General features: G+C 40.1%; 4 protein-coding genes across 6 annotated transcripts; 1 reads left to right on the top strand and 3 right to left on the bottom strand.

Moving 5' to 3' along the window:
• The first annotated feature begins 1,077 nt into the window (after positions 1-1,077).
• Positions 1,078-14,816, top strand: apol (apolipoprotein L). 2 transcript variants are annotated; one of them, XM_020051220.2, is made up of 5 exons: positions 1,078-1,238; positions 1,352-1,439; positions 7,662-7,849; positions 12,541-12,663; positions 12,770-14,816. In XM_020051220.2, the coding sequence occupies exons 1-5, from the start codon at positions 1,096-1,098 to the stop codon at positions 13,722-13,724; spliced, it is 1,497 nt and encodes a 498-aa protein (XP_019906779.2). In that variant the 5' UTR covers positions 1,078-1,095; the 3' UTR covers positions 13,725-14,816. The 2 variants fall into 2 exon arrangements, with proteins under 2 accessions (XP_019906779.2, XP_010890054.2); XM_010891752.4 differs by having other exon boundaries at positions 1,149-1,238; positions 7,262-7,849.
• A 9,412-nt stretch (positions 14,817-24,228) lies between these two features.
• Positions 24,229-29,624, bottom strand: LOC105022957 (GTPase IMAP family member 4). Its single transcript, XM_010891751.3, has 3 exons — positions 28,632-29,624; positions 27,319-28,113; positions 24,229-26,039 (listed from the first exon to the last, which is right to left on the bottom strand). Exons 1-3 carry the CDS (start codon positions 28,684-28,686, stop codon positions 25,918-25,920), a joined length of 972 nt encoding a protein of 323 aa, XP_010890053.2. The 5' UTR covers positions 28,687-29,624; the 3' UTR covers positions 24,229-25,917.
• Positions 29,625-29,710: 86 nt separating this feature from the next.
• eif3d (eukaryotic translation initiation factor 3, subunit D) lies at positions 29,711-34,554 on the bottom strand. Its single transcript, XM_010891750.4, has 16 exons — positions 34,451-34,554; positions 33,646-33,771; positions 33,514-33,559; positions 33,187-33,323; positions 32,976-33,061; positions 32,809-32,881; positions 32,478-32,593; positions 32,241-32,373; positions 31,949-32,096; positions 31,650-31,780; positions 31,450-31,535; positions 31,110-31,239; positions 30,877-31,019; positions 30,278-30,470; positions 29,988-30,084; positions 29,711-29,823 (listed from the first exon to the last, which is right to left on the bottom strand). The coding sequence occupies exons 2-16, from the start codon at positions 33,766-33,768 to the stop codon at positions 29,807-29,809; spliced, it is 1,659 nt and encodes a 552-aa protein (XP_010890052.1). The 5' UTR covers positions 33,769-33,771; positions 34,451-34,554; the 3' UTR covers positions 29,711-29,806.
• Positions 34,555-50,569: 16,015 nt separating this feature from the next.
• Positions 50,570-71,428, bottom strand: sstr3 (somatostatin receptor 3). 2 transcript variants are annotated; one of them, XM_010891748.3, is made up of 2 exons: positions 71,097-71,428; positions 50,570-54,790 (listed from the first exon to the last, which is right to left on the bottom strand). In XM_010891748.3, exon 2 carries the CDS (start codon positions 54,681-54,683, stop codon positions 53,265-53,267), a length of 1,419 nt encoding a protein of 472 aa, XP_010890050.1. In that variant the 5' UTR covers positions 54,684-54,790; positions 71,097-71,428; the 3' UTR covers positions 50,570-53,264. The 2 variants fall into 2 exon arrangements, with proteins under 2 accessions (XP_010890050.1, XP_010890051.1); XM_010891749.3 differs by having other exon boundaries at positions 71,102-71,428.
• Positions 71,429-72,089: the final 661 nt, after the last annotated feature.

Raw genomic sequence — 72,089 nt, 5'->3', positions numbered from 1 at the left:
GATGAAGACCAGGCCCCGGGCCTTCCTTGGAGCAAGATGGATTAAATAGTCAATAGTCTGGTTAATTTTATTAGGTATGTATGTGTATAAATATATCTATAAATAAATGTTTTACTATGGTCAGTTATCTAGCTATAATGTGCTTAATATTGAATATTGTATGTAACAAAGGTACCCAACAAAGGTACAACTCGTTACCGACAGCTACCTAATGTACAGTAAGCTTTTTTTCTGTTTCCGCTGACACGGACCAGGGCCAGTCGGCCAATAGGCAACGGCCGAGTAGCCCGGCTCCCACTTGGTGCCAAGCCCCGGACTTTAGGACTTAGGGCGGGGTTTGCGGATTGAGCGTTACGTGGTGTGAAAATGTAAATGGCATGTTGTTCTATTCGAATGGCGATGTGTATCGTTTGCTTTAGGCTTCTTGTAATGGTTTTCATCCGATCTAACAAACAGATCCCTGATAAAATAAAGAAAATAAAGCAACAGTACAGGGAAGCAAAGACTCTGAACGGAAAGTGTTGGAACGACTTAAGGTGATACGATGCCATTGACTCAATAGAAAAACAGAGTACTAAGACGAAGTAGCCTGCAGAACCTACAGTGGATATAAAAAGTCTACACACCCCTGTTAAAATGCCAGGTTTTTGTGATGTAAAAGAAGGAGACATAGCTAAATCATGTCAGAACTTTTTCTACTTTTAATGTGACCTATAATGTGAACAATTCAATTGAAAAACAAACTGAAATCTTCAAGGGGGAAAAATGAAAAATAAAAACCTTAAAATAACATGTATCAATTTCTTCAAATCGGATGAGTATGATAACGACAATTAATTTGCTTGGATCACGTGACTTGGGCATCTATTGTCTGGGCACAAATACAACATACTTATTTTATACGGCCTATACACAGCATGAAAATGCCTGTTTCGGAGTGTGTCCAAACAAGTTAAGATATTTCTTATGGTGACAAGTAAAAGGCCAGTACAGAGAAGTCGCGATATAAAACGATTTTTACCAGTCAGCTCTTGAAATTTCTGGCAACTCCTCGAACTTTGCACATGCAAATTAGTTATTCACACTTCTCTATACATGAAGCTCCAACAGGGTGTGGGAAACCGCAGTGGGGCAAGAGTTTCGGGGCGTTTTGATAACACTTTGTTACAAAAGTACAAGTTTCCGAGAGTGGAGGTTACATTCCACTTATTGTTCACAACCTTCAGTAGCGTCATTTGGTGAGTACATTTCAATATAAATGTTATACTTTGAAAAGTCGAATAAACACAGCACATTGAAATCATGATAGATTTATTTTCAGAATTTAATCTTTTCATGACATGTGTGGTAGGTACATAGCAATTCAGCGCAACTTGTCAGCAGAACCGATATCAACTAAACCCAGAAATGTCCAAACTCGTGGAGAGCGCTATGTCACGGTGAGACTGATACAGACAATACCCCATCCTGGAAAAATTACATTGTCCAATGTTGATTAACTGATAATTGTTTAGCTGCGTGTAAATGTTGGGAGTGTTTCTATTTTGATTAATGACCAACAGCACTGTATTCCTAGTTGTGAAATTCATATATTAGGGCTTTTATAGACTTATTTCAATTGACTAATTTCCTTTAATGAACTTTATCTCAGTATTACCTGACACTACTGCATATTGATGTTATATTTTCTTCAGTGTATGTATTTCAAATGTATTTTGAATGTATTGATCAATTAGAAAATGCACTGTAAAACCTGATAAGTTTAGTTTACTCATAGTTCTGGGAAACCTATTGCCTTGAACCATGTGAATTCAATAACTTATTCAATAGAGTATTCTAACTCCTCCATATTTGAGTATAAGCAACTGGCTTCAATATAGTTAACTTTACTTAAATAAATTAGGTTAAACTAAGTACAGTAGATAAGTGGAGCTGATTCTACTACATTGATGCTAAATACTTGAATCAATAGTGTAAATGTCACTCATATGTAATTAATTCATATACTTAAACGCTTTTCTGGAAAGAATCACTCAAGTTGCATAAACATAAGAAAAACAGTTTAAGAAACTTTTTATTGCAACAGATTTGAAAAACAGCCACAGTGGGGAGAACAAGTTTTTGCTACACTGCCTATTTTGCAGGCTGCTTGCACAATAGGCAAGCAGCTTGGTGAGAAGGCAACAACTGTTGGCGCAATTATAAAAAAAATTAAGAAGTTCAAGATGACGGTCAATCTCCCTCGGTCTGGGGCTCCATGCAAGATCTCACCTTGTGGTAATCAATGATCATGAGGAAGGTGAGGGATCAGCCCAGAACTACATGGCAGGACCTGGTCAATGACCTGAAGAGAGCTGGGACCACAGTCTCAAAGAAAACCATTAGTAACACACTACGCCGTCATGGATTCAAATCCTGCAGCGCATGCAAGGTCCCCCTACTCAAGCCAGCGCAAGTCCAGGGCCAGGCCCATCTGAAGTTTGCCAATGAACATCTGGATGGTCCAGAGGAGGAATGGGAGAAGGTAATGTGGTCTGATAAGACAAAAATAGAGCTTTTTGGTCTAAACTCCAGTCGCCGTGTTTGGAGGAAGAAGGATGAGTACAACCCCAAGATCACCATCCCAACCGTGAAACATGGGGGTGGAAACATCATTCTTTGGGGATGCTTTTCTGCAAATGGGACAAGACGACTGCACTGTATTGAGGGAAGGATGGAGGGGGCCATGTATCCCGAGATCTTGGCCAACAACCTCCTTCCCTCAGTAAGAGCATTGAAGATGGGTCGTGGCTGGGTCTTCCAGCATAACAACGACTCGAAACACAGCCAGGGCAACTAAGGAGTGGCTCTGTAAGAAGCATCTCAAGGTCCTGGAGTGGCCTAGCCAGTCTCCAGACCTGAACCCAATAGAACATCTTTGGAGGGAGCTGAAAGTCTGTATTGCCCAGCGATAGCCCTGAAACCTAAAGGATCTGGAGAAGGTCTGTATAGAGGAGTGGGCCAAAAGCCCTGCTGCAATGTGTGCAAATCTGGTCAAGAATACAGGAATCGTATGATCTCTGTAAATGCAAACAAAGGTTTCTGTACCAAGTATTAAGTTGTGCTTTTCTGATGTATCAAATACTTATGTCATGCAATAAAAAGCAAATTAATTACTTAAAAATCATACAATGTGATTTTCTGGATTTTTAGATTCCGTCACTCACAGTTGAAGAGTACCTATGATAAAAATGACAGAGTTCTACATGCTTTGTAAGTGGGTAAACCTGCAAAATTGGTTGTGTATCAAATACTTGTTCTCTCCATTGTATTTCCTAAAAATTGCATCTTAGCATAGGAAAGCAGCAACATCTTAATCAAATGCTAAAAATTGTCTGACACAAAGTTTATTAGGAAAATGGCTTAACTTTGTTCCGGACAGTACAGATGCTTTACATCTCATCTGGTTCTTCAATTTTTTTTATTTAAAATGATTTATAATACTAACTGGTCAAAAGGGTATACAGTCAAAAGACTCATTTTTGTTCCTCTGTTGACACAACTGGTTCTGATTAACATTATTTAATCAAATTACTTAAACATTGTTTTAACAATCTTTTCTTGTGATAAAAACAGAGAAATGCCATTGAGTGTTAAAGCTGCTTCATATGAAATATAAACAGAACACAAAGTCTGTCATTATTTGGGTTGTAATTCAAGATGATATTACATATTAGGCTGTCTAATTTGACCCTCTGTTTATTGAATTTTGTAAACAATGAAGGCTGGACAGGAAGCCTAACATGCATTTTTCTCTAATCACAACATGTGAAAAGGAGATATTTTGTAAACAGAGGAGATTTAAATACATTCATTTGCTAATATACAGTACTGTTAATGCAAAGATGAAAAAAATACATACAGTAGCTCCTTAAATGTAACATGTCCAATATAAAAGTACAAAAAAAAAAATGTCAGTTATGTTGAGCATAAAATTACATTCAAAAATCATCTATGTTTACCAGCACCACCTGAATGAAATCAAAGAAGTTACTCAACTTCTTTAGGTAGCTAGGGTGGAGGGCATACATAAGTCCAAACAGCACTAAGAGAGCGTCTGGCCAGAATCGAACAGATATAAAAACCTGTTTCTTGAGGATGATTGATACATAATTTTGTATTTTTTTAAAAAGTTAAACCATTTAAAGAGTGCAAACAGACTTTTTCAATGTAGTCATACAGAGCTGCATAGAAAAAGAAACAAGAACGTAAAGGGGGAAGAGTACGAAAAAGTGCACATACAGAATGAGGAAACCCAGGGAGATATGTATCTTGAAGGTCTTAAAGAAGTCTGATGCCTCCTCTCTAAGGCATACTTGTAAGCCAGCCAGGACTGTCGATCTCATAGTGCAGATGTCTTTTTTTGTCCTTTTTGATGAAAAGGATTAGTACATTTAGTAAGCTGTGTTCTTCCAGAAGTTTATTTTGATACTGTATTTTAAAGCTCTAACAAACTTTTACTTACAGAGCAGCTACAGTGGATATAAAAAGTCTACACACCACTGTTAAAATGCCAGGTTCTTGTGATGTAAAAGAATGAGAAAAAGAGAAATCATGTCAGAAATTTTCCACCTTTAATGTGACCTATAACTTGAACAATTTAATTCAAAAACTGAAATCTCTGTTAAGTATCTTGGTGACAGCTGATTTAACACAAGATTGATAGCTGAAATAACTGATCAACTGTTCAATCAATTCCTGAATATGGTTTCCATAAAAGTTACCAGATTGTGTTGCGGTTGGTCTTATCCTTGGAGGTAGATGCATTTTCAGTGAATTTGTCAGATTTTTATTTGATGAGGTGCCACGTGGAACCCAAGGATAATAGCGAAGTAGCTAGATAGTCAGCTAGCAAATACAGACACATTTATTACAAACATGCAACATTTTTAATTTATATACCTTAAAATATCTCAAGCTAACTACTAGAGAAATAGGGGGAAACCTTTTTTATAACCTAGTCGTATTTGCGGTGCACAACCACGAAAAAGTGCAAAACCTACATCTGGCTAACTGTGAACCTACTTTGAGAAAAAAAAAATGTTTATGCATGCAAGCAAGTTTATTTATATAGCAGGAAAAAAACTATTTATGAGCAAATAGCTTTGTTCTGACAAGCTAGTTTATTTTCCCGCTCAATGTTTTGTGCATAGTCTGTGTTGCTTGTCCTTTGCCCAGACGAATTTCCAGTGTTATCCGCCATGTATTGCCAGTAGTAATGCGCAGTTCGCGAATTATTCATTCGTTTTGAACTAATCTTTTTTGTGACTCTGGATTCACAACTCTTTTTGCCGGACCGTTCAGGACGTACTAAAACTTCACCGGCTACAACCTTCTGCAGCTACATTATAGGAAGCCTAAAATATAACATTTCTGGTGGATATTAGGATTTGTTCAGGACAGACAAACACTTCGCTGGCTACACGATTCACTCATCTTTTCACTTGATGAAAAAGTCAGTTATCGTCACCTATATTGATAGATCGATAGACTGTATCAATGCACATTTTAGAGTGGCCTTTTATTGTTGCCAGCCTAAGGCACACCTGTAAAGTAATCATGCTGTCTGATCAGCATCTTGATATGCCACACCTGTGAGGTGGATGGATTATCTCGGCAAATGAGAAGTGCTCACTAACACAGATTTAGACAGAAATAGGCCTTTTGTGTACATAGAGAAAGTCTTTGATCTTTGAGTTCAGCTCATGATAAATGGGGGCAAAAACAAAAGTGTTGCGTTTATATTTTTGTTCAGTGTATTTGACAGCCCTGACATTTGTAAGATACACCGATCAGACATTATGACCCCCTGCCTAATATTGTGTAGGTCCCCCTTTTGCCACCAAAACAGCCCTAACCCGTTGAGGCATGGACTCCACTAGACCTCTGAAGGTGTGCTGTGTGGTATCTGGCACCAAGCCATTAGCAGATAATCCTTTAACTCCTGTAAATTGCGAGAGGCTCACATGCCTATTGTAGGTGCTTTCAGCAGTGGACCATGGTCAGCATGGGCACCCTGACTTGTCTGCGGCTGCGCAGCCCCATACGCAACAAACTGTGATGCACTGTGTGTTCTGACAACTTTTTTATCAGTTCTAGCATGAACTTTTTCAGCAATTTGAGCTACAGTAGCTTATCTGTTGGATCAGACCTCACGGGCCAGCCTTCGCTCCCCACGTGCATCAATGAGCCTTGGCCGCTCATGACCCTGTCACCGGTTCACCGCTTTTCCTTCCTTGGACCCTTGGACCACACTGATAGGTACTGACCACTGCAGACCGGCAAGATGCTCTGACCTAGTCGTCTAGTCATCACAATTTGGCCCTTGTCAAAGTTGCTCAGATCCTTACACTTGCCCATTTTTCCTTCTTTTAACACATCAACCTTGAGGACCAAATGTTCACTTGCTGCCTAATAAATCCCACCCACTGACAGCTGCCATGATAACGAGATTATCAGTGTTATTCACTTCACCTGTCAGTGGTCATAATGTTATGGTTGATCGGTGTATATTACATTAGGTCAAGTAAGTTTTGAGTGATGTTTTTTAAATAAAATCGCCTTAGGTTGGATTTTAATTTGCGACCATTGGATTGAAAGTCAGGGATGTTTCCACCAATCTACCATTCCTTAATGAAAATACTCACTGTTTAACCCTTACTACACTCACAAGGTAGGCTGGGCATAAGCCAAACCTTAACCCCAGTGCTGTGATACTTAACCCTAACCAGACCTTAACCTAACCTTTTTCATTTTATGACATTAACCCAAACCTTAACCCTAACCATAAACCCAGTGCTGTGATACATAACATTAACCCTAACTTCAGCCTCAATGATGTGTTACCTAACATTAACTGTAACCTTAAAATGCATTCATAACCTTGAAGAGCCCTTGGTAAGCCCATTACTCCTCCCTCCAAATGGGATAACCCTATTTCGAGCAGTGAGTAGCGTGCCCGTCTGTTCAAGTCTGGCAGTTACTGACATTTCTTATTTGAATTTGCAATATATTCTATGTTTTAGTTGCGTTCATAATATATAATACGTCTTAGCAGCGTTTGTAACATATACATAGCATATTAGCACATTGTAATGTTACCTAACATAACATGATACGAAATCAATTGTCACAGATTTGTGTATTACATATTTTGGCTAGTTTTTATATACTTAATATCCCCAACTCAATAGCACCTAACAGAAGACCTCTATTGTTACAGATCCAAGTTGATTGGGGAGCTCTTGGTTAAGTACGTCTTTGACACCCTCTGCCACATTGAAACAGTGAGGGAGTTCTGTGAGAGGCATTACAAATGGGTCCTTCTTAGGGAGGGAGAACTGGAAATGATGAAAGACATCCAAAAGAGAGCTGAGCGAATCAATCTAAAGTTTGCTGATGTCCGTAACTCAACGACCAAGTTCAAGGCATTTGGGGAGTACATATTAAGTGGCCTGAATGCATCCAGAAAGCTTGAAGCACTGGAGAAGGAGCTTGATGCTGTACTGAAAGACACTTTGGATGGGATGGAGAAGCTGGACTGCTTTCTACTTGGTGCAGAGTGCCTGGCAGTCACCTGCCTGTCTGTGTTTGACGAGAACACGTTCCTTTGTCTGCCTCAGGGGATGAGCCCTGCCAGTGTCCAGGCTATCATCACTGATGCCAGAAAGGCCTACCCTCTCCTCATCCATTTTAAGCGGGATGCCAAGGACTTCTTTATGCCCAGTCTCTTCAATGTAGAAGTACTGACCTTTCAGCTGGACAGATACATACAGTTCAGCAAGCAGCTCTGTAATACAATGGAGCAAAGGTAAGTTTAATTATCAGTGAATTATCATAATTTTAAATATTTAATGTCTATTTTCCATTATAAATTATAGATCAAACCACATCCTGACTGAAAAGTTAGGAAAGATAACTGCTTTAAAGGGGAAAACCAGCAAAAAGGTTATGCTGCTGTTATGACATTTCTGAATCTGTCTCCCAAGTAAAAGTACAGTTGTGCTCATAAGTTTGCATATCCTGACAGAAATTATGAAATTTTGGCAATGATTTTGAAAATTTGACTGGTCATGCAAAGAATTTGTCTTTTATTTAAGAATAGTGATCATATGAAGCCATTTATTATCACATAGTTGTTTTGTTCCTTTTTAAATCATACTGATAGCCCAAATCACCCAAATGGGCCCGATAAAAATTTTACATACCCTTGAATGTTTGGCCTTGTTACAGAAACATAAGGTGACATATACAGTGGGGAGAACAAGTATTTGATGCACTGCTGATTTTGCAGGTTATCCTATTTACAAAGCATGTAGAGGTCAAAGTAGTTTTATCATAGGTACACTTCAACTGTGAGAGACGGAATCTAAAACAAAAATCCAGAAAATCGCATTGTATGATTTTTAAATAATTAATTTGCATTTTATTGCATAACATAAGATTTTGATCACCTACCAACCAATAAGAATTCCAACTCTCACGGACATGTTAGTTTTTCTTTAAGAAGCCCTCCTGTTCTCCACACATTACCTGTATCAACTGCACCTGTTTGAACTCGTTACCAGTATAAAAGACACCTGTCCACACACTCAATCAAACAGACTCCAACCTCTCCACAATGGCCAAGACCAGAGAGCTGTGTAGGGACATCAGGGATAAAATTGTAGACATGCACAAGGCTGGGATGGGCTACAGCACAATAGGCAAGCAGCTTGGTGAGAAAGCAACAACTGTTGGCACAATTATTAGAAAATGGAAGAAGTTCAAGATGACGGTTAATCTCCCTCGGTCTGGGGCTCCATGCAAGATCTCACCTCGTGGGGCATCAATGATCATGAGGTGAGGGATCAGCCCCGAACTACACGGCAGGACCTGGTCAATGACCTGAAGAGAGCTGGGACCACAGTCTCTAAGAAAACCATTAGTAACACACTACGCCGTCATGGATTCAAATCCTGCAGCGCACGCAAGGTCCCCCTACTCAAGCCAGCGCAAGTCCAGGCCCGTCTGAAGTTTGCCAATGACCATCTGGATGATCCAGAGGAGGAATGGGAGAAGGTCATGTGGTCCAATGAGACAAAAATAGAGCTTTTTGGTCTAAACTCCACTTGCCATGTTTGGAGGAAGAAGAAGGATGAGTACAACCCCAAGAACACCATCCCAACCGTGAAGCATGGAGGAAGTCTAAAGGATCTGGAGAAGGTCTGTATGGAGGAGTAGGCCAAAATCCCTGCTGCAGTGTGTGCAAACCTGGTCAAGAACTACAGGAAACGTATGATCTCTGTAATTGCAAACAAAGGTTTCTGTACCAAATATTAAGTTCTGCTTTTCTGATGTATCAAATACTTGTCATGCAATAAAATGCAAATTAATTACTTAAAAATCATACAAAGTGATTTTCTGGATTTTTGTCTTAGATTCCGTCTCTCACAGTTGAAGAGTACCTATGATAAAAATTACAGACTTCTACATGCTTTTTAAGTAGGAAAACCTGCAAAATCGGCAGTGTATCAAATACTTGTTCACCCCACTGTAGGTGAAAATTGCAATTAAAGGTGGATTTCCCACACTTGTGGCTTTTTAAATTGCAATAGTCAATGTTTTTGATAGCTCTGACATGGATGCACTGAGCAGGCTAGATACTGAGCCATGGTGAGCAGAAAATAACTGTTGAAAGACCTGCGTAACAAGGTAATGGATCTTTATAAAGATGGAAAAGGATATAAAAAGATATCCAAAGCCTTGCAAATGTCAGTCAGTACTGTTCAATCATTTATTAAGAAGTGGAAATTCAGGGATCTCTTGATACAAAGCCAAGATCAGGTAGACCAAGAAACCTTTCATCCAAAACTGCCAGAAATTCTTTTGAGAAACAAAGAAAAACCCACAGGTAACCTCAGGCGAAATACAGGCTGCTCTGGAAAAAGACTATGTGGTTGTTTCATGGAGCACAATACAACGATACTTGAACAAAAATTAGATGCATGGTCGAGTTGCCAAAAAGAAGCTTTTACTGCGCCAATGACACAAAAAAGCCTGTTTACAATTTTCCCCCGACAACACTTTGACATGCCTCAGAGCATCTGGCATATTGTAATTTGGAGTGACAGGGTCACAACCATAAGCGCTATGTTTGGAGAGGGGTCAACGAGGCCTAGAGTGAATAGAATACCATCCCCACTGTGAAGCATGGTGGTGGCTCACTGATGTTTTGGGGGAGTGTGAGCTCTAAAGGCACAGGGAATCTTGTGAAAATTGATGGCAAGATGAATGCAGCATGTTATCAAAAAATACTGGCAGACAATTTGCATTCTTCTGCACGAAAGCTGCGCATGGGACACTCTTGGACTTTCCAGCATGACAATGACCCTAAGCACAAGGCCAAGTTGACCCTCCAGTGGTTAATGCAGAAAAGGGTGAAGGTTCTGGAGTGGCCATCAGTCTCCTGACCTTAATATCATCGAGACACTCTGGGGAGATCTCAAACATGCGGTTCATGCAAGCCAATCATAGACTTTGCATGACCTGGAGGCATTTTGCCAAGACGAATGGGCAGCTATACCACCTGCAAGAATTCAGGCTTCAAAGACTACTATTACAAAAGCATGCAAGCTGTCATTGATTCTAAAGGGGTCAATAAACAGTATTAAGAACTAAGGGTATGCAGACTTTTGAACAAGGGTCAGTTATTTTTTTTTTCTTTGTTGCTTCATTCTGTAATGACCTAGAGTTGAATGTCAATCCCATAAGAAATAAAAGACATGTTTTGCCTGCCCACTCTTTTTTTTTTCTTTACAAATGGCACATACACTCACCTAAAGGATTATTAGGAACACCTGTTAAATTTCTCATTAATGCAATTATTAATAAACCAATCACATGGCAGTTGCTTCAATGCATTTAGGGGTGTGGTCCTGGTCAAGACAATCTCCTGAACTCCAAACTGAATGTCAGAATGAGCGTGGCATGGTTGTTGGTGCCAGACGGGCCGGTCAGAGTATTTCACAATCTGCTCAGTTACTGGGATTTTCACACACAACCATTTCTAGGGTTTACAAAGAATGGTGTGAAAAGGGAAAAACATCCAGTATGCGGCAGTCCTGTGGGCGAAAATGCCTTGTTGATGCTGGAGGTCAGAGGAGAATGGGCTGACTGATTCAAGCTGATAGAAGAGAAACTTTGACTGAAATAACCACTTGTTACAACCGAGGTATGCAGCAAAGAATTTGTGAAGCCACAACACGCACAACCTTGAGGCGGATGGGCTACAACAGCAGAAGACCCCACCGGGTACCACTCATCTCCACTACAAATAGGAAAAAGAGGCTACAATTTGCACGAGCTCACCAAAATTGGACAGTTGAAGACTGGAAGAATGTTGCCTGGTCTGATGAGTCTCGATTTCTGTTGAGACATTCAGATGGTAGAGTCAGAATTTGGCGTAAACAGAATGAGAACATGGATCCATCATGCCTTGTTACCACTGTGCAGGCTGGTGGTGGTGTAATGGTGTGGGGGATGTTTTCTTGGCACACTTTAGGCCCCTTAGTGCCAATTGGCCATCGTTTAAATGCCACGAGCTACCTGAGCATTGTTTCTGACCATGTCCATCTCTTTATGACCACCATGTACCCATCCTCTGATGGCTACTTCCAGCAGGACAATGCCCCATGTCACAAAGCACGAATCATTTCAAATTGGTTTCTTGAACATGACAATGAGTTCACTGTACTGAAATGGCCCCCACAGTCACCAGATCTCAACCCAATAGAGCATCTTTGGGATGTGGTGGAACGGGAGCTTCGTGCCCTGGATGTGCATCCCACAAATCTCCATCAACTGCAAGATGCTATCCTATCAATATGGGCCAACATTTCTAAAGAATACTTTCAGCGCCTTGTTGAATCAATACCACGTAGAATTAAGGCAGTTCTGAAGGCGAAAGGGGGTCAAACACAGTATTAGTATTGTGTTCCTAATAATCCTTTAGGTGAGTGTATATTACCAGTTCTCCAAAGGTATGCCAACTTTTGAGCATAACTCTATATCTAGCCTAATTGTTTATATTAAAACGTTATTGAGGTTGTTAAGTACATTTTAAAATAAATCGTAGAATTTTATGCATAACATATTACAGTACATATTTTGTACTTCTCTCTTTGGCACGATTGAGTGGGGTTGACTATTCAACAACAAAAGCTGTGGAATTATCGATAGTGATAATATTTTTCATGCACATCCCTACCTTGTAGCCTGTCATACAATATAGCTCCACCACAATTCTTAGAATGAGAGAAGTGAGCAATCTGACAAATAATTGTGACCCTTCCAATCATGTGGGCAAGCATGCTAGACAGGGCCAGAAGGTATCAACAGTCGCCTAGGGGCTCATGTGATTTCATTCAAATGGCACATGATAGAGATCTAATCTATTATCTAAGCATATCATAGCTAACTCATAGAGCACACTAATGTTGAAATGTATTTTTATTGTTATAGTAGCTCCATCTGTCGGGCATTTTGTAAGAATAACAAAAACTCTGTGGTCAACCTTGGTGAAGATTTGAGTGAAGAGTCCTTGGAAAATATGCTCCAACATCTGAATCAACTGAACGATATCAGGTAATGTTACTCTGCCATGTTTGGTTCAAGAACTAGTCTATTGGAATGCAAGCCTAGGAAATAGTCTTTGGAAATACAGTAAACAGATCTCATTCCCCTCTGTTAGGATGGACCAGGACTTCAGAATGGCGTTCCTGTTCCACGATATGTCTCAGCGCTTTATTGACCAGTTCAAACAGTGCCAACCCAGGATGGAGAAGTTCTTAACTGAGCTGGGGGAGAGTGCTATGAAATTAGACAGGATGAAAAAGGGGGCTAAGATCTCCAGTGTAGCCGGCAGCTCACTTGGGTTGACCGGAGGAGTCCTATCCATCGTTGGCATAGCTCTTAGCCCTGTGACTGCTGGGGTGTCTCTAGGCCTCACCATTGCAGGGGTAAGCTTGGGGGTCACCAGTGGCGTCAACAGTATAACCACTTGTGTTACAGAGTTCTTTGTCAATAGAACCAATCAGAAGAAAGCCAGTGAAGTCTTTCAGCGTTTCATGGAGGATGTGGAGAGGCTTCAAGAGTGTATGGAGGATGTGGCCAGGAATAGGGAACCAATCCTGGGGAGAAATAAGCTGAATGACGTACTGGTAGCAGGAAAAGTGATTGCCACTGCTGGCGCAGTCGGGAAAGCCATCGACTCCATGGTGGACTGTGTCTCAGCTGTAAAGGTCTTGGGGACAGAAAACCTTTGTGCAACCGTTGGTATGGTGACACTTCAGGAAGGCCAAGCTGCACGAAGCCTGTCCAAGCTAGCAGGGGACATCCCGGACATTGGACAGGTGGCCAAAGGCACCCCACTTGCCCTTGGCAAAGCAGCTCGGGTTGGTTTCATCACCCTCAATGCCCTTTTCATTGGCCTGGATGCCTTCTTCATCTGCAAAGATAGCATAAACCTGGCCAAAGGCAGTAAAAGTGAAATCTCCCAATTTTTATGTGCCCGATCAGTATTGTGGCGCAAAGAGCTGGAATCCTGGCAGAGGATCAATGATTTGCTATGTAGAGGAATTTTGAAGATTAAGAAGTGCCAGGAAATACTGGAGCAGCCATTTTACCCTTTGGAGGAGAGAAGCTGAGGGAACAAAAAACACATGTTGATAAAGCAGTTGCACAACAATGATTTACTAGCTTTTATGTGCATGAGGCATATTTCTAACAAATTTACTTACTTTCATACATTTTTGTATCTGATTGTGTATTCACGACCTTGTTAATGTATCAGAGACAATGACAGAAAACAAACACTAGGGCAGGAGGAAATTAAATAGGGACATAACGAGGGGCAAATGAGGAACAGGGGACCAAACTAAATGAAACAGGTGAAAACCAAGGGGAATCAAAGGGTAAAATGGCTGGTGAAATCAATAAACCAAGGGGAACCAAACTGAACATAGAAACCAAGAAACAGAAAGACACACAAAAAAAAAATTGGTACCCTTTTGTTAAAGTAAGAAAAACCCACAATGTTCACTGAAATAACTTGAAACAAAAGTAATAATAAATAAAAACTCACTGAAAATGAATTAAAGAAAATAAGCCAAAAAGTTATGAAACTGGCCTGGACAAAAATGATGGTACCCCTAGAAAAAATTGATAATTTAATTAGCATCACAGGTGTCTTCAAACTTGTAATCAGTAGTTAGTCTGCATAATTAAAGGGTGAAAAGTAGTCACTGTGCTGTTTGGTATCATGGTGTATACCACACTGAACATGGACCACAGAAAGCTAAGGAGAGAGTTGTCTCAGGAGATTTGAAAGAACATTTTAGATAAGCATGTTAAAGGTAAATGCTATAAGACCATCTCCAAGCAGCTAGATGTTCCTGTGACTGCAGTTACACATATTATTCAGTAGATAAAGGTCCACGGGACTGTAGCCAACCTCCCTGGACATGGCTGCAAGAGGAAAATTGATGACAAATTGAAGAGACGGATAATACAAATGGTAACCAAAGAGCCCAGAACAACTTCCAAAGACATTAGAGGTGAACTCCAAGGTCAAGGTACATCAGTGTCAGATCGCACCATCTGTCACTGTTTGAGCCACTGTGGACTTAATGGAAGACGACCAAGGAGGACACCAATGTTGAAATCATAAAAAAGCAAGACTGGAATTTGCCAAAATGTATATCGACAAGCCACAAAGCTTCTGGGAGAATGTGCTTTGGACAGATGAGATAAAACGGGAGCTTTTTGGCAATGCACATCAGCTCTATGTTCACAGATGCAAAAATTAAGCATTTCCACGAGTACCAGTCTCCTTGTTCCCGGCACTCCACGAAGGCACCTGTAATCACCACTGATCCTGAGCACCTGCACCAGTCTACACACCTGGGGGGCTGATTGCCACTCTCCCTATAAATAGGAGAGTTCTGCTGGATTATTGTACAGCCACGTAATTATTACAGTGTCCTCTACCTAATTAAGCAAGCTATCCTATTCCCCGAGTATCCTGTTTTTGTTATCTTCTGCTCACCGTGTTTTGTCCCCCGTTTGTTTCCAGCCCCTTGTTCCGAGACCCGTTCTGTACCTCCCTCCCAACCACCTTTCTGCCTTCCCGTTATCGACCTTCGCCTGGACTGTCTCCCCGCTCTGTTGACCGAACCCTGCCTGACCTTCTGACCATTCTTGCCTCCCGGACTTCGTACCACTGCTACCCACTATCCACCCTCCAACAATACATTCATACCCACCTACGTAATTCCTACATATCTCCACTATCATCTCAGACTACTACGATAAACATCATCATTGTCCTTTTACCCCGGTGTCTGTATCTGCTTCTGGATCCTACCTCTGTCCTGAGTCCCGGGAATCATGACATTCTGGCGTGAAGTGTGCTCCCCAGTGTAAGAAAGCTTGGTCTCAGTCGCAGGTCATGGGTCCTTCAACAGGACAATGACCCAAAACACACAGCTAAAAACACCCAAGAATGGCTAAGAGCAAAACATAGGATTACTCTGAAGTGGCCTTTTATGAGCCCTGATCTAAATCCTATTGGACATCTGTGGAAGGAGCTGGAACATGCAGTCAGGAGAAGACACCCTTCAAACCTGGGACAGCTGGAGCAGTTTGCTTATGAGGAGTGGTCCAAAATACCTGTTAACAGGTGCAGAAAGCTCATTGAGAGTTACAGAAATCGCTTGATTGCAGTGATTGCCTCAAAAGGTTTTGCAACAAAATATTAAGTTCAGGGTACCATCATTTTTGCCCAGCAATGGCTGATTCAAAAGCAATGGGTGATTTTCATTAGTTAATTTTCAGTACATTTTTATTTCTTATTACTTTTGTCAGTTTCAAGTTATTTCAGTGACCATTGTGTTTTTTTTTTACTTTAACAGAAGGGTACCAACAATTTTGACCACGTGTGTAGAACACGGAAATATAATGACTGGCACAGCACAGTTACATCAAAGAAAAGTGAAGTTTTGCACATCCATCCTGAAATGTGTCCTTTATTACCTGTTACATTTCTCACTTAACCAGAAGTCAGTTCAACAGAAGAAACACTGTTCATCGGTCATCTCTGGCATGCAACAAGGAAAAGCTAGAGCACACTGAAACTAAGAATTCCTGACCTATCTTACCCTCCTCGTGAACAGGAAGGTATTTAGCCTATTATGTACTGCCTGAACACCTGGAACCAGCCAGTTGAGACACAACCTGGAATCAAACAAGGATGTAGTGATGCCACTATCACAAAGTATATTCTGTAAAGATTTCAAATGCAATGATGATCTTTACAACAGTGGACATCCTGGACTCTTCTTTCACCAGCAATGAACTGATTCATACAAAAATTCCCAAGAGGTATCAGGTTGGACATATCAGTAGTTGTGTCCAACATTTTCTATTTCAGAATGTGCATTCTTAAATTGATGTATTTTGTACCAACATTACTACTAAAGAATATAAAAGATACAGTTTGTACTTTCCATTATTTTGGTAATGCATACATGTTAAGATATGAGAGGTTATTAGGAGTACAAAGATGATAACAAGAATCTGTTATGTAATACTGCTTTAAGGGTTACATATGGACTTCCAAAAATACTTTAATATCATGGTTATACTATTTCTAGCAATGTATTTTGTGTAGTTATAATACTCAATGTAAAATCAAGTAATGTTTCTATGAAAGTGCAGACATACAATTCCAGTGAAATGTTTGCTCAGCAACTGGCAAAGTCATCTTGCATCAAAATACACAATAATTGGCCTTTTATGGCAAGCAAGTTGCATGCACTTCACTGAACTTCCTTCTGTTTGTCAAAGTGATATTTTAAGATCTGTTTGTGAGGTGTAGACAGCCTTTTGGGTCTTCCACTGCATTTTCTGTCTTCAGCTTGAATGTTTTCTCCAAATTTCATCTTCAACAAATAATTTCAACAATTATATTAACAATATTATATGATATGACAATGTATTAACAATATTAACAATTATATAATTTTTTATAATGTATGTTTTTTTCAGCAAAGAAACAATTCATCAGAAAACATCTTGCTAACAGGCAATTTACTCTGATGCTTGCTTGTGTGAAAAATTCTTTGTTTGCACTGGTAAATGTTATTGAATTTCTTTCCATTTCTGCTTGGTGTTTCCTTCAGGTTTGTCCTTTTACATCTTTTACAGCTAAATGTTCTCATGATGGTAAAAAAAATTATAACATCTAGAATTTAAGAATGACCTCTGTGATGCCATGAATTGAAAATATGGTTTTATTTATGCATTCCCTATTATGCAATATAGTATACAGTCATTTTAAATAATTTTCCCATATAAATTCTCACTGCACTTCATATACTCGTTCCAAAATAAAAAATGGAAGTCTAATATGAATTATGTTGTGTGCTTCAGAAGTACTTTTGAAATCAAAACAGCTCTTCAAGCAATTAGATTTAAGCTATCATGATACAGTTTCTATGGTCAGACTATATTGTCCACATTGATAAGCAGGGTTGGGTAGGTTACTTTTTAAATGTAAAAGTTAAAGTTAGAAGTTACCTGTCCACATTTGTAATGAGTAACGTAACTTTTTGATTACTCAAATTTATTAACGTAATTACTGATTACTTTTAGATTACTTTCATAGAGACATTAGAAATCAAATAGGAATGGTCTATAATCAATTGAACACCTTTGGCAGGGTCAATCAATGTTAAAGTTTACATATCTGGCCAACAATAAGCATTTTACGTTATGGGTTATGTATCTTTAACTAGTAACCCATTTATACATGTATAGGACCAAGTATACATCAGTGCAAGAAGTTCCACAACAATCCATCCTCTTGATACCAAATCAAACCTTGGTATCAATCCATAAACAGTTCACTCATTAGGATGTAGACCGCAACAAAACAGTACTCTTTAACAACATGACCCAGTCAATGTTATTACCCTAATGATTAGAGAACAGAACAAATCTGAAATGCCTGAATCCCCATTTAACTACTTCTAGACCACTACCTTTGTATTAACTCCAAGATCACACATTTTCATTATACAGAATCATAACATAGTTTAGCAAAACCTTTTATGTTAAAATCATTGGTCAAGGGAAATGATCCAAGTGACACATAAGATTGACAGTATGGGGTATGTATCATCGATACGTATCACCGAATACATCCTACAATTTATCACTGTTACAAAGTCCTCTCATGCCAATTACTCAATTCACTGAAAAGTCCTCTCCATGGTTCCAATTAGATGTACTTCCAAAGTCATCACAAATGTTCTGCTCCTCCAAACGTCAGACAGTCAGTTATGAACCATTTCTTAGCAGGCCGATGTAACAGAACGCAAAAGTCAGATGTATATTCCAAGGTTTTGTCTTTCTTTCTCAAATGCAGACACAGCTCTTGTTGTCTTCATTCTAGCTGCTATATAGCTGCTTTAAAACATTTCACACCATCTTGAAGGTCAGCTAACATAACTGTTATTTAGCCTAATTTCTCTTCAAGATGAAACCCAGTGTGTAAGTCTCTTCTTATTTTCCTACCACATAAAAGACACTTTGTTATCCTGTCATAAATCATGACTCCCCCCTTTATGCCCTGTCTCCCCAGAGCTCACCCTGGAGTGGGGGGTGGTTTACTAACCTAAGGATAACAGACCATGTTCTTGAAGAATGGTCCCCTTATCAATTAGGGACACATTGTTGTTATCTTGAGAAACAACCCAGGCCAGACAATAGTAAACAAACCTTTTTGTCTCATCATTCACCTCAAACAAGCATCTGTTAAACATTAAGATTCCAATGATTGCTTCCTAGGATAGAAATTAAATTAGAATTAGAATACCCAATTTATATAATGTCACCAGTAAGTCTGTTTCTCTTCTAAAGAGTTCAAAACAAGTAAAAAAAACCATTTCAAACAGCCCCCCACCACACACATGATGTTTGTGTCAGTGAGTTGAGCACTCCATGGGGTCTGTACCTCTCTTTACAATTTAGAGATTTATTTAATTTGTAAAACTTCTTAACTTCTCAGTATCAATTAAAACATGGCAAAACTTAGTAAACATGTAAGGAATAACAAAATGTGCTCCCTGCACGTTTTACCCACTTATTCCTTAATGCATGAGATTAATATGATTACTTCTAATCAAATATCAAACAAATTGAACAGTAACAATCCCATAGTCGCTTATTCATCCCATTAAATTAGTTATTTCTTAGCTAAACCAAGTTAAAATGGTAAGATGTATTCTACTTTTCAAAAACCCAATTAGACAAACACTGTGAACAGACTCTAGGGATGCTGATTTTTAACAGATGCCAATTTTCTGTTATAACTATGGAAACAGAAAAATTAAATTCTTCATGTAACTCTTAGTACTTATTTAATTTGCTTTGAACTCTAAGTTCAACTCTTTTTCATTATTAATAATAGTTTCATACATTCCCCCCCGCTTTCACGACAGAGTCAACAGAAAACGACTCCTAGCGTGAAAGCAGAACCATTACAGGACGGACATGAAAAAGAATATCAATAGTTGGGAGGAATCTAACATTCATTCAGTAAAAATTCGCAAACAGAAAATCTAACAAAAACAAATGTGAAAATGATAAAAACATCCACAAAGATCATTTAAAAAAACTGTGCCACAAGGGCACTCGCGTGATGGAATGAAAACCCATAAACCAAAACGTCACACCCAGCGAAAACTCCCAAATTAGCATATCAAAATGTGCTTTTCCACTGTCAATGGCCAAACTAATTTGAGACCACACAAACGTCATGACTCAATTAACCTCCTAAAGTCTAGGGAATTTTCTCAACATAGATGCATGTCTATGTTATTCAAAATAGTGGCGGTCAACCAAAATCGCTACTTTCATGCATATGTCATGCAACGACATCAAGATTGTTCTAGCAATTAACAATGTTGGATAACTTTAGGTCTCCACCCTTACTACAGTTGGTTTCAAAATCCGAAATTTCAACATTAGAGCTATTGAGAGGAAAATTAATTTATCTTTCACTTAATTTTTTATTATCCCAAAACTGAATATGCTTGTGTTGGTAAAATTACCATAGATGAGACCAGTCTGAACACTCTAATTTAACCCTTAGTAATAGGCTACTTTGATTTAACGGTAAAGGTTGGTAGAGGCCATCCCAGTGGATATGCCCCCCTTCCTGAAGCTCTGAGCTCCACACATTTATGGTGAGCCATTAAAAAAGCCAAATGTTTGTTTATGGTCCTCAGACTATACTATCAGTTCAGCCGACATTGTACGTCAACTGAAGCTTTAGATTTAGTGTCCAACCCATCCTATATTTTTGCAGTAAAAAAAAAAAATGCTTATCATTATCAACACAACAATGCAACATTAGGGTGAAGAGTAAGAAAACTGTTAAGAATGTCAATGTTGACAGAAAACAGATGTATGATGTCACTAAAATCAAGGAACATTAAGTAATCCAAAGGAAACTCAATGTAGGCCTTAAACTCTGTTACATAAATCTACCCCATTTGTTTAGTTTACCAGGCTAGAATTTAAACACCAGTAACGAGCATTAGGTATAGGCCTGAGAACACAAGTATTATCCCAGGTATCATTGTAAATGCAAACAAAGTGAAACTACATTAATTAACCAAACCCAAATCAACATTTAAAATCTAATTTTACGGGTTTATTTATTCAGGGAATAAACAGGCTTTGGCTATTTTGCCCTCTGTTGCAGGCTATGACTATATTGGCTGCGAATCCAGTCTTCATGGAAAACAGCGTGTTATCTTAATATTAAAGACTTTCGCCATGGTCTGCATTCTACTCCAAGGAGAGAAAACACTATATTAACCCCTCATTATGAAACCAAAAGACCACTCGCTGACAAGCTTCTGTCTGAAAACACCAGCCTGGTAGGCACTATCAAGCGGAACAAGCCAGGGCCCCAGCCCTCTGTGCAAGGGTGAGCGGAGTTGTTCAGTACCAAAGTGCTGAAACACGAAAATGACACGCTGACTGTGTACCAATGCAAGCCCACAAAAAATGTCACTATCTTGAGCACACAGCACCAGCATGTCGCCATCTCCACGGACACCAAGAGGAAGCCAGAGACAGTGACCTACTACAATAAAACAAAAGAAAACTGTAAAACTCAAAACTTTTGTGGAAACTGATTACATCAAAATATTTAAGTAAACTTAATAAAAAATTACAATTTATTGGAACCTAATAGTTAAGATTTCTATTTTAAAAAAATCGAGTTAACTGTACATAAAAATAGAGAAGAAAATTATTTCCCAATATGCATTGCCCTCAAGAGTTACCACCCATGACTGTATTTGTTAATGCCTGAGACATGGTTATTGAACACATATTCATTCTGTCAATTCCTTGCCAACATTCATAAAATATTATACTGTGAATACTTAACATATTTATAAATTCTTGGAAGTCCCCCACCATGAGCTCATGGACTGTTCATTTCAGATTATGTCAAATTATGCTGTGATATGTTCCTATTGCAACCAGAACATCTGAAACAAAGATGTATATTTTATGTAATTGTTACAATCATTTCACTAGCGGGTGCAGAATATATGTTTGACTAAATGATTGGATTACTTTAGACAAATGTATGTGTTTGATGTTTGTGTAGCTAAGATTAATTAATCAGTCAAAGTACATGCAAAAAAAGGATAACAAATCGTTTCCAAAATATCAACTTAAAGCAGAGCATGCTGGGAAAATTTTCATTTTAAACTTGTAAAAATTGAGTAAAACTTAGTAGAAACATATGAGTAAGAAATACTTTTAAGTGTAAATAAGTGTAACCCAAGTTAAAATATGACACAAGTATGAATAAATAGTTTAAAAGCATGAATAAGTTGGAAGGTACAAGTGATTCATTTAATGTAATAAAAAATGTTTACAACAATAATTTAATGTTTAGGATTAAAAGTATGCCGTCAGAAAATGTATGCCTCTTTAAGGGACTAGTGACGCTAGACGCAACACCTGAGTGACGCTGTAGTAGAGACCTGAGGGAGAGAGCGGGAGGAAAATCGGAGAGAACGAGTGGTGGCTAATAAGCATAATGGGATAAGAGTAGAAAAGTTGATTTTGCAGTTGAAAAACATAACTTACCTGGTCGGGAACTGTCAGGGATTTTATGAGAACTAAGCCACACCGGTTTTAGTCAGTTTTTTGGTGTTGAAGCTCGGTCGGAGTGAGGATTGGTCTGCAGCGTGCAGGCGTGCACGTGCATAGACGGGATTCAAGATGGCGAGCCAGGCCCAGACCTTCAATTCATCTTCTCCATCGCACCAGTGAGGAAATCTCCTGCGTATGGTGACTCGCTGCCAGAGTGGTAGGAGTGTCAGGAATTGTTTTTGAACTGAACTGGGAACTGATTGAATTATTATTTTTGGACTGAAGCGAACTGAAACTTCATTGAACCGAATAATTAAACTCACATTTGGACTTGAACTTGAATTTAAGGTTTTATACTTTTATTTTCATATTGAGTTCATATTTTTGAATGTGATCCGAAATGATTGTGGTCTACTTTGATTTGATTGTGTAATTGAAGGTATTCTTTTACCCTTAAAAGAAAGGAAAAAAGGAGTTAACTCAGGAAAAAAAAGGAATTCTAAATTAGGTGCAACCTTGGAAAAAGAGACTGGTCTAACTTAGATTAGTTCGACTAAAATAACTTTGAACAAAAAGAGAGTGAAATACCCTTTCATTTATTATATTTACCTCAATATTAAGAACCTGCAGGGTATTTTTGTTTGGTGTACTGTATTTTATAAGTGTGTTTTGTGTTCAGTAAATTGCCGTCCTTTTGAATTTAAAACCACGGTCTCTGGTGTAATTATTTTCTGCTCCCCACTCCTTAGAACCTAGAACTGGTCTAGTGGGGCAGTAAGTGGTGCGATACCGGTGCTACTTTAGGGTTCACAGTGTAGGGGTTGACGTGCTCAACCAAATGGCTCGGCAATATTCTGTGAAAGATTATTATTATTACTAAGCTATTAGGTATTAAAACATTGCAACAGTCAATCTGTTTTTAAATTGTATCCTGTAATTCAAATGAACTGAATGCTACAATGAACCTCTCTCTCTCTCTCAAGGTGGCACGCGGAGATGGCCGGTTGCAGTGTTTTACAACATACTGGATCAATGCATGTGTGTTGTACCAGAGCTGCATGAATGACAACATTCCCAGAGGGGCTTCAGTTGGGTTGGCGTAAAAAGAGGCACCGTGTGTCTCCGTGCCCCTCGCTGGTACAGAAGAGCATAGGAGAATGACTTGCATGGTGAAGGCCCTATGTAAACAAAATAAAACCTTCGCCATGTGTCTGAAATGCGGCAAGGCGATCTGTGGAAAATGCACAGTCAAGGTGCTGAATGTGTGTTCGAAGTGTGTTTTAGTAACCTATTCATGTGTTCAAAATTCCCACCAATGTTCACTGTGTGTAAAACATGAATGAAAAATCGTGCAGTCTCCCGTTCATTTAACCAGTGTTGCCAACTCCCCAGTAAGGAAAGTCGCTATTGGCTGTCCTAATAGTCGCTAAATGACATAATCGCCTAATTTTCATATTTTCCCATCAGCATCATGAATGGATTTTTTTTTCTTTTTTAACATACAAAACTCTTGTTGGGGAAAAGAATATGCATGCATATTTACAAATGTTGTAAATTGTCTTATCTATCTATTTATCAATCATGAGCTAGCCAGCTAGAGGTTTATCACAGAGAGGCACACACAGTGGACGAGGTGAGTAAGTGACTGAGGCTGTGTGAGTCGAATCATGCAGACAGTGATTTATTTTTGTGCTGTGATTTATTTTAAACAAAGACCATTTACATTTTACATTATGGGCGGGAAAAGCCAGGGGGGGGGCTTCCCGCATGCACATGCTTGATTCATTTTCAGTCTGGAGGAGGAGTTAACATTTCCTGCTCTGACTGCAGCTCGGAGGAACTGGGCCGCCCGTGTGTGCTTTCAGTGGGGGAGGGGCCCAGGCACTCGCTGCTCGTTGAGAAGTGTAAGAACAAGTCTCCAATAACACCACAAAAAGTCGCTAGATTTGTCGCTAGTCGCTTTTTTGAAGAAAAGTCGCTAAGGGGGTCTGAAAAGTTGCTAAATCTAGCGACAAAGTCGCTAAGTTGGCAACACTGCATTTAACACGTCCCGGAATCATATTGTTTGTTCTTGATTTTTCACACAGCCTAATCGTTAGCTTCATCTCTGTATGTTCCCTTCTGCTTCCCCTGCCTTTATCATAGTCTATTGCTTGTAAAATGGTGAGAGTTTGTTTTTGTACATTTTCGCTGTTCATGTCAGCGCTGATCTGTATATGACCAAGTAGGCCTAGTGCGTTCGGTCGGTGTTTTGAATTAAATCGAACATCGAATAAGAAACCACTGTTTCCACTCCTTTTTCAGGAATATATAGCTGTGATTTTATGTTATAAATAAATGTAATGGTTACCTCAAGGTTGTTGATGTTCACTCCACTCATCATACATTATAAATTAAACTAAATTAGGCGATTAGTGATTAGATAGTTTAAACAAAACTCATTTTATGACTTGAGACATTATTTTGTGAAGACAATGTCTTAATACAATTACAGTACATTACTTGTTGCAGAATTGCAGCAGCCAGGCGCAATCGCGCATGGGTACATTTTACCCGCGTTTGGCGGTTTTAGGCATAAAACAATCCCCGGCAGTTCTAGTGTTAAAACATTAAATAAAAAAAATCAAACATGCTATGTGTCATAATTATTTCGCGTACCTATTGTTTTTCAATTTCAGTAACCCAAAAGTAATCATAATTTTAAAAGTATCTGTAATCCGATTACATTATTTTAGCTGGTAATGTAACTGATTACACTTACAATTTTTTGTAATGCCATTTGGTATAAATCTAGTGGATTACTTGTAATCCGTTACTCCCCAACTCTGTTGATATGGTTGTTGTAATATTCATATACGGAGTGTTGTCACCTTTTGGTTGAACATTTGACAACTCAATTGAACAACTTGAGTGAAAACACTACCTACTTCTAATTCCAACTGGAAGCGTCATTCAGTGAAATTTTCCCCTGGAAACAAAGAACATAAGACTAACAGCACCTGAATGCAGCATCATACCTATAAACGTTTTTTCTAGGCAAACAGGCTAGCAAACCTACACCCTGATAAGTAATAGCTTTTCACAGCACACCTAGTCCTTCCTGTCCAAAGTCCACCTGGTGTTGCTGAACTAGGTGTTGGTGGAATATTCATGCTCTCGCTGGCCACAGGACACATGCTCCCATCTGTATTTTCTGGCTCACTTGTCAACGTTTGTGTATCTTGATTATCATGACATAAAAATTGTGTTTATTAAACCTCTTGGATTCATTGTATAGGTGATTCAAAATTAAAATGGGCTATATAAAATTGTCTTGACGGATAAGAAATGGTATCTGTACACAGATACTGTATAATTTGAAAATCAACCATCCTCAAATCAAATTCTGTTTTCAAGAGTGGTGTTAATATATTTACCTCATTAACACAAAAGCCATTCATGTATTCACAACCATACCCACAGTATGGTATGCATGCAGATAAGTTCTATAAAACAATTCAGTAACAAGTCAGTAAAGATGCCTAATGACTCGTAAAACTCAAATGTCTTTGGACAAGAACAATAGTATGGTGTTTCCTAGTTTGACTAGGATGTGCATGCTGCAAATACCTTTAAAAAGTTATTGTTGATAAGTCATCAGTGTTCATTTCTCTGTCATTTACTACCATTTTTATCCCCCCATATAACTGTTTTAAAACTCCGACTGACAATGGTCCCGAGGTCAGCCCAGGTGAAGTTTGAACCTGAAGTATGATCTGTTGATCTGTTCTCCACACCTGTAGTCAAAACACACACAACATGTGAATGTACACAAATGCCTGTACTTTAATCAGATTGAGAACATACTGGCCAAATGACTGTATGTATGATTGATGGCCTACTTTAGATTTTTATTTATTTATAGTTAAACAGTGAAAGCATACACTCAGTATTCAGTTTATTAAGTACACCTGTCTACACTAAACTAAAATATGAACACAACATGCTACTATTTCTGCCATCTGAATATTTTGGCAAAAATATTCAGATGACATTGCTATCACCTCTGCCCTGTGATACTGTTATGTTGTCCAGTCCATATATATTTACGCAACCTAGTTCAACTTCATGATTTCAGCCTGGTTTTTATTATTTAATGCCCTGCACAATATTCACATGAGGAAACCATCAGATTGGGTTAAAAGTTCTTATAAAATCTGTGTGGGAATGCATTTTATTACGAAAATCTATTTTGTTTATATGTCTATTTTGTTCACTAAAGTGCCAGGTCAGAACCCTGTCTGACCCACAAACAGCCTGAATTCTTCAGGGCGTGAATTCTACAAGAATATTTATACTTTCATGTCTTTGTTTGGTTTAATATCTGTTCGAGGAGCTGGGAAACCATTACTCACATTACACCACAACTTCCCTGTAGGATTGACACTAGGCAGAATGGATGCATGGACTCATGATGTTTATGCCAAGTCCTGACTAACCCTAACCCTTTCTATTGGTGGTCAGATGCCAAAAATGCTAGGCTACCCGCCAGCCTAAAATTCCAAAACCAAATGGCTACTCTGCCATCAACGAAATCTACCAGGAACCAGGATTCATCAGACCCGGCAAGGATATTCCACTCTTCAGCTGTCCCGTTTTGGCGATGGCATGCCGCTAGCGCTGCTTTTTCGTTTTTGTAGCTGATTACAGTGAATCCTATTGTGTTCTGCTGCAGTAACCCGTTCGTGACAAAGACTGTTGCGCGTTCTGAGATGCCGTTCTGCCGTTATTATCAGAACTGCCTGTCTGTGGCCTGTTAACCTGCATGATTCTTGTCAGACTCCTACTTCTTTACAACAAGCTGTTTTCACCCACAGGACTGGTGCTGACTGGATGATTTTGGTCTGTCACAAGATTCTCTTTAAGCCCTAGACACTGTTGTCCAATGCCATTTATAAGATATTGGGAACACCACAACAGGGACTCGCAATGCCTAATGTCGCTTCGGTCCCTTGTGTTGACAGTTTGGTGGACCTAATAACCTAACTACTAAGTGTATGATTGTGTTTCACTCACTGTCTGGTATCTCGTTTGTGTATCTCGTCCTCCGGCTCTGCTGTCTTGTGGACTCCTCTCCTTTTCGCACTTTCATCTCCCTTAAAGCCACCATGACCCTCCTCCGCTCCTGCTCTCTCTCCCTGGCCTCCTCCTGATGTCTCCTCACCTCCTCCTTTTCCTTCTCCCTGGCATCCTTCAGGATTGCATCGCTTGACAGCAGCTCCCCACGGTTCTTGGCCCACATGTCGTCCAGCTTCTCCATCAGCTCTGCCACAGGATCTTGTCCCTTCCTGGTCCTCCCGTACAGGGCATGACAGCGGCCCCCGCATCTTTTAACTAGGCCCTCGAGCTCCTCACTCTCCTCCACCTCCTCCTCCAGGGTGGTGTCCTTCAACCTTTCACCCTTCACTGTGAACAGCACCAGAGTATGCCCCCACGCATGCTCACCTAGCATCTCCACGTGATCCACAGCTGCCTGGTGCTCCCGTTGGGTGAAAGAAAAGGAAAGGGGCACCACCAGGAGTATGACATGGGGGCCAGGCTGGCACAGTGACACGCCCCTAATGATCTCCTTCCTGGCCTCAAGAGAGGAACCTCTGGAGGGAAACCACTCCCAACCAGGGGTGTCCACCACAGTCACCTGCCTCCCAGCCACCTTGCCTCGCCGCCTCACGGCTGTCCTCGTTTTCACCCCCACCGTGTCAAACGCCCCCCTGCCCAGGATGGCGTTGCCCACAGCACTCTTTCCAGCCTCTCTCTCTCCGATCAGTATAATTCGCAACCCTGAGACCACAGAGAGACGGATGTCTTGGCCTATAAAAAGCAATCATATCACCCAAATTATGTTTTATTGTATACAGTGTGCTGAAAAGCAATTTTCTCCAGATTGGCCAGAACTAAATCCAGTTGAGACGTGTGTCTAGACCTGAATGAATATGTTTGAAACTAGCAGGTTCAGGTATTGGATATAGCAACCTTTTGGTCACTGTTCAGAAGCCCTTACCCCACCAGGCTAACTTGCTACCCCATATCTGAGTTATTGCAGGTTTGGATGAAAAAGTGAGCTAATCGACATTGCAGGTAAAGGTTTCACAACCAGTTACTTAGTGTAAGGGGGCAATTAATTTTTCACACAGTGGCATTACGTGCAGTTTAACTTAATTAAATGTTATTTGTTTACTCGAGTTACCTTTATTTGAAAAAAAAAGAAGCTAAATCAGGAAAATACTTTGGTATCTTTTTAAACATAATTTTCTGACATTTTGTATTAGTCTGGAAAATAAAACATATATCAAGTTCATCAAGTCCACCAGGAAATGGTAAAAACTAACCTGGCTGAGAATCTGAGGTGCCTTCAATTTCCACCCCAACCTTGCTGAAATCCATACCAAATTGACTGTTTACCGGCTTAATACAAAGTCTTTGCTTTCTTTAAGAAAATCCTTCCCAGTCGTCTACCTATCCATCTGATCACCTGAACAGCTAGGTCTGTTGCCATTGCCTGATAATACAATTTTATAGCCCTTACACTATCCCAGGGATTCAAAGTTCACAGTGGGACTGTATGATTAGACTGCAGATTCAACCAGCTAGATAACACCATATGGCCATGAATCCACAGGCTGGCTGTGATGCAGTCTACACTGCACCAAATGACACAGCCTCTACTAGTAAACTGTATATGAGAAACCTATGCACTTTTGGATGGTGACCAGATAAGGTGTTTCCCAGTCCTCAGGAATCCAAAGGGTGCACATCGCTGTTTTTGCTCTAGCCCCTCACACACCTCTTTCAAACGTTGCCCTTCCACTTACACACCTGATTGACATTATCAATCTACAGTACCATCAAGTCTTAAACTTGAATCAGGTGTGTGAGTGCTAGGGCAAAAACTCAAATGAGTGTACCCTAGCGATAAGGACTCATTTAAGTGGCTGATAAGTGGGAGGAGTAAGGTTGGATTCCGGGTGGGTGCCTTCAGATAAACCAGACACAGAACTCCAAATGTTTTTAACAGTGACAGATACGACTGCATGTTTTTGTACGTTGTCCCCCCATTTTAGGGTAACAAAAATATTTGGGCAGGTTAACATGATGTAAAATAAAACAATCATGTTGGGTCAAATGTCCGTAGCATGACCAAGCCATCATACCACCTCTGCAATGTTTCACCAATGAGATGTTGTAACAGAGATCCCTCCAACTCAGTTCTGAACCTTGAGGCAAATTCCACACCATTTTTCCAACCCTCTAATTGGGGATTCATTGTCCCAGGTCTTCTGGAAGCTGCAGTCTGACACTACCTAGAAGACATTAAACACTAAATTGCCAACACCACTTAGCAATACTCATTTTATGACTCAGGCATACTTCCTTATATTTCAGCTGGATAAGATACAATAAAACAGTATAACCGATACACCCAGTCTCAGAGGTCTTTATTTTGAATGTAACAAGGGAGTAATGTGTAATGCAGATCACTTCGGTCACCCGCGCAATCTCCACCTTAAGGTTCTGCTTCATCTAGAAAAAGAATGGGGGGGAAAAGGACATTAATAACCAATGAATCATTGGCCACATAAGTCCTTTACTAGCAGCTCAGTTAATAAACCTAACTGGCGGTGGCCGGGACAACACACCCCATTGATAAACACAGCTACAACATGGCAGCATCTAATCAATCTCACCTTCCTCCTCCTCCTCGTCTTCTTCGTCATCATCCTCTTCCTCATCTTCATCTGAGCTAAAGGTCCCGTCAGGCAAGCTGTACACGCGGATAACTTGCTATTGACAAAAATACAAAAACACAGGATTAGGATTGACACTAAATAACACTCCAGCTCACCAGGCTTTGGCTCTGTATGTTCTGTGACTATCAAACAATCTACTAACAAGTTGCGTCAACACAAATCCTTCAGCAGTTTTCATCTCGCCACAGAAACAGGGATCAGCCCAGGGGTTCAAGTCACATGCTCACCTTGTTGGGGTCCTTGAGGATGAGGTACTTTCCCTCATCCAGCTTACGGCAGATGTCAATGACACAGCGCAGGATGCCCCAGGCGTTCTCCATGCTCAGGTTGATCTGGCTGGCAAACTCAGTGGGCTGGAACTGCTGGGTGCCCAGGATCACGTGACGCGCAGAGTCCTTCGCATGGTAACGAGACACATACCTGGGACATTTTTGGAGGTGGAGTGATTAAACTCAGAACTAAGTGAATATCTAGGCATTATTTCATTAACATAAATACAACTAATGAATAGCTGCTAATCCTATCTTTAATGCAGACCTTGGAGGGCAGGTGAATGGAATGAACAACCCAATACATATAAAAACCAGTACTCCGGGTTCCCCGGGCCGGGCCCAAGCCCAATGAGCACAAGTCCCATGAAGGCCCATTCCAACACACAAGTCTGAACTAGAACAAATGTCATGTTTTACACAAACATCCGAGTACAAACCCAAACAGAACCTGGCCCATCTACTCGCATGGCACGAGAGCAAACAGAAACTCAACTGTGCAAGTGCAAAGAAAGGTACATTTGGACACAGCTGACGAGTAGGTCTACATTACCGACCCCAGCTTGAGGTACTCTGAGCCGGCCAGCATGGCACAGCAGGTCCAGCGGGCCAGTTTGTAGCTGTTGTTTTTCAGCTCGGTGGCCAGAACAGCTCCCCTCTGAGAGTCCAGCTTCTGACGCCAGTCCACGCCGTTACAGTGCTAAACAGGAAACGCAACACTTAACCAACACCGGGGAGGATGACAGGACTACATATTTGACGGCGCCTTTTCTCTCATTTTCGGTCTTACTCGGGAGTCCCACTCGTTGAGGGTCTTGACGTTGATGAAGGACACTTCTCCGTTGGCCCCGGTCATCACTCCGTCGTGCTCACAGCGCACAATCAGGTCAATGTCGTCCCCCAGCTTCCAGCGGCGGTACCTGAGAGAAGAAACGCACCGACGTGTTCACAGGTCTGGCCAGCCACGGCATGCCCGCAGGCGGCCTGTAGAGGAGCTGGACAGACCTCGTGGATCCTCTGAACCCCATACTACTTCTGACCTAAAGGAAGTGTGCAGATGGCCTGACTGATATGGCCTGGCCGTGATAAGACTGCAGTACTGAGAAATGTCAGTGGGGGGCAGCACACACCTGTAAGCAACCGAGGCCACCTCACTCTTGTCCATGTCCTCCTCCACAAACGGGTTAGGGTTAGGGAACTTGTGTCTCTCCCCGCCCTAATGAGGGGGAAACAAGATGTCACCCCTCTAGAACCATCAACAGTAAAGGAACGAACATCCTGTAAATGCAGCCTTTATCCGGCCGTGGGTGTACGGTAGCGGAAGGGTTACCATGCGCAGACACTGCTGGCTGAAATTATGGTTGATGTAGGTGGCCTCCATGGCCAGGTTACGGGGCGAGTTGAAGGAGTTGCCCTCGTCCTGCGGCGGCTCGTTGGCGGTCTCACTCACCGTCAACAGATCTGACAGGACGACACAAATCTTTAACCGTGGCATGAGGACACTGAAAGGGCACTGAAATATCAGGTGAGTCAGACACAGAGACTTCGGATTCATTGGTAAACACAACGCTACGCAGACTGTTCTGAGGCGAACCAACTGAGCAAGAACAGGAGTTGAGGAAGCCTTACCAAAGTCTGAGTTGTCCCTCTTGTCAAAGAAGAGCTTGTTGCCCACTCTCTGCACGATGATGTCCCAGGAGTTGACTGAGCGTGTGCAGCACATCAGGGTGGCAAGGATGGCATCGGTGGCAAACACGTTGCCCTGGGTCTTAGCCAGCTGGAGCGGAGAGGGTGTACAGAAGGATTTCAGTTCGTTGTTAACAAGAACGTACAGACAAAGCGACAAAAAACAGGAACCAAAAGGTTGCACGGAGCGCCTGCACCTGGCCCGGTGCTGTGAAGTGCGTGACAGACAGCGTACCTTGCGTATGACCGGGTCGTCGGTGGTGGTCACAGTGTGGAAGATCCTCTTGATGCTCTTGAGCGGCTTCTCGTTGCGAGTGGTGATGCGGTCGAACGCCTTGTCGTAATACTCCAACGCACCGCAGCACTCACTGAGGGAGACAAAACACGACTGGCGTTACATTCTCCCGCAGTGGGAAGGAAAGGGAATCACTGACCGGTCACGTCCTTGACCACTGGGGGAAAGGTCACTGACATGTCAATCGGGTCCTCTACGTCCATATATCTCATCTTCATCAGCCTGGGAAAGTCCATCTCCTCCTTCACCTCCCAGTCGCTCCGGACCTCCACGGACGAGTCCCTGGGCTTCAGCTGGGCCTTGAAATGAAAGGTATAAGAGGGGGAAGGGGCAATGGGAGAATGGGGACACAGATACACATGGTGGCGTTAGCAGGCATGTGGAAACAACATCCCCGTGGGCGTCTTGTGAATAGGCCGGGCATCATCCGGGGAGCAACGCCAAACATTTCCAAAGTCAGCGGGCCAACTGATTAAACCGCCCACATGCACCGCTGATCTATCCATACCTGGGATTTCTGGTCCCACTTCTGACGGACGCCAAACTGCTTCTGAAACTTCTTCTGTAGACGCATGCGATCCCTGGACGGAGGGCGAAGGAGATTAGACAAAGACATGAAGGAGGAAACGACGACCGTTTAGTAAGCCACATCCGCAGGTGAAGCATGCGGCTCACCTCTCCTTCTGCTTGGCACTCTTTGGCAAGGTCTGCATATTGAACTGGGTCAGGTTCCTGCGGTCCTTGTCCCTGCGTAGGTTCCTCTGTAGAAACCCCATACACACATGAATCTCAACAGAATTAACACTGTCATAAAAGAGGACGGGGGAAACATCCTTTCTTGGGGTTCCATGTGTGCATGCGAGGTCAAGCAGGTCAGGGCACGTACCTGAGCAAACCTCATGCGGTTCCTCTGGTAAGCGGTCTTCTGCGTCTTGGCAGTGTCAACCAGCTGGAAGCTTGTCTCGTCCTCCTCGTGGAAGTAGGCATACTGACTACCGCCCCCAAACTGAGATGAGTACTTGTCTGTTAAAACAACCAAACAAAATCAGTCCCGGAAACAATGGTGCTACAAACATACTGGCTTAGTTGCCAGGTTACAACTCGCCTCTCCAGTCAAACATTAACCCACAAACATAGCACACAGATGTTGATATTAGCGACATTACTCCTTACGTCCTATTATTAATGAATACTACAATACAACTTCACCCACTTGTGTATCTCTTGTCCTGGTAGGTCGCTCCGGTCCAGTCAGCCACCTGGACAGAGAGAAATAACGTAGACCGGTCAACCTAATGCCTATCTCTAGAAGAGGGACAGTGTAATGAGGAAGAGGTGGTCTGACCTTTCCAAGGCGGTCTCCTTTGCTGAAGGGCTGGTAAGGCATGTCCTTAAACTTCTCAGGGACAGCACAGGGACCCCATCCATCAGGATTGTCCTGGATCTCAGGGGCGTGGAACTTCGCCATAGTCTGACAAAAGGGCATATTGATTAAAGACTTAGAAGACAGTGCACATTTCAAATGTATCTGGGTAGCAATACATTGGAATGGGATTCGGCGTACGTTTGATCGATACTGTATGACAGGGTTAGTAACCTCGGTCAGAGGGTCTCAGACAATGAACAGCACTGTTTTCACTCACCAATGCTTTACCATTATATGGATAGCAATTTCAGTTTGCGCAGTGGCCTAGTCATCACTGACCCAGATTACCATCAGATGGATAAATTGCCATAAGACCATTTGCTGATTACACGAAATCACCATGCAATGTCTTAAAAATATAGAAAAATAACGTCGTTTGATGGCTTGCTATCGAAGTTAGCTTCTTAAAGAGTTAGCTAATTAATATTATATTAGCAGGCAGCACAATTAGCCAAGAACATTTTCAGAGAAACATGAATATCTAACAATGGTACATAAATTGTACAGATCACTAGTTTATAGTATAATAAGCGTACGTTCTCGTTCCATATGGACGTCCCTATGGCAAGCTAACCGGCATGCTCGCTAACCCAGGTGGCAAGTTTCTAAGCTAGCAGCGGTTTCAGTAAGCTGAGATGTACTCGAAAGGACGTTATGTTTACTCTAACCATAATAGTACGCATTTAATTTTCATACATCTTTACATGCGTTACTTGAATCTCACCTTGAAGATTGTGACACCGAAACGGCAGCTTTTATTTGGCCTAACAGTCAAGTCACAACTCCCTCCTAAGCCCCGGAGAAAAAGGAAGTTGAAATTGTCGTAAAACCGACAGACGAAATGAACTTCCGGTTGTATTTTACGACAGTCACTTTAAAGGGCAAGTTAACCAATTTGTACCATACAGACTTTTCACTCTCCGATATCGATAGTTAAAATCGTTTTTTCCCCGAAGTAGATGCGGTTGTGTCTGTTTTACAATACGTAAAGAATTTGTATATATACCTATATATATATATATACATAATATGTATCTCTTGCACTTAAAATCCAGAAGTTCGAATGTGCAAATTACTCTATGCCCATACACTATTTATTTTGAATGTAAAAAAAAACATTTTTGTTCACTAATTTGTCCAGAACAGAGAGAAAACATTGCAACGTTATAGCGTGGTGTACTTCAGTTATACCCATTTGACCAATTGTACATGTTTTTCTCTCTGTAAATTGGAATAATTTGTCCCTCTTGGTGTTTTTAAATCATTGATGAAAGATTTTGAAGTCAATGTTTTCAATTTGCTATTTTTATCATTCTAATTTACTATGTGATTTCTATTTTTTATTAGATTACTTATTGACATTTTATGATGTCTGTTTGTAATTTTGAAATAATGACTTACTGCTGCCAAACTTGGCCAGGACACTCTGTAAAAAAAGATTTATAATCTCAATAAGAATGGGTATTTTTTTTTTATCTACTCCAAATAAGGCCTGTGTTTCGTGTAGGCTTTCTCCGCCTCAACATTTTGATAGCAGTGTAAATATCTAATATCCATCTTTTACTGGACAAGGTGACTTTTATCAATACATTTACATATGTTCTGTTGAACCTTCTGTTGAACAAAATTTGTTGTAGAGTGATCAATTAATGCAAATAAACACGCCTTGTCCTGATGAAATTTACATGATTTTATCCAAATGCAGAGATGGGGTAAGCCTATAGGAAACATACCTTATTTGAAGTAAATAAACCCCGTAAAAAGTGATGTGACGTTATACCAGTGATATACAGTCTCTTATATCGTGGCTATCAGACCACAGTATTGTTGAAAACTTTTTTCTGATTGGCTACAATGAGTTCTAGAATGCACATTATATTCAGGACAGTAAAATATCTTTGGGACAGATACACCTAATCATGGCATAAACACCAACAAAACTACTATATTTAGAAATCAATAAATGCTAACATTTATCAAGGTTTTAGAAATTACGTGTTTCTTTATATTTACATGTTTTATTGGTTAGTTTATGCTTTTTCCTGTTTTGGTGTCTACACATACAGTGAATATAAAAAGTCTACACACCCCTGTTAAAATGCCAGGTTCTTGTGATGTAAAAGAATGAGACAAAGATAAATCATGTCAGAACGTTTTACACCTTTAATGTGACATCTAACGTGAACAATTCAATTGAAATACAAACTGAAATCTTTGAGGGGGAAAAATAAAAAACTCACAATAACCTGGTTGCATAAGTGTGCACACCCTTAAACTAATATTTTGTTGAAGCACCTATTGATTTTATTACAGCACACAGTATTTAGAACTGTTCATAATTCCCTCCACCCTGACTATTATCCACCATCATGCTTCCCTGTGGGTATGGTGTTCTTTGGGTGATGTGCAGTGTTGTTTTTGCGCCAAACATACCTTTTGGAATTATGGCCAAAAGGTTCAACCTTGGTTTCATCAGACCATAACACATTTTCCCTTGTGCTTTTGGGGGACTTGATGTTTGTTTTTACAAACCTCAGCTGGGCTTGGATATTTTTTCCTTTTAAGAAAAGGCTTCCGTCTTTCCCCCCTACCCCATAGCCCATTCATATAAAAAATACGGGATATCGTTGTCACATGTAGCACACAACCAGTACTTGCCAGAAATTCCTGCAGTTCCTTTAATGTTGATGTAGGCCTCTTGGAAGCCTCCCTGTACAGTTTTCTTCGCGTCTTTGGATACATTTTGGAGGGACATCCAGTTATTGGTAATGTCTCTGTTTTCACCATATTTTCTCCACTTGATGATGACTGTCTTCACTGTGTTCCATGGTATATCTAATGCTTTGGATTTTTTTTGTACCCTTCTCCTGACTGATATCTTTTAACAATGAGATCCCTCTGATGCTTTGGAAGCTCTCTGCGGACCATGGCCTTTGCTCTGAAATGCAACTTCTACTAGAACAGCTGGACTTCATTTGTGATGAATCAGAGCCACTTTAAATGATGACAGGTATGTAATGACTTCTATTTAACATGAGTTTGAATGTGATTGGTAAATTCTGAACACAGCCACATCCCCAGTTATAAGAGGGTGTGCACACTTATACAACCAGGTTATTTTAAGGTTTTTATTTTTCATTTTCCCCCTCGAAGATTTCAGTTTGTTTTTAAATTAAATTGTTGACATTATAGGTCACATTAAAAGTGGAAAAAGTTCTGACATTTTCTCATTCTTTTACATCACAAGAACCTGGCATTTTAACAGGGGTGTGTAGACTTTTTATATCCACTGTACCACCCTGTCATTCATTCAGTAAATATATTTACATAAAACTTTAGTAGAATTAACAAATGGGTCGCACCTGCACCAAGTAAAACATGAAAAAGCATACATTAATTAATACAACATCTTAACCAACACATAAACATATAAACAAACATATATATTCTACTATTAAATATTTGCTAAGGTTATTTATTCATTTTAAGCCTATATAAATCAATATTTTTCATCAGTCCTTTTCCTACATTGCACGTTGCGAGACAATTTGATCAATCTACAGGTTTAAAAGAAACAGACATAAGAATCCATTTACTAGTAGAAATGATATGTGTTTGTTTATGCTAATGTGCTTCTTATGTTTTGGTTCCTATTGACATCACCCAGTTGTTCTTTCCATTAGTTCTATATTTATATAAATCTTTAGAACGAACTGGAACGAATAAGCAGGTCTCGTCTATAGCAGTTCAGTTTTACACAGATTGTGTTAATAAGCCCTGTAGACATGGATATCAGGTTGATGGATTACTGATGTAAAGGCTTTTATCTAACTGTCAAAATATGTACAGCAATGCCAACCAAGGACAGTAAATCTCATAATGTATTTAAGATGGAGGTGTTTACAGCATCATCTTTACTGCCCCCCAGCACAGATAAAGAAGTTGGTGATTAACATGGGGTTGTCAATAAATTGATAAGACACAATAAGTAGCATGGGAATTAACATTTTCACAGCTTCTCTCTAATGTTCGATGGTAGGTAACCTATAACATAAGCAAGCATCATAGCCAACAGAGCTCAAATGATCCTGTTCATGGTGTTGAGTAATTTGTGGGCAGTTCCAAAGATATTTGAAAATTATCTTTGATAACAGATTGTGACAACAGATTGTGATTACAGCTAAGTTAGTTTGTCTTTGAAGAAAATATGTTGTGACTTTGAATAGAAAATATCTTGGGACTTCAAGCTGTCTAATCACAGGACCAATCTATTGGAATTCCAATATTGCGGTAAATGCCAAGTAAGATTAAATATATAATTATGCTTCAAGAAAACCATTACATGATAATTTGAGCAGTGCAGCTGTAACTCTGTTGTCTAAGATAATTGCTTATGTTAAAGGCTACCTACCCTCACGCATCAGAGAGAAGCTGTGAACATTTTAATTCCCATGCTACTTATTTCCAGGCCATCCACTGGAGGGGTGCATGGTCCGTGGTTAGGCGGAAGTGCCTCCCAAGGAGGTAGTACCTCAAGTACTCCAAGGCAAATTTTATGGTTTATGCCTCCCGTTCAATGGTGGCATAGTTCCTTTCTCTTTGAGTGAGCTTTCTACTGATGTACAGGATTGGGTGTGTCTCCTCCTTGTCCCATTGGGTCAAGACCGCTCCGATCTCGGTGCCAAACCCGTCTGGGTACACTGAGTAAGGTTCTTGGAAATCCTGTGTCCGCAGGACTGGTTTGTTGCGCAGGCTTTGTTTTAACTGTAGGGATGCCTTTTCCGCTGTGTCGGACCATGCTGCCCAGATGGGCTCTACTTTCCTTGTGAGGTCCGTGAGAGGGGCGGCAACACTGCCATAGTTGGGGGTAAACCGTCTGTAATATCCCGTAAGGCCCAGGAAAGCCTGTACTCCTTTCTTGTCTACCGAAACAGTCCCTCAGACATGCAAAAGTCTTGTGTTTATTTTTCGGTGCCAGGGGCACCTACCAATATCCCTTGGTTAAATCCAAGGTAGAAATGCAGGAGCCTTTGCCCAACCGCTCAATCAACTCATCTATCTGGAGCATGGGGTAGACGTTGAACCAGGAGATTGCATTTACACCTCAGATGTCATTGCAGAATCTTGTCAACAGTCTGGTTTTGGCACCAGCACGATCGGGCTGGACCATTCTTTCCTGGTTTGGTGTGGTTTGATGTGGTGTTGCAGCAATGAGGTCTGCCTTGGCTTCTTGGAGAACACGCTTCAGTTCTGCCTCACCAAGGCCTCACACTGCTTTTTTGGCAGGTTCAATGTCTTACCCTGGGGGACCTCTCCATTCAGGTCCTCGTCAGTGGATCCGCTCACTCCAAAGAGTGCTTGTGCTGCCCTATGCTGGTAGGAATTCACCAGATTTATGTGGTAGACCTGCTCCGGTTTCCTTCCGCCAAATTGTTTGCCCGATAGTTGACAGATGACACCTGGGCTTCCACTTTATAGGGACCCTGTCACTATGCTAATAGTTTGTGCAGAGGGTCAGGTACTAGAAGGAGCAATTTATCCCCTGGTTGGAACAGTTGTGGTTGGGCCGTCCTGTCATATGCCCAGGCCTGCACCCCTTGCTCTGTGGTCATATGTTCTTGCACAATGGGCCATCCTGTCCCTTATCAGAACCACGTGGTCAATGAGGGACATGTACGGTCAGGGTTGGCTCTCCCATGCTTCCTTGGCCAGGTCCAGGATTCCCCTACAGGGTCTCCCGTATAACATCTTGAAGTGAGAGAACCCGGTACTTGCCTGTGGGACCTCTGGCAGCGCGAATCAAGAGGGGAAGAAGCATGTCCCAATTCTTCCCATCTCGGACCACCATCCTCCCTAACATGCTTTTAATGGTCTTGTTTAGCCGTTCACAGAACCCGTCTGTCTGGGGGTGATAAACACTTGTTCTTATTTTCTCTACGTTGTAGATCTCGCAGAAATTCCTCATGAGATGGGACAGGAGGGGGGTGTCCAGGTCAGTGAGGATGGTGGACGGCAAGCCAACCCATGAGAACAATAAGAACAGCTCTTTGCCTATCTCTTTTGTTGCTATTGATAGAATATGGGCATGAGAAACTTAACATAATGCATAAGTGCTGACTAACGCTGAACAACGGACAATAGATAAGATGTGGTGGCAATTAAAGATAGGCCCCACACACCCTGTCCACAGCTCCTGCTCGGACCTGTCCATATGATGTGATAGATTCTATCGATGTACACTGTAAACCCTAACGTATTTCTTACTCAAATGTTATTAACTTACATTAAATGAATCACTTTTACCATCCAACTTATTTATGCTTTTAAACTATTTATTCATACTTATGTCATATTTTAACATGGGTTACACTAACATATTTCTTACTCAAATGTTTCTACTAAGTGTAACTCAAAGTTAGATAAATGTTCCCAATAACTTAAAACGTTTATGTTTTACTGACTTTTACTAATTTTTACAAGTTTAAAATGAAAATGTTCCCAGCATGCTTCAAGTTGATATTTTGGAAACGTTTTATTATCCTTTTTTGCATGTACTTTGACTGATTAATTCATCTTAGCTATACAAACATCAAACACATACATTTGTCTAAAGTAATCCAATCATTTAGTCAAACATGTATTTTGCACCCGCTACTGAAATTATTGTAACAATTTCATAAAATATCCATCTTTGCTTCAGATGTTCTGGTTCCAATCGAAATTATGCGTTCCTTTGCCAGCCCATGCCTTGTGGGTAGCTTTGCAAAATGCTGCGGAAGTTCCCAGGATTTCCAGAATTCTTAACCGAAGTGTTTATTTTTTTTGTTGAGAATTTCCTTAATATTTTGAATGTCTTTCTAGGCACTGTGCTAGGGTTTCAGTATATTTCACTGCATATTTTGATGGCATCTGAAATGAGCAATCCATGAGCTCGTGGTGGGGGGCTTACAAGACTTCAAAATAAGGAAACACAGTTTAATATTTCATAACTGTTGGCAAGGAATTGACTAATGGAACAAATGTGTTCAATAACCATATCTCAGGCATTAACAAATACAGTCATGGGTGATAACTACAGAGTTCATTTAAAGGGCAATGCATATTGGGATATCATTTTCTATATTTTTCTGTACAGGTAACTTGAAATAAATATTTAACTATTAAGTTCCAATAAATTGTAATTTTTAAGTTATTACTTACTTAACAAAATTAAGTTAGTTGACTTAAATATTTTGATGTAATCAGTTTCCACAACATTTTTTATTATTCTGAACATATTAGGTTTTACAGTGTACCCATGGACGAGACGGGAGGTTGAAACACATCATACAAGTGTACCCTGTAGGATTAACCTTTCTTATTGGAGTATAATAGATTGTGTAATGGTTGGAGAACATTATTGGAGAACATGCACTGTAAAACCCAATAAGTTCAGAATACTCAAAACCTTTGTGGAAACTGATTACATCAACATTCTTAAGTCAACTAACTCAAAAGTAATTACTTAAAAATGACAAATTATTTACTGTACATAAAAATATAGAAGAAAATTATTTCCCAATATGCATTGCCCTTTAAATGAACTCTAGAGTCACCACCGATGACTGTTTTTGTTAATGCCTGAGACATGGTTATTGAACACATTTTTTATCTAATTTATGAGTTCACTTTATTGACTGTTATAAAATAGTCAACTTTGAATACCTAACATATTCCATAAATCCTTATTTTGAAGTCTTGCAACCCACCTAGCTCAAGGACTAAACATCTCAAATGTCCTCAATATACACTGTACTGTATTTTGACAAGTTGCCAGAAAGCCCTGGGTAAAGACACTTTCAGGAAATCCCCAGATTTCCAAAAATGAAAACAATTGCTTCCGCTGATATTTCTAGAAAACCTGGGGACTTAACCAGAATTAAGCAACGGAACCCACTTGTCATTGGCTTGCAAAGGAATGCAAAATTCCTATTGATTTCCAGCACAATGATTTGACAGGAATATTTGTTATATAACTGTTACAATCATTTCAGTAGTGGGTGCAAAATATATGTTTGACTAAATGACTGGATTATTTTAGACAAATGTATGTGTCTGATGTTTGTGTAGCTAAGATGAATCAATCATTCAATGTCCATGCAAAAAAAGGATAATAAAAAGTTTCCAAATTATCAACTTGAAGCAGAGCATGCTGGGAAAATTTTCATTTTAAACATAAAAATTTAGTGAAATCAGTAAAACACAAACGTTTTTGTTATTGGGAACATTTATCTAACTTTGAGTATCACTTAGAAGAAACATTTGAGTAAGAAATACGTTAGGGTTTACAGTGTGTAAGAACTATGGAAGATCACCATCTTGGACTCTAAATAAACATTCTCCCCTGAATACCCGTTGCATTCATTTTGTTTGTGGATAAAAAATGAACAGACTCTAACACCATGGTTCTCCAGGGTATGGCCTCCGGGTACTTGGTAGCATAATCGATCGCCACGAGGATGTACTTGTGTCCGCTCGCGGATCTTGGCAGGTGTTCCACCAGGTCCATGGCTATCCTTGCTAATGGGGTCTGTGATAGGGAGAGGGACAAGGGGGTTACAAAAGGCTGCCTGGGGAGCTGTATGTTGGCAGGTGCTTGGGTGTCCCAAATTGGCCCATGAGTTCCTCGGATAGGGCGACGTCCATCACATTGGTCAGGGAGGAGGGTGATATCCCTGCCTGATGCTTCTGTGTGGAACCCTTCCCAGGTGTTCTCCCCTGTGGTCTCCTGGAACACCTGTCCCAGTTGGCCAGCCAGGACCTCATCTGCCAAACATCCCGTCCTCTTCCAGACTCTCAAAACCCTTCCAGGTAAGGGGTCCTTCTCTCCCGTGTCGAGGCTGCTAGGTGGACGTCTCGGTGGGCATAGGTTCATCCACCACCGGACAGTATCTTGCTATATGTCCCACGGCCTTACACCTAAAACACGGCACTGGTCTGGCCGGAGAGCTATGTCTTTTAGTGGAAGTGTCTGCGGATCCCCTGCCTAGGGATGTACTCCTGTCTCCCTTCCTCTCCCACCCCAGTTTAGCCAGGGGGTCAGTTCCTTTTCCCTGTCCTTTGATAGTTTTTCAGTAGCTTTCAGTAACCCTCACCAGAGCGTCAACAGTGATCGTGTTATGGTGGCCAATTACCTTTAACATGGTTACTGGCAGCTCCCTAAGACATTTATATATGACTATCATTTCCAATAGGTCGGCAGTACTTTTCGCTGGGTCCAACCACCCTCTCACTAACCTTATCAGATGGTATAACTGTCCCCAGGGTGGCTCGCCCTCCTCGTAAGTCCAGTCATGGAACCGGTGAGCTCTCTCCCTCGGATTGATGTGGAAACAGGCCAGTATCTCCCTTTTAAGCCCTGTGTATTCTGCAGCGGCTTCTTTGTCCATGTCGTAGTAAATGGCCCGGGTTTGTAACCTGCAGTGCAATGAGCCCAGCCCACTCCTCAACAGGCCATCCTTCCCTCCTGGCCGTTCTCTCGAAAACAGCCAGATTTGCCTCGATGTAATCCTCCTTGGCCAGCCGTAGAACCAACTCGCTCACACTGGGTGAGGACCGTGGAGGCACCGTCCTGGCCAGCTCCTGTTGTATGGGCGCCAGGGTCTGGGTCTGTGCCACCGCACACACGGCCAACTGGGCAAACAACTCCTCACTTATTATGTAGACAGTGGTCTCTACACAGTGGTCTCTACACAGAGGTCTCTACACAGTGGTCTCTACACAGTGGTCTCTACACAGTGGTCTCTACACAGAGGTCTCTACACAGTGGTCTCTACACAGTGGTCTCTACACAGTGGTCTCTACACAGAGGTCTCTACACAGAGGTCTCTACACAATGAGCGAGGAGTTTGGTCTCTAAACCACTATTCTCCTCTTGTCCTGCATGATCGCCGCCTCTCAGGAGATGGCGCTGGGGCTTCTGCTTCCCCACCTGACCCTTCACGTATTGATTATGATTTGTTCAATTTGAAATGTGGATACCCAACCAGCAATAGTTGTCTCTTTCATTATGAATGCTTCTTGCCTTCATCATCAAAGCCCCATTATCACCATTAAATTAGAAGTTAGGGTTGGAATAAGTTGTAAATAGGAGTTACCTGTAATGTTTGTTTAATTGCAAATCTTTGAAAGTTCTCAAATCATTACTGTGCATGATATTGGCATAGGTACAGATTTCATGCAAGATGTTATTTGGAAATGTTGTCACCTGGGTATGACGTTTTGATTCAAAGGTGCATGGTTTTAACATTTTACACCAGTGAGCAAAGAAATTGTGAGAAATAACAAGACAAAAGCTTTGTTAGTGTTCAATAAGGGTTATATCTGAAAAAAATTATTCCAGGGCAACAGGAGAAACAATAGTTCTTACATCACTCAGCTAGAGGGCAGAAGAATCATGTCTTAACCAATTTAAAAAGGGGCAAAGTGCTAACGCCTGATAAAGCTATTTAAGGTTCTGTGCAAATAGCAAATCCTATGTCTTTTCCTCTTTTTAAATGTTTGAAAGGTTTTAGGGATTGCTAACCATTCCATAACCATTTTTAAACCACACCATGAACATTTCTAAACTACACACCTTCCAATAGCCATTATTGGGGACACCTGAAAAGTAAAACTGTAAAAGTAACAATCTTCATTGATTTACAGTGGCGTAGAATTGCACAAAATATATTTATTATATATACAAATACAGACATGTATAATGCCCCGAATCTTCCAGGACCCTATATAACAAAATGACATTGCAAGCTACTCTATGCTGCAGAGAGCAGTGGCTGATGAGTAGAGTTGTCCCAGCAAGAGACTGCTAACCTAGAAAATGTATCTGTGTAAACCCTATGACTAGAGCTCAAGTTCTTCAGATGTCTTCTCGTTACTACAGGTAATTTCCTGGTTCAGTGGCAGCTCATTTATTATGTCTGAAAGTATTTATGTAGGCTTTAACGTCATACACTGTGCCTAGTGTTAACGTGAAGGCCAGTGGTAGAAGCAACGTGTACTTGAGCCAAAGTAAGCAGTGGCTTTCAGAAGGAAGACAAAAGAGCAGCTTGCCCTACAGAGTGGGTCGAATCTATTTTTGCCCATTCCCTCTCTCTACTTTCTTCTCTTCCAGGCTGCAGCTCCATCCACCCACTTACCTGTCTCTCAGTTTAATAACCGCACACTCACAAAACTTTCCTATTAATTTATTTTCCAGTCAGACTGTTGGTATCTTAGCAACGTGACTCATTTCCTTAGAGACTAGTGTTGTAGCGAATTGCCAGTTTGTATATGTCTGACGTTTCACAGAGGGGTCCCCATGTGTTTGTGTTGTCTTGTACGGCTCAGTTTGTAAACGACATGGCGCTTGCAGAGCCAGGATTGTGGGTTTGATTCCCAGGGTTACCCATACATCCAGAATATTCTTAATATACAAATGTGTCTTCAATTTGAATTCCGTATATTATACGGTAGCATTCATTGAGTGTTTAGTGTATGATTGTTGGTGTACAGTAGTGTTCCTCCATGGTCAGTTTGTATGCGTGGATCTGAGCATGCCTGTTAGTGTGTGATGTAGGTTTCCTAAAGGGCTGACAGCTGTGCCCTCTGCTCAGTTGTTGTTATTAAAAAGCTGTTTCAGAAAATTGGGGTTTGCCGATTCCTTCATCCTTTTCCTCCATGCTCTAAAACTGTCCAGAAAATGCCATCACAAAGTGTGAACGTCTCACATTGAAGAGGTAGCATCACCAAATGTAGCTGTGTAAAGCCGCCTCCGCTGAAGTTTGACACATGAAACGCTGAGTTAACTTGACATCTCACTTCCATAAGTAGGACTTGACCTCTTCATACTTGGCCCTGTCCCCATCTATGGCATTGATACAATCAGTATGTGCTCTGATATGATTCCCCCTGAAAGCCAGCAATACCCTTGATTCCTTGATAACACACAGCTTGTGTTAGTACTGTGCAAGTTTCAGTAGGAAGAATGGTGCTGTGCATCTGCCTGGACAGACCATAACAACACAATGAGCACAGCCACTGACGAAATAATACAGATCCAGTCCCAACTACCTCAGAGAGAAACCTACTCATGAAACCAACTGAGTCTGTGAACTTTTTTTTTGCTCTTGGAATAGCAAGAGTAATTTTCCTTTTCATCCTGCACTAGGTAAAATTGGCTTCATCTCAAGCAAATTTCACATTTCTAGCAGAAAGAAAACTGTAGGCCATAAGATTCTGTTTCAGATTGGCCATATATTTGGAGGACAATTCAAAGAGCCCAGATAACTGAGACAAGGTTGTGTGGCAGGAAGAGCAGCCTGAATCATTATTTTGACACCTGCCATCATAAGAGTGTAGAGTGCTTGCAGATATTAAGGTAAGCCGTCATAAAAAAACATATGTAGCCACTTAAGTCACCATGCCAACCGGAACCACCTAATCTTCGTTAAACAGAAAGTCGTGCGTGAATTGCAGAGATGCTTTATTAAGTTCTGGATCCAGATGGGCCAAATGTCCCTCATCTCCAAAAATTCCCCCCAAATTGTCCAGAGCAACAGGAGTACTGGCGCTCATTAACTTACACATACTGTTGTATCACGACAGCTCCAAGGTACCATTTATGTTTACCTGGTCTGTTAATTAGAGAGCTACGTGTTGGTTTATTCAGAGCTACGTGTTGGCTTAAAATAAACATGCGTGTGTTCTGTCCAATATGTTCCCAGCCCGGGGATTTGAAATAATCCAAATTAGATTATTGAAAGAACCAAAAAATAAGCAAAGTACCACATGACATTGGAGGGTGAGGGTGGAGGAAAGGGTTAATGGTTAGCACAACCGCTGTCAACATCAAAGGCCTGTGACACGTTCAGAAATGGCACTTACCCACCTACTTTTGCTGTGCCGAACTTGCAGTTTGCACTTGAATGCTAATGTTAATAGAGGCACTGGATGTGCTCCAATATTTGGGAAGGAAATTATTGACAGCTGTGGTGTTAAAGTGTCCATTAAGGGTTTTGCTCTGGGTCTCTGTCTACAGCTTTTGAAGGTTGTTATTCGTTGGCTCCGTCTTTGCCTTTGAAGCCTGAAGAATTCTGTTCATACTATATATGCACTTAATACTGTATGTCATAAACATGTCAAACTTGAATTATAGCTGATATAACTTATAGCTGTTACAAATCGTCATAACACCACGTTTAATACAATTTATGATACTGTTATAAGGCATTATCACTATCAGAATTGTAAATGTATCAGTTCCAAAGATGGTGTCTTGTATTGCTCCGAAAATCTGCTCCTGCTCCCACATCTGAATTACGGGCACAACGACAATGAAAATAGGACAAATTACTGGATGAACACAACTACAAAACTAAACAAATATGTAACGGATACATGTGAAGTGTTGGTCCCGTGTTTCATAATTCAAAGAAAAATCCCAGAAACTTTCCATTCACACATTTGTACTCCCACTCAGTGGTGAAATCTATAGATTAGTGACTAATGTATTTTAATTGTCTGACTTCTTTAACCGTAATTCAGTAAAATCACTGAAATGTTTATGTTACGTTAATAATTTTGTTCAGTTGGTTCTCAAGTAAGGTGTAAGATGGTGTAAGACAAGTAAGAGGGTTTGCCTCGGGTAGTAGGTTTTGTGGGTTATGACACGACATAAATTAGTGTAGTATATTAACAATATATACCGCAATATGTGTACTGACAGTGTTATGACCATTTTATATTATTTGGTATGACATGGTTATGACAGCATGTAAAGTCCTATAGTGTACCATACAGTATATCCTTTAATCTTCAGTAGTTCCTTTGTGCTTTCCGTATACGGCGGATCCTGTTCCCTGAGTCTCACTTGACGGATTAACTTTGATTCTCTTTAGGAGGATACAGCTCTGTTCTTTAGGAAGGTTCATGTAAGACTACATTTGTTTAGTATGACAAAGAATGTAACCCACAAACTCTAGTAAACTCTGGTTAGAAAGAGTAACTTCGGGTTCTGGAAGAGTCCACATTTTATTATTATTCGGTCTTATTCTTCAGAAAAGGCTAAGGGCAACCACATTTATGGACTATTTCTAAACGCTTTAAAAGATGACCTGTAGTCCAGATTGCCAAATCAGCCAGTAGATTGTATTGATATAAAAATCCATCCAACTGTATCATGATCAAGTATATACTTTTTTCAAATTTACATGGTCAGAATAACATCTGTAATTCCTTCAACGTCCATGACAAAGCAGTTTGTGTGTCTCTCACAATTTCCCTGCTTGAAGACTTATTCTGAATGTTGCCATAGCAATATAGTCACACAGCTTGACCTAGAAATGCTATTTCTACCAAGTTCAACATTGAAACATTTTAACTCCTAAATTAACTCTGCACTTGAATTGCCTATGCAACCAACTTGACTTCAAATTCTGATAATGACTTCGGTGTCATTTTCTAGCTACCTAGGCCACTGAGGACAAATTGACCTAGCCAGCATTGCATTCTGGGCTTTGTACTTGAGTCTCAATATAAATAAATTGGGAAGCACCCAAATGTAATTCTTATTCAACTGAACAGATTGAGAGCTCCCACTATCATGTTTCTCACTACCTTTAGAATCCATAGGGCTGATTGTCTGAAATGAACATCCAATATAAAGAGGACTCCTGACAGCTCTTATGGGAATCAGATAAATCTAACTTTTAATCTAACGTTTAAGTAGCTCATAGTAATATCATTTGACAGCTTGTCAATAAGACATTATACCCTGCAACGTAGACTCTGTACAAATAACACACTGAGTGTTTTCATTGTTATCCTTCACCCACACAGGGTTATTGAGTAGCGTGTTTATTTGCGGTGTGTGGAAGATCAATACCACAATGGTTTTGTGCTGCTTTGTTCACAGGCCTCAAACGGTAAAGAACCCTGACCATGGGACCCATGCCCGTTTCAGAGCGCTCCATTTTCTCCACATTGAAAAAGATCTGAAGGTCGACACATCAGGTGACTCATCAGCAGCGTGATATGTGATTTCTATGAGTCTTCCTAAGCTTGTAATCCGATGTGTAATGAGTGCTAAATCAATAGCTGTAAAAACAATCAGTACAATGTTCCATTGGGAAACCGCTGGGCAATATCTTGTCATTGCTTGTAATCAGGAAAGGTTGTAAATGAATCGTTATACAGTGCTGTGCCAAAGTCTAAGGCACCCGAAAATCTGGTAAGCGTTTTAATATTTATTTATTTTTTAAAACACACTACCGTTTTTGTTTTGGGTCACTTAGAAATCTCCTTGTTTTCAAAAGAAATGCACAACTTATGTCTGTTAAAAAAACATCACATTGATCAGAAATGGAGTGTAGACCTTGCTTATGTTGTAAATGATTATTGTACCTGGAAATAAATATTAATGGAGTATCTACATTAGTGTAAAGAGGCCCATTATCAGTAACCATCAGTCCTGTGTTTCAATGGCACATCATGTTTGCTAATCCAAGTTTGTTATTTAATGGCTATGTGATCATGTGAATCATTTTGCAATTACTGGCTCAAAATGGCCAGAATCAAAGAATTTACTCATGAACCTCATCAGTCTATTCATTTTTCTGAGAAATTAAGGCTATTCCATGCAAGAAATTGCCAACAAACAAAAGATCCCATACAACTTTGTGTACTACTCCCTTCACAGAACAGCACAAACTGTCTTTAACCAGAATAGAGAGAGGTGTGGGAGGCCCCAGAGCACAACTGAGCAAGTGGACAAATATATTTGTGTCTTATTTGAGAAACAGACACCATCACAGCTCCTCAACTGGCAGCTTCATTGAATAGTACCCACAAAACACCAGTTTCAAAGTCAACCGTTAAGAGGCAACTCTGGGTTGTTGGTCTTTTTTGTTCAAACTTCCTCTCTCCAGTGTCTGAGTTATTTTGCCCATCTTAATCTTTTATTTTTATTGGCCAGTCTGATTTTATTTTTCTTTGCAAATCTGCCTAGAAGGTCAGCATCTCGTTGAGGTTTTGACAGACACATTTCGGTATTGTGAATCTGTAATTAATTGTTTTTAGATAATAAAATGTCTATAATCAAACAGTTTCACAGCCATTACTCTTTATTTGTCTAAATATAGCCATCTTGAGATTTTCTCTTGCTGACTCACATCACACAGATGCTGCATGAACAATATTCAAGAAATAGAGACACCTTGTAGTGAACACTCACTAAACTCCAGCAAATCATTTTATTGTTATCCTCTCCCTGTCTCAATAGGTAAAATGTCAGACATCATTGGCTCAGAGATTGCTTAAGAAATAGCACAATAACATTAAATGTTTTGTCAAGGACCAGTGGATTGTAAATGCTATGACATAATGCTCCTTCACTAGTAGGTATAGCGGAACTGTGGATTGAGGGGTGTACTCCCAAATCAAATAGCATGTCTGAATTAGATGAATGCAGACATACGGCTTGAGCTCTGCTCTGTTCTTACCCTTGAGCTACTGACACTGTTAACATCGTGTCTCCATAGTTGTCGCTGCCAAAAACACTGAATAATATCACTGTTAGCAGAGTCAGATCAGTTTACCTCCTTGTGTCCATATCCTACGTGGGTACAGGTGAGTTGGGTGGAGAGAGAGGACACTGAAGCACATGGATTCATAAAGACACGTGGCCATCAACCAATCAGGTGGTCAGTTGATTGCCACCTCTCAGCCTACAGTAAGTACTGGACGTACTGTCACTGGGGAAAAGATCACACACACAGTGGGAAACTAACTCATGACAGAAAAACCCACACAGAACTCGAGCACAAGTTAACAGCTTTACTGGACAGTGGCAATTATACAACACTTCACTGTACACGGCGTCGTCACAAGTCAGGCTTTGTACACTTGATGCTCCACGGTGCTTGGGGAGCTACATGTCCCACAGTGGAACTATAAATATGGCATTTGCAAAACGATTTACTTTTTTGCAACCCTTAATGATGTTTTTTACACTGCTGAAACGCAGCTGTGCAAGAGAGTGTGTGTGGGATTGGGCAATGGAGGGGAGGCCAAGAAAATGTATTTATTGTTGACCGGATTGGTTTGCACAAGCTAGTTAACAGCTTTTATTAGTGCTGTTTGTATCAGTGAATGCAATGAATGGGACCCGAAAGGGACCTGAAATGTGTTAGGTAGGGTGTATATAATGAGGCACTTTATGTGTTGGTCAGTTTGTTTCGTTGTCTTCTCCACTTGGTAATGGTAAATGAGGGTATATGGCTTGTGATTGCTCTTTTGTATATGGCTTGTGATAACTCTTTGTGCCCCCGCAGTCACTTCATCATAACGTGGTGTGTGTTTATGATCTACAGTAGCTTTTTTCCCTGATGGGAACTAAACCTCTAAAGATAACATCCACTATTTTTCCATTCAGTGTTCACTTCCTCATAAATATTCTAGAATAAAATCTAATATTTACTACATATTTAATCATATTAATAGCGTAGATGTGTCTTTGAAACATCAGATCCTCTACATACTACAGCCTTCATCCTTAAAAAACTTTGATTTGAACACTTTATGCTCTTTTCTGTCTTTTGTTAAGTGCCTCCACTGAGTGGTTTCCCTGTCATTGCTGTCAGACTACATTCATAAAAAGACGATAGTAGTTCTAAAAGAGATGATAGGTGTAGAGGAAATCTGTGGTTGGAATCAATGACCTCTCCTTGACCTTGTGTCCTTCCGAAGGCCTTACTACAGTATATATGCTGAGTTACAGTATCAGATATGTCCAAAAATGTAGTATCGTAATGCAAGGACCACACACTGTTGTCCAGGTTACCAAGTCTTTTGTTACTATTCAGCAAATTGATCCAAGATAAGAATTGTTTGTCTGAATAAGTATGCACTCTTGCTTTAATCAACTAAAATATTTGTAATATACATGCCCATAGTTTTGAAACTAGTTAATAGTTTAGTTATTAATGGGCAAAACCGAACCTAAATCATGGCAAAAACTGCATATGCGTCCAACAAGTAGCTTTACGAGCTTGTTGTTGCCATCGCATACAAATAATATGGGACCAAATACAAAACCTTTGACTAATACACTATTAAGATGATTAATCTAGAATGTTCACATACTTTTCAGACTAATTAGTGTTGCATCAATTTGCTCAGTAGATAATGGAAAAAAATACAATGTTTTATTTTATTTGTTTTATCATGTTTACTTAGATGATGATCTGTTAAATTTTTTGTTCAAATGTCTGCAGAAATACCGTAAATGCAAATGTTCTCTCACCCCTGTAGGTGAATTAAAGTGATGACGCTACATTCATATATACATAAATGATTGTCACATTCTGCAGTAATAATGTATTGTAATAAAATTATGATTAGATATGTAATTTAAGTGTGAGGAAAGGCACAAACATTATGTACTTACAGTGATCATGAGGTACAACTTCTAAACACAGGTTGAAGTTGTAAAAATTTTTTTTTGAAGAAAATATAATATGGGTTGTTACACAAATTTTGCATTTGTTTAATATTGTTAGCAGAAATTGTGCACTAGTGGTGAATTAAATGCATGCTATATTAAAGGTGCCCTTTAATATAGACCACCTGGGTTGTTTATAACATGTATCTCAATTCTAAGATGTTTTCCTCTAATTTAAATTTTCCGAGTTGATCTAATTGGTCAAATTTGTACAAATATTAGTAAAAACATAAATCGGGCCCCTGTGTAAAAACAGCCATCCCTTTACCCCCATGACATTTTGTTGAAGTTATTCGTGAAGATTAATATTTATTTCATGTGATCAGTGATTCATTCACATTTGTCCCATTTTTAGGTCAATCCTGTTTCAAAAAACATTTTGCATCTATTTGCCAAACCATGAGAGAAGATATAAAATCTGAGTAACTGGCATTACTCTTCTTAGAAATGTTCTGTTGTTTTGGGTTGAATAACTGAGTCAAGCATATCAACCCTTTTACCCACAGAAAGGCTAGCTGCTATCCTACTCCTTGACTTTCTTTGTCATCGACTGTGTTACCGTCCACCCTGTTCACTTATCAGGCACTTACCCTGGGTTTCTTCATTGTTAACCGGTGAGACAGGAAGAACTTTTTCCCCATGAAGTTAACCACGTGGTCTTTATGACAGAATGTTCAAATTAGGTCAAATCAAGTAGATACTTTACCTAGTTCAACTTCTCAAAAGGCCCTGAATTGGTGTAACAACCCATATGTTATATACACTCTTTAACCGACAGGAATAAGTCATTGTTACACAAAATCCACTGGCATAACAAAGAGTTCAAACGGACTCAGTCCATTGTTCAAGTATGTAGCGATACATGAGGAAATGTAGTATGTTATAGTCTTAAAGTGCTTCTCTATTTACGTACAGCCATGGGCAATTAAATAGAGGCACAGTTTAGTTTGGCTCTTTCCATAGACGGGACATGAACTAACAAAATAATACTGCAAGTTCCCTCAGTTAACTGACTTTTACGTTACAGGTAGCTTATCTCCAGTGAGGGGTTCTCCACTGGCTCCTCTGGCAGAGGTTTGACACTCCCATTTTTGTCTCCGTTATGCAGGGAAGCTAGAGGCCCTAACACTGGATCTTTTCCACAAAGGTCCCCAGCTTTTGCTTTTTTTTCTAGGGAGTCAATTTGCTCAGATGCCCCTGGGGCAGGTGTCTTCGGTGTTAACAGAGCCTGGCAACTCTCAGGCTGTCTGTTCCCATTCTGGGTGATCCTGCAGATTTCTGTCATCTCTGTGACATCTTCCCTTTCCTCATCATCTTCCTCCTCCTCATCTTGCACAACCCTCCTCAGGCTTTCCCGAGGCATCAGCACCCTCCTCCTCTCCTCCTGCTGCTGTTGGCGCTCTGTCAGCTCGTGGCTCTCCACCTTGCGTGAGGAGCGACAAAGAGCCTTGCGGAAACCCCGCTTGAAGTTTTCCGAAAGGAAACCGTAGACGATGGGGTTGGCACAGCTGTTGGCATAACCCATTACCACAACAAAGTAGTAAAGGCCCTGGTACTCCGACGGCAGGGAAACGAGCAGGTTAATGATGTTGAGCGCGTAGAAGGGCAGCCAGCAGAAGACGAACACAGCCACTACAATCACCACCATACGCGTCACCTTGCGCTCTGACTTCCTACGCTTGGTGGAGGTGGCATGGACCTTCTTGCCCGAGCTGCGGATCTTGAAGACGATGAGCAGGTAGCAGAGGCAGATGATGAGGAGCGGGCAAAAGAAACCCACTGTTGACGTGTAGATAATGAAGGCCGCCCTCCAAATGTGGGCCGGTTTAGGCCAGGAGATGTTGCAAGTGCCGCCCGTCTTCTGAACGTTGGCGTAGATAACCACCGGAAGGACCACCAGGAAGGAGATGGCCCACACTGTGCAGTTGACCACCTTGGCCACTTGGGGTCGCCTCCACCTGGAGGAGCGCATGGGGTGGACAACGGCAAGGTAGCGGTCGATGCTCATGACGGTCAGGCAGAAGATGGAGGTGAACTGGTTGATGGAGTCCACGGTCATAACCAAGCGGCACATGAAGGAGCCAAAAGGCCAGGTCTGGAGGGTGTTCTGGATGGCCAGGAAGGGCAGACCCAGCATGAAGAGTTCGTCAGCGATGGCCAAGTTCAGGATGTAGATGTTGGTCACTGACTCGGTCTTGGAGTAGTGCAGCACAATGTGGATGACCAGGGTGTTTCCTCCCAGGCCGATGAAGCAGACCACGATGTAGATGAGGGGGATCAGGACCCCTGCGACGCTAGGGCCCGCAGGCATCTCTGGGCTGGTCGTGGTGGTGGAATTGGTGCAGTTGATGAAGGTGTCATTAAAGAGGGTGTCGTTGCATAGCAACAGTGACAGGGGCGGATTGATGTAGGGGATGGGCACTGTGCTGTTCTCCCACATGCCCTCTTCTATCTCAGCAACACGCAGACGTCCAGGTAGGCGATGGAGGACCCAGGGAAGACCCAGGATATGTCTTTCTGTCGGGTCTCAGCTCCAATCCATCTGTCCTGTGGAGAAACAATAAAGAATGAATGGACCGAGTATGTGGTCCGTATCTTGTGAAAACAAGTGGAGCTCAAATGAGGGAAACAGACTTCATAAAATTGGAATTTAAAGAGATTTGTCGTAAGTATATAATAGTAGCTTAACATCTATATCCCTCCCCTAAGGTTGAAATTGTTTTTACCTGGGTCAGGTAAAACGTGTGCTTGGTCAATTTACAGAAGTGTGAGATACATTCAACCTGGTAAAACTTAGGGTGCAAGTTAAAACAAAACGAGGCTTAGACAGGCTACATTACATTTGAAATGATGATTATTCAAAAAAACACACCCAAATAGGACGTCACTGAATACGCAGCACAGCGTGAGTCAGACAGGAAACACTTAAGGCCAGACATGGAGAGAGGGCACTGGGAGACATCGACTTGGCTGCAGCAACCATGTTTGGCTTCTTTTTGTGGCTATTGACACTTCAAACAAATTAAACAGTTCCCACACAGAGCCACTGCTGGGACAAGTCATTGACATTTTTATTTGTAACCAGGCATTCTAGACCTCTGTGTCACTCTTCTGCCGAAACCTACTCGTAAGCGGTTATTGTTGTGTGAATGTAAATATGGAGTGTGTGTATACAGTGTGCAAGAGAGGTGAATGCTCAGGCAAGCTCAAAGGCTTTGGAGGGCTCTTTTTGTAACTGACTGTGGAGTCCCAGTTCCACGCTGGGTAAACACTGCTGATGACGTCTTTATGTCTGAACGCTGGAACAAATTAACACCTGTCTCTTTCCCCGCGTATTTCTCTCCTACTGCATCTAACTTTGTGTATCGAAAGTATTATCACATGGAAAAACTGACATGAATGACCCTGGATTCAGGTTACTGTCTTTATGGTAAGACACTGTAACTTAGCAGCATACAGATTTTGCTGGCTTACAAACATGTAGTTGGTTTTTTATTAATATTAGAGAGGAGCTGATTTATTGGGTCCATGTAATGTTCTGGGTCGAGCAGGTCATCCTTTGTTCCTTTGTAGTCTGTTTGTACTTTGTCCTGTGTCAGAGTGACCATCTTCACAAGACAGGTATTTGGTCAGTACTACTGAGTGTACTGTGCTATAAAATGTTTGCATACACAAAAAGTCTAGAGACTTGTATCTACCTGATAGCTATCACCAGTTATATTTGATCCCACATTGCTTATAACCTTGACATTCAAATCAGTTTCTGTGCCATGGAACATGAATATGTATTTTTTTTTATCTGGCTTCTGAAATAAACAAAACCTACTTGAAATAGCTCAAATGTTAAGCATGGCACACTGATAGGGATTACGATCAAACGCTCAGACTGGTTACTTCATTAAGTGAAAGTATGTGTCAAAATCAGAAGCTGCGGGGTAGGTTCAAAGCCAACATCTTTGACTCATTGAAGCCCATGTTCTGATGAGGGTACTACAAAAACACCATCTTTACAGCATTTAGCAGGAAAGAAACATGAGATATATTTTAATGTTAAACAGTACATAAATATAAAGATGCGCTGATATAAATCAATGTAATGATTAATACCGATGTAGGTTCCTCCTGCCCCAGTGTTTTACGTCTCTGTAGTAAAGAACCTTCTTTAAGTTACCTCTGCGCCTGTGTCCTGTAATCTCACTACCTCAAGAATGTTACAACAGCACCTAATATTCAGGGGCAACTTGAAGTAGAGTTGCCCTCTCAATTGTTCCGTTATTTTCAAATGAGAGACATACATTGGTATAGGTTTCCCACAGCCGCAGAGACACCAGGGAAAAAGAATGCCTTGGGATTTCAGTCATAAATCAACCCAAACCAAGTAAAGGGCACATGTGACAGGTTGACAAGATCACCCTTTTTTGTCTTTGTGGAGAAAAAGATTACACTCCAATGTCTTCAGAGAGGGTAGGCACTGTTTCTCAGTATCTTTTGGGCTGTGAACACAACATTGTCCGTAATACCAAGATATCCCTTTAGATTTTAACATTTGTGGTATGGTCTATGCACAATGAGACAGCTTTTGTCTTTCTAACAAAAAGCAAATTCACAAGACTAAAAACATACACAACCATTTCAATTAGTCACAATCTAAGTCCTTTGATTTCTCTAATCTCCACCATCTCTCTATTCTCATTCCAATCGGCCTCTCTTCGCTGAGCAGCTCAGGACCCACAGATAAGCCGTTTCTTTCGATGGGTCAGCCTTTTCTTTTACGGCGTCCCTTGAGAAAAAAAAAAACTATTCAATTTGCAAATTGGGGTTCTGGGCTGGTCAAGGCACCACGGGGAAGGCAAACATGGTGTATGACGGCAGTACCCGTGTTTTAATCAACGATCTTCTCTTTTCTGCCCCTTGGGAGCCATTTGTCCAGGAAACAGATATTTCTGATTGAGCATGGCCACTCTGTGCACCAGGAGCCACTAGGAGCTGCCTTGAAATAATACACAAAAGCTAAGTAACCAGTTCACAGCTGGGTCCAGACAATCAGCCCTCTAAGCCAGATTAATGCTGTGTTCCATGGCTATGAACAATATACACACAGCTCTAATAGCAGTACACTAATACACATACACAGATATGTCGTGAGGATATGTCGACTTGGCAACAGGGTGCTCTCATTTTCTTATGCAAGATACAAATAAGACAACAATAACAAAAACAACAAGAAAAAAAACTACAACAATCCAGTAATAATTATTTTGCTAGCTGCATTCCAGGACTGCTGTTGACTTCATCGTGTTGGTGACACAAGCGTTGCAACATATGATGACAGCCTATTTTCATGCTTTTTGATTGGCTGAGGGTGTTGAATCCTGCTTATCATCAGACATAATAGATAGAAGTTTATAGGGATAAATAAAAAAGCTCTGGAGAAAACGTATGTCCATCTTTACCCAAAGGCGCTGTTATCTGAAAATGATGTGAAACCCAAGAGTGTTTTGGGATTGCAGGAACAAGCCCTGTTGCACTGTAATACTTAGAACCCCAACAATTAAAGGGATAAAAAAAAACTGCAGTGAGTCATGTTTTCTTTTTAAACGCATAGACATTTCTGTATTTACATAAGACCTACGCAGTTGAGACAAAGTTAAGTGTATGATGTCTTTTTGTTAGTACATTCTTAGAATTATACCAGAGAGCTCCTTTAAAAAGTATGGAAATTGACTGACATACCGTACTACTCCAAAGTGGGGTGGCTGGTCATTTGTCTATCCAACCTATGCATAGTATCATTTAAAAAATGGTTAATTTAAATGATTATCCAAGAGACAGGATTGTATCCACACCTTCAGTGGACACATACAACGTTGCAAGACTGTATTTCATATGCATATTATGTTTTTTGCCCAGACTTGGGACTCTGAAGTGCAACGGATGGTACAACGCAGTCCTTTGGCTTGCTGGCATTTGAAGATTTTTTGCGAGCTGTATGCCTTTCAGTTTAGGAACGGGAAACAAAATACAAACATTTGAAAGGGGACATTTGATTTTCAATTAAGTATGAATATTTTTTTTTCAATGTTGCCCTTCAAATGAAAAACACTCTCAAAGATTATTGCCTCATAAATATTACAGCCATTTTGTTTTCAATTAAGTTAGATTTTTTTTTTTCAATCATGCCCTTCAAATGAAAAGCACTCTCAAAGATTATTGTTTTTACGTGTTGTACCACTGTCAGTAAAAGCTGTTGATTTACCAGCCGCATTGTTTGAGGAAATTATTTCAAAACAGTTATGTTTCTATCAATAAAGTCAGACATTGTTTTCTCTGAAATTAAATTACTATATTAACTAACCATTTCACCAATCAGAAAGCTTTCAAACGCAAAAAGTATATTATTTTAACAATAGATTATAACAACACATTAACCACTCCAACTAGCACTTGCATCAGTCAAAAAAAAGGGGTAAAATGCTTAGGTTTAAGACCATACAAAGTAGATTCACCACTTAACATTTCTCAAAGTTTGAAATACTTGAAAAGTAGTTCAAGTACTCAAGCATTAAATAAAGAAATAACCATAGTCTACAATCTATTTTGGTAGCAGAAGTGCTTATTCAGAGCAACTTACTGTACAGTTACTACAGTAATCTTATGTTCATCTTAAATTACAACACTACAAGGCGGGGCTCCAAAAGAAGGCAGTGCTGGCGATGTGTCCCCGAAAACACATTCCAAGTGAGTTATGACTGAGAAAGAAAAATTACTTACTTTCCAGCTAAACAATTTGCAAATGACATATTTGAGCTAGCAAGCTAATGGCCTCACTGAGAAGAAAGACTACCTGCTTAAAAATGTGATAGATGTGTGTCTCACTTGTGGAGGAAGCTATGTTAATTCAACACTGAATGGGCAATTTACCCTCTTTCAATCTTGTTACCAAGCTGTGTATTGAAAAGATTAATAAAACTGTCTAATTACAACCATAATTAAAGGCTTTAAAGCATAGAGCACTACATTTGCCATTCCTGGTAGACTAGACTTTCAGCACATCCCACTGGCTTTGTCTCAGGAATGCCAGAGACAAAAGAGGAGGGACATGGAAAAAGAAAGAGCGTGGATGTGATGGAGGAGAGGTAAAAAGAGATAACTCCAAGTGATGGAGGAAAGAGAAAAGTCACAGATATTGGCAAGAAAGAGACATTAGAAGTGTACAGTAGACTGGGCATTTCAATCATAGCTAATAAATGTCAATTTTATTAAATTTGTATAAAAGCAGTTTCAAATTCAGAAGATGGATGTGGTTTCTGCTGCTTTAGCATCAGGTGAAGCTGGTTCCACGATTTTGTTCCCAGGACCGAAACTGTGAGTTTTATGAGCTAACCTCTTGTAGGCGAACATTATGGTCTTAGAAACTAAACTGTGCCTCAAGCTAATCTGGACAAGCTTTCAATTATGCTATCCCACTTCGGGGGAAACAAACAAATGCAGTTGTCTGGATACAGCAGGTTTAAGCAAGAACGAACCTGAAAACAAACAGTCCGTACCGACAGTCCATGTGGGCCGACCAGGCCCAAGGGGCCATATGTAAGGCTTTTACTGTAATACAAGCATACAAACACGCATATATGACTATCTTAAGACATCTGCAGTTAATGTTTAAAAAAAAATATATAAAATGTTTCTGAGTGCCCCTTCCCCATCAGTTTGCATTGATTTCTCCTACTCGCTTTGAACACTGCCAGTATTATTCCCCCAATCTAAATCATGCCAATTAATGTATCACGACAGGGTCAACGCCAGCCACAAACATGTCACATAACTGGGTTGTCCAGTCATTCCATTCTGGAGCCCAACTCCTCTTGGTTATTCCGTTGCGTCATCCAAAACAAGAGCATCTAAATTACCACGGAACTAACGAAACAATAGATCAACATGTATTACAAACACATGCATTTGGAATGCGCACCAGTATTTTTAATAAATATGTAATGCATCTGTTAAACACACATGTCCGTTCACTTGAATGCATGTACATACATTATTCATTTGCAGGCAGACTCATATAAACTGATACATTCACTTGTGTTTGTTTGAAATATATTCAACAGTAAGTGGAGGTTTGCATTTTACACACCCTCTGGGATCATTTCATTAGATGCACCGGCTCGTCAAAGCAAATTGCTAAAGAGTGCATGTGGTTTCAAATCAATATATAAAGCATACAGTTTAGCTAGTTGTTCTTTGACTAAATGTTATAATGGGGAAGAGGCATGATTTAAGTGACATTGACCATGGTGTGATTGTTGGTGCCAGACATGATAGTTCCAGCACCACAGAAACAGCTGACCTCCTGGGATTTTTACACACTACAGTCTCTGCAGTTCTCAGAGAATGGTGCGATAAACAAAAACCATCCATTGGGCAGCAGCTCTGTTGGTGAAACCACCTTGTTAATGTGAGACGTCATTGGGGATTGGCCAGATTCATTCAAGCTGACAGAAAGGCCAAAAAAAACATATTACATTCTAAACATTGAAGGCATTGTAATCTCCTTGGACCAGAGGAAATAATGCCCTCAACTTGCCTTCGAACACCTCTTTTAGCATAACCTAGTCCCCTGTCCCGTGAACGACCAGGACTGACCATAGTTAGCTTCTGAGGTGAGTCCGCAGTGAAATTCAGGTTGCTATATATCTGCCTTTCAAACACAGCCACAATGACACAAGTTGGACTCAATCATAAAGGTCAAACCCTTAAAGCCTAGAGAAGCGGAAGCTCACTTGAAATGTCACTCCGATAACAATGAGTGGTGTAGGCTTTTAGGCGCTGGGTAAGGAAAAGGGTTACACAGCATATACAGTAGGTCTACTGATATAGATTCATGTTAGCTGTAATGTAGCCAAGGGTACGGTTAAAAGTCAAGTACCATCATGCAAAGCTACTAAGCATAGCTTGGATACAGGATTTAAAATAGTCTACTTTAGTGTTGAATGCAAACAAGGCCATAACAGAACCACAGGTCAATGTCATTGGTGATAGCATTGCTGTGTAAATATGTTTGCACACCTTATCTGCTTCCAGCTTTCTGCCTTTGTCTAAAACAGACCCATAACTCACTGTTCTACTGACACAACTATTCACATAGGTGTAGAGTATGTGACATATCGATCAATGAGCTATTGATGTGAGTTATGTATTGCCTGGTAATACGGTGTGTTTGTACTGGACAGAAAATTATGCCACGTGAGCACACATCTAAGTGTGTATGTGTGTGGGAAGTGCTTGCATGCAGATTCAGCGGTTGGCGAAGTGTGTGTGCTTGCATGTGTGTGGGTGAGCAAGCTGTTGGGAAACCCAGATTTTCTATCAGAGCGAAGTCCCACCAGCCCCGATATTACAATCTGCCAGGAGGCCTTGAATAAATGAAGGAGTGATGACCCAGCATGTCTATAAATGAATATTTGATGAAATATTAATGGTATTATTTTGAATATCATCGGCAGGGCGGTAGCCAATAAGGTGGATATGATTCATGGGGCCCAAGGCTTGGTAGGGCCCGCTGATCATGTCAATGTGTTCCATAAGCAAGGGGTCCCAGGCATACATCTTTTCAGGGGGCCCAGGATTCCTGGCAATGGTCCTGCTCATCGGCAGAATCTTCATTTGATGTAATAAGAAGCAAGAACAGACCTGATGTTTAGAGCTCTTTGATTGACGTACCTCCAGAGTGGCTGACAAATAGAGCTCATCTTATGAATTGGTGAGTCCACTCCCATATAATCTTTATGATTAATCAAGCTCTAAAAATTATGAATATATCTTTTTTATTTTTTATTTTGATCGCCCACGGATCACTTTGACTCTTCTCTCTGCCCATCTGAACCATTTATTAATCTTTAGTAGACATCAGCTTGAGTTTTCTTCCCCGAATATAGTATGTTAAAAACACAGAAAGCCTATAGAAATGCATAGAATATATTTACTGCAATTTTCTTCTAGTTGGAGGAACAAGAGTTGAGTATTGTTTGGAGTGGGCACAGTTTGCTAGAACACTGACCCTGGTTTTATGCCATGGGACCATTTTTGGGACAGTGTGTTAAAAAGCTTCTAGCTCTTATTAGACCAAATGAAATACTTGTTTAGTTTCCTTATTGAGTTAATGCTCTCTGTGAAAAGCTTCCTTGCAATTATGGTAACTAATGAACGTCTCTCTCTTGCATTCCCTCATAGTCCAATTACAGATATTTTATTTATTTACCCTGAATGGATTTTGACAAAAATAGAAAAAAACTGCCTCCAACCACTTCTTCATTGGATGTTGGCATTTGAACAAATAATTCTCTGAAATGTTGAACAATACAGCTGAAGGACTCTATCAAGTATTTTAAAATGAGTCATAAAGCAATTTGTTGTTCTGGGGATAAAAACCTTTTATCTATGCTTTGGAACATGTCTATTCCATATTTTAACAAGAGGCAAGGACAAGGTGACTGTAGTGGCATAAAGAGCAATACATTTGCTGGCAAATATTTACTCAAACTGAGGTGCAATAAATGGGGAAGCAAAAAATGAAAACCAGAAAGTCATCCGAAAACTATTCTTTCAAAGCCATCCAGAGACCTGCCATATAATTTTAACACTATGCACCCGTTCTGTGCAATCTGTTAAACATTGTAGTCTAAACGTTTTTGTGATTACTGAAAAAATTTGTAACAGTGTATGCTTGTATGTTATACAGTAGTGTTTGCATTAATAATGGTTGTAGTAATAGTAGTTATGGTAGTTTTAGAGTTGTCATAGGCATAAGCGTAACTTAAGGAGTGGTATTTGGGGGATGTTGTAGGTGTTTAGTTACTTTGGTGGTTTAGTATAGTAGGTGAAGGCACTCTGAAAAGTGCCAGTCTCCCAATTTTTATGTTATTTAATGTTATTTTGATTATTTTGGAAGAAAGCAAATAAAAAGGAAGCTACTTTTTACAAATTAACTAGCTGGAGACAGCATCTGAACACAAGGAGTCTAGGTTACAAGATGGAATTTCTTTGGTCTTTGACTTTCACTCGCTTCCTGAGATCTTTTTACATACGGCTGTCCTCCAAAATATTTCTTCTCACAATGAACACTTTGATGGTAAAAACACATTTTTGTTACACTTCAGTGAAATCAGGATTATTAGGAATAGTGGTATGTTCTCTGTAATGCACTCAAGCTTCATGAAGAGCCATTTGAGGAAAAACATTTTTTCAGTGACTTCAAATGTCACACTGTCATAGGATGCTACCTTTGCCACAAGTGAGTTTGTGAAATGTCTGCCCTACTAGATCCGTCCCAGTCAACTGTACATGCTAGAATTGTGAAGTGGAAGCATCTAGGAGGAACAAAAGCCCAGCCGCAAAGTGGTAGACCACCCAAACTCACAGAGCAGGGCAGCCAAGTGCTGAAGGGCATAACGAGTAAAAATCGCTCATCATCTGTTGCATCACTCACCACAGAGTTACAAACTGCCTCTGGAAGAACTATGCGTCGGGAAGCTTCACACAATGGGTCTCCATGGCTGAGCAAAGCGGGGTCCATGATAGTGTGATTTAGGTGTTCCCTAATTTTTGGAGTAGTGTATATTCATTCTTATTATATTTTTCTTTCCTATCCAAAAAAAGTTGAAAATGAAAGTTTGGAGAGAGGAACAGAAGCGTTCAATTTGGAGTGGTCTCTAAATTTGGACCCTTCTGTTCCTCACTCAAACCTTTCCTTTTCGACTTGTTAGGAAAGGACAGAAAAAGGTGCAGTGGCTTCTTAAAGTATATACTGTTTAGACACACCTAGTCATTCAAGGGTGTTTTTATATTTTTCAAATTTTTCACATTGTAGAAATATAGTGAAGATAAAAAAAAATAATAATAACACATATGGAATCATGAAGTTTTAAACACATCAAAATGTGTTTATATTTTCGATCCATCAATGTAACCAACCTTTGCACAGATTTGCACACTGTTAGGATTCTCACAACCAATTTCATGAGGTCGTCAACTAAAATGCCTAGCAGGAGTTCCCACATTTCCTTCACTATGTGGTCCAACTAAATCCCACACCATCTCAACTGGGTTGTGGTAGGGTGATTGTGGAGGCCAGATCATCTGATGCAGCCCCATCATTCTCCTTCTTGGTGAAATAGCCCTTAAACAGCCTGGAGGTGTGTTTTGGGTCATAATCCTGTTGAAAAACAAATCATAATCCAACTAAACGCAAACCAAATGGTATGGTTGTGGTTGAGTTTGCCTTGGTTTCTAAATACATCACAGGCAGTGTCATTAGCAAAGCACCCCCAGACCCTCACACCTCCTTTTCCATGCTTCACAGTGGGAACAAAAAAATGCAGTGATCCTCTGATCACACACTCTGTGTCTTACAAAGACACAGCGGTTGGAACCAGAAAATCGCAGACAAAAAGGCAGAATTCCAATTGTCTATTTTTATGTATCTTGGCCCAAGCAAGTGCTTTCTTATTGGTGTTCGTCAGTAGTGGTTTGTTTTGCAGAAATCTGATCATGAAGGCCTCCCCAACATTGATTCATGAACTATCAGGCAGGCTGGTAACTTTAATGAGCTTATTCTCTGCAGCAGAGTTAACTCTGGGAGTTATTTTCCTGTAGCGGTCCTCATGAGAACCAGTTTCATTATATAGGTTAATGGTTTTTGTGACTGAACTTGAAGACATTTCAAATGTTTTTAAAAGTTCTTGAAATCTCATCTCATCTTCATCCGCTTATCCGGTATCGGGTCGGATGTTCTTCAAATGTTCTTAAAATGTTCCTTATTAAGTTACCTTCATATCAAAATAATTGTTGTTTCTCTTTGCGTATTTGAGCTGTCCTTGGCATAATATGGACTACAACAGAACAGACATAATTATGTTCTTCTGTATACCCACCCTACCTTGTCACAACACAACTGATTGGCTCATTAAAGAAAGTAGTTCCACAAATTAACTTTTAACAAGGCACAGCTGTTTATTGAAATGCATTCCAGTTGACTACATTGTGAAGCTGGTTTAAAGAATAAAAAGTGTGCAAAGCTGTCATCACGGCAAAGGGTGGATATTTTGAAGAATCTACAATATAATATGTAGTTTGATCTGTTTAATACTTTATTTGGTTGCTACAACGTTCCATACGTGTTATTTAATACAACCTTGATTCCAAAAAAGTTGGGACATTGTGTTAAATGCAAATAGAAACAGAATGCAATGATGTGCAAATCATTTATCCCTACATTTAATTGAAAATAGGACAAAGACAACATATCAAATGTTGAAACTGAGAAAATGTATTGCTTTTAGAAAAATTTCCATTTTTAATTTGATGCCAGCAACACATTTCAAAAAAAGTTGGGACGGGCATGTTTACAACTGTTTTGCATAACTTCTTCTTTTAACAATACTCTGTAAGCATTTGGTAACTCAGGAGACCAATTGCAGTAGTTTTGAAAATACATTTTTTTCTCATTCTTCCTTGATATAGAAGTTCAGCTGTGCAACAATTTGGGGTCACCTTGGTTGTATTTTTTATTTCATACTGCGCAAAACGTTTTCAATGGGTGACAGATCTGGACTGCAGGCAGGCCAGTTAAGTGCATTTACTTTTTTTACTACGGAGCCATGCTGTTGTAATGTGTGCAGAATGTGGTTTGGCACTGTCTTGCTGAAATAAGCAATGCCTTCCCTGAAAAAGACGTAATCTGGGGGGCAGCATAGGTTGCTCTAAAAGCTGTATATATTGTTCAGCATTAATGATGCCTTCACAGACGTGCAAGTTACCCATGCCATGTGCACTTATCCACCCCCATACCGTCAGGGATGTTTGGCTTTTGAAATGTGTGCTGAAAACAAGCCGAATGGTCCCTCTCCTCTTCAGCCCAGAGGATCCATGTTTCCCAGAAAGAATTTCTATTTTTGATTTGTCAGACCACAGGACAGTTTTCCACTTCGTCTCAGTTAATCTTAAATGAGTTGGGCCCAGAGAAGGCCGTGGCATTTCTGGATCTTGTTTATTTATGCATTTTTCTTTGGATGGTTGAGTTTTAACTTGCCTTTGTGGATGCAGCAGTGTACTGTGTTCAGTAGCCCTTCAGTAGTTCCTGAGCCCTTGCAATGATTTCCACTACAGAATTGTGTCTGTTTTTAATGCAGGGCCACCTGAGAGCCTGTAGATCATAGCCATCCAATATAATTTTTTTGCCTTGTCCCTTGTGTAGAGAGATTCATCCGGAATCTCTGAATCTTTTTATGACATTATGTATCGTAGATGTTGAGATCCCCAAACACTTTACAATTTTAAGTTGAGAAATGTTGTTCTTGAATTGTTGCATTGTTGCATTTCCCTGTGCAATCTTTCACAGAGTAATGAATCCCTCCCCATCTTTACCTCTGAATGAGTCATCCTCTCTGGGATGTTTTTTTAATACCCAATCATGTTACTGACCTGTTGCCAATTAACCTAATTAGTTGTGAGATGTTCCATTGTTTGTTTTTTTTGCATTACACAACGTTTCTACCCAATATATACCTAATATATGTATTACTAATGTATGGCCATACAGCTCCAAAACAAATTCAGAGACCACTGGACCTGAATTTGAGGAACAGAAGCGTTCAGTTTGCAGTGGTCTCTTAATTTTAACCCTTCTGTTCCTCACTCAAAACACTCCTTTTCAACTTTTTTGGAAAGGAAAGAAAAAGGTGCAATGGTCTCTTTTTCCAGAGCTGTATATGTCATAAAAATATATTTACATATTCGATTTTGGCCATTTTCAAATGATTAAATATGTCTCAAATACATGTAAATATATTTACATACATGTCAAAATTATAGTTATAGCATTTAGCATTTACACTGATATATTTTCATATTTATATTGTTTCCTGTCATGGGTTTATTATGTTATCTAGTCGTTTCTTTTAAGTACTTTTACAGAGTGGAATAACATTCATGATACTGTGTTAAAATGCATATTGTTTTCATAATGACTCTCTTTTTCTCTGGAAAATAATGTCTTGAAGGTTAATTCCATAATGTGTTGATGAGAAATGCTTAATGTACTGCATGTTCATGTATTTTATTATTATAACACAATATTCAACGTTAAAATAAATGACATACATTGTATTATGATTATATATTATATATATAACTATATATAGTTATATATTTCATAAACATATTCAGGGCCAACCTGGTCTCAGAAGGATTATGTAGACTATTGTACGTACATTTTAGCCAGGCGATTTTGTAAGATCATTTACGTTAAGTAAAATAACGTTAGAGTCTGAATCAAGGAAAAAAACAGAGACCTTCCGCTATACAGACAGCTACACAACCCACTGCTCCAGACAGATACCTGTGATCAATAAAGGTGAATGGTGGTGTCACAACATAACTGTTTGAAGGGATTTTCTTTCTAATCTTAACCATAGCCTTAACCCCTGTGCTGTGAGACCTAACCTTAACCTAAACCCTAACCTTAACCCCAGAGCTGTGAGACCTAACCAAACCTTAACCTAACCTTTTTTGTTTCCTAGCCTTAGCCCAAACCTTAACCCTAACACCAGTGCTGTGATATCGAACATTAACCTTAGCTTTAACCCCAGTGCTGTGATGCCAAACATTAATCTAACTGATCTAAACATTGCGGGTTTGAAACATGTGTCAAGCATTTTGTTAAAATTCATAATTATTTATATGTTTTCATAGTGTTCGTAAATATCATACGTTTGTGTGGCGTTCATTTGTTATTTTATGTTTTAATAGCAATTGTAACATTTCATACGTTGTAATAGCATTCGTAAGATATGTTAAGTTTTAGGCATTTTTGTAATGTATCGTACGTTTTAGTAGCGCATTGTAATGTAACCAAACGTAACATCACATATAATACACATGCCATGGATCTTCGTAAAATACTCTGCGTAGTGTCCTGAGACCATGTTGCCTGGGCACATATGTGAATATACAATGAGAAATCCTCTACATATATGTACATATATGTTTTGCATGGGTAGTCTTTTGTTGCCCCTGTCCTAACGGCATCGACATTTGATATGTTGTCTTTGTACCATTTTATACTGATTATAGGGGTTACATGATTTGCACATCACTGCATTCTGTTTTTCTTGACATTTTGAACATAGTCCTGTGCTGGTGCGAGTGTAGCGAGTGTGTAACAGTGAGGCAGATGGAAAAGAAAACAAAAAGGGCGATAGCAGTTATATTCTTATAATACATCAGCAGAGAAAGACATATAGACATCAGTAGAAAAAGACAGCACCACACGGTATCGGGTAAAGACAAACAATAATCTATGGGGTGCAGTGAGGGCGCAACACAGAAATAGACAACTGAATTTATGACTGGGAACAGGTGCGTTGTTAGGTTGGGCTGCTACCATCAGCCTCCAGCCGCTGGTTAGTATAGAGGGGATGGGGAGCTGGTTTGACAAACAGAGCAGACGTTACACTTCCCAACATTTTTGGAAACAGGGTTGTAGTTTTGATGTCTTCACTATTACTGTACAATGTGGAACATTTTAAAAATAAAGAAATACCCACGAATGAGTATCTGTAAATTAACTTCTGACTGGTACTGTATATGTATTCCCTCCCAAACTATACAACCACAGTTCAGATTGCAGGAGTCATTAATGGGCGGTCCCATCCAACTACCCACCGGCCCCATCATATGGACAGCCAGGTATCGGTGGTATGCCGCAAATAGGATGTTAACCCTTGGCCACCGCAACACAATTGAACTGGGAAGCACCAACTTCAAACCACTACACCATACATGCCTGACTGTGCTACATTAAGGGTTTGTTGGGTATGGATTGTGTAATAATGTCATGTGCCCCATAGTTTGGGAATTAATTTACTCAGATTATATTTTTTCAGTTGTTTTTAGTGAACGCCAGAATTTTAAAATGTTGTAGAAATGGAATAAATATAAATAACAAAATAAAAATAAATAAAAACATGGACAGATCTATGTATGTGCATGCATATGAATAGGGTCATTTGTTTGGGGAAGGGGACACCTTTTACTGACTTCATAGCCTCACCTTTCCCGTGCACAACTTGGTAATAAAATAGTATTTTTCTGATTTGTTGCAAAAGCAAAACATAATTTTTCCTAGCTAATAGGGTATCCCTATGCGAACCCATGCCTAAATTAACTGATGGCATGTGTTTGGTCAGTTCTGTCAGTCCAGTGGGTTTGTCCTTCCAAGCTGAGAGAAATTACTCGCAGTATGGTCCTAATCTGACATGCAAATTAACTAATGCCACACCATTCTGGTGTGATTGACCAGTGTTGTATCAAGGTTTGTCCCGTTATTTCTGTATAGTGCCTGCATGGACCTGGTCTGAACCAGGCAGCTGTGGCAGAATGTTAGAAATATAGCTAACGTGACAATTTGTTCCATCCCCCTCGATTAACGCCATCAAAACAATTTATTGTTTATATATTTTGTGATAAATGTCATATTCTAAAACATATTAGCATCACACACCAAAAATATCTTTATATAACAGTAATACAGGCAGTAACCAGATCTACTGTATGTATTTCTATACTGAGATGGTAGTAACGATAAGGATGTCAACATGACCAATACTCTCAGTGGAGTACTCTTACAGCTTCAGAAAATGTATTACAGTGTGTCATTCACTCCTTCAGATGAAAGTGTAGCTATAGCCAACGTCCGGTCACCATGACAGCTGAATCAGACCTATTCTAAGGGTTTCCCTGACAGTATACAATCAGTGCATCCCAAAGAAAAAGAGAGAGAACAATTACTCCAAAGAAAAATATGATTCTGCCGCTACTCTCTCCCAAGTTCCAACTTAATCAGACAGTTTTCCCATCCTCTAGAACGTTTCTAGCCTAAAAGATTAAACTCTCTGTGGTCTCAATGATTGCCTAAGAGGGCTCCCTAAAAGATGAGGATGACTCATTTCCATTCAGTGATGTAAAGGCACAAACATTGGCTGTAGATGTGTTCTGTGTTAAAGTTACCTTTACCTTTTATTGTATTTTCTGGGCATTCAGAGGCAAATGTATTACCATATGTGAACCAACTTACCAACGGCTTCAGAGTATTTTAATATTCTGATATTGCTGCAAAAATAACATTCTCACCGTGAAGAGAATGTTATCCCAGCCTCTGGCAGATACAACCAAACCAAAATAGATGAGAGCAAGAGGAATGTGTTTGTATAATTCAATTAAAATATACAACCAAATGGGGAACAAAACAAAGTACATCACTCAATAACAGCCATAGACAGTGATACTGTAGCCCAGGGCAGCAGATGATCTCCATTCATAGCACCTCTTGAGAGGATCGGTCTTTTACAATACAGGTGCCACTGGGATTGACAAGTAGTGCTGCTCAGTGTAACTATTAGGAGAGAGGAATCTGATATTAACTTGCAAAAGGACGCAGAGTGGAGCTTGACTGGGAACTTTATCTGTGACCTAGTAGGTTCTATCTTTCATAGCAATTAACATATTTAAATACAAAATTATAAAAACAATTGTAAACATTGACATAAAAGCCAAAATTACTTTCAATGGAAAAAGCTAAATGACAATCGGCAACTGATGCTGAAAAACAGGATATGTGTGACAGGGCAGTAGTCGTCTTATTGACTGTAATAATCGCAAAACAATATTATTAACATTTACATTAGAATTGTAAATAATATAAACCCTACTGTTTAATATTTGCCTATACAAACATTAAGGTTGTTCTAGTAAGACAGTAGGCTAAACAAAAACCATACAACCATAAAAATCTTACCTTACACTTATGCAAACAGGTTTTCCTTCTCACTTATGTAGGCAATCCACAGCTGGATGTTTTACAACAGATGGAGTTTCTCTTTCTGGTGATAAATGTATATCTTTTGCATGTATAACTATAACTAAAACCATCAAATGAAAAGGTTACACAATGCACAAAGAATGTTCTTTCTCGAGTCCGTCCGTAATAAAAAAAAAAAACTGAGACAACAGCTCAAATGACACTAAGCTATTTCACCTCTTCTGTCATGAACTTTACGCACACTTCCACCTGCCTGTTCACAGTCCGAGGTAGCCTATACTGAAAGCCACCAACAACATTACATTACTCGTCGCACCATCTCTCGCTTGTAACTAGGTAACTGGTCTTCTGCTTGCAGATGCCCCGGAGAGAGAAGTAGGAGGTGTTGACATAAATCAGTGTGTGTGTGTGTGTGTGTGCGTGTGTGTGTGAAGGAGAGAGAGAGAGAGAAAATGAAAGAGTGCGAGATTCGAGCACACAGAAATGTGGATTCTTATAAATGTTCCACCTGTTTCTCCTCACTTAATCTATAGCTTATTGTGTGCCCCCTTGATAATTACTAGCCACTGTTGACATGAAAGGTGTGGTGATCCTATTCCCAAGGGCTTTCAAATAAATGTTCCAGCACAATAATCAGTGGGAACAGATTAGAATTCCCTCTCAGGCAAATCACTTTATCTTGCTAGGAATCCACCCAGCTGCTCTAACTGTCTGTAATGAGTGTCTATGATGGAAGTCAGAAACCAGGAACATTTGATCAAGACTGCAGAGCTAAGAATAGTTTCATTGGCCATTAAAGCTGAAATGTCTAGTTCCAAAATTGCCTCATTTGTTTATGATATGAGAACAACAAGGACAACTGATCAACTGTTTTCAGTCCCAAAATGTTGTCTGTAGATCAATAAATTATCAGAAACATTTTACCTAACTATTTACTAACACAAACTTTAACCTTTGTCCTGACCATTA

This window comes from Esox lucius, chromosome 11 (assembly GCF_011004845.1).
Source record: "Esox lucius isolate fEsoLuc1 chromosome 11, fEsoLuc1.pri, whole genome shotgun sequence".
Taxonomy (NCBI): domain Eukaryota; kingdom Metazoa; phylum Chordata; class Actinopteri; order Esociformes; family Esocidae; genus Esox; species Esox lucius.
The sequence above is the reverse complement of the archived record's forward strand: the minus strand, read 5'-3'. Positions and strand labels throughout refer to the sequence as shown.

Excerpts from the sequence above, each read along its gene's own strand:
- sstr3 (XM_010891748.3), bottom strand. The coding sequence starts at position 54,683 with ATGTGGGAGAACAGCACAGTGCCCATCCCCTACATCAATCCGCCCCTG.
- eif3d (XM_010891750.4), bottom strand. The coding sequence starts at position 33,768 with ATGGCGAAGTTCCACGCCCCTGAGATCCAGGACAATCCTGATGGATGG. Across the intron at positions 33,324-33,513 it reads CCAGGACAAGAGATACACAA|ACAAGTACTCATCTCAGTTT; the intron begins GTGGGTGAAGTT and ends TTGTTTTAACAG. Across the intron at positions 31,240-31,449 it reads GTGGCCTCGGTTGCTTACAG|GTACCGCCGCTGGAAGCTGG; the intron begins GTGTGTGCTGCC and ends TTCTTCTCTCAG.
- apol (XM_010891752.4), top strand. The coding sequence starts at position 1,408 with ATGTCCAAACTCGTGGAGAGCGCTATGTCACG. Across the intron at positions 1,440-7,261 it reads GTGGAGAGCGCTATGTCACG|ATCCAAGTTGATTGGGGAGC; the intron begins GTGAGACTGATA and ends CTATTGTTACAG. Across the intron at positions 7,850-12,540 it reads TGTAATACAATGGAGCAAAG|TAGCTCCATCTGTCGGGCAT; the intron begins GTAAGTTTAATT and ends TTATTGTTATAG.
- LOC105022957 (XM_010891751.3), bottom strand. The coding sequence starts at position 28,686 with ATGGATTTCAGCAAGGTTGGGGTGGAAATTGAAGGCACCTCAGATTCT. Across the intron at positions 28,114-28,631 it reads CACCTCAGATTCTCAGCCAG|GCCAAGACATCCGTCTCTCT; the intron begins GTTAGTTTTTAC and ends TGCTTTTTATAG. Across the intron at positions 26,040-27,318 it reads CACAAACGAGATACCAGACA|GTGTGGAGAACAGATCAACA; the intron begins GTGAGTGAAACA and ends TTTTGACTACAG.